Source organism: Molothrus aeneus, chromosome Z (assembly GCF_037042795.1).
Source record: "Molothrus aeneus isolate 106 chromosome Z, BPBGC_Maene_1.0, whole genome shotgun sequence".
Taxonomy (NCBI): domain Eukaryota; kingdom Metazoa; phylum Chordata; class Aves; order Passeriformes; family Icteridae; genus Molothrus; species Molothrus aeneus.
In genome coordinates, this window is record NC_089680.1 from 42,066,384 (window position 1) to 42,138,472 (window position 72,089).

The 72,089-nt window shown below is 38.2% G+C and overlaps 1 protein-coding gene across 2 annotated transcripts; it reads left to right on the top strand.

The window, feature by feature from the left end:
* The first annotated feature begins 17,751 nt into the window (after nucleotides 1-17,751).
* PTBP3 (polypyrimidine tract binding protein 3) lies at nucleotides 17,752-56,697 on the top strand. Of its 2 annotated transcripts, XM_066568931.1 has the most exons (15): nucleotides 17,752-17,786; nucleotides 21,483-21,577; nucleotides 32,512-32,583; nucleotides 35,205-35,368; nucleotides 36,212-36,358; nucleotides 39,252-39,416; nucleotides 42,869-42,979; nucleotides 45,113-45,287; nucleotides 48,319-48,396; nucleotides 49,052-49,182; nucleotides 51,563-51,596; nucleotides 52,218-52,310; nucleotides 52,835-53,051; nucleotides 54,728-54,805; nucleotides 55,498-56,697. In XM_066568931.1, the coding sequence occupies exons 3-15, from the start codon at nucleotides 32,559-32,561 to the stop codon at nucleotides 55,628-55,630; spliced, it is 1,551 nt and encodes a 516-aa protein (XP_066425028.1). In that variant the 5' UTR covers nucleotides 17,752-17,786; nucleotides 21,483-21,577; nucleotides 32,512-32,558; the 3' UTR covers nucleotides 55,631-56,697. The 2 variants fall into 2 exon arrangements, with proteins under 2 accessions (XP_066425028.1, XP_066425029.1); XM_066568932.1 differs by lacking the exons at nucleotides 17,752-17,786; nucleotides 21,483-21,577; nucleotides 32,512-32,583 and having other exon boundaries at nucleotides 35,345-35,368; nucleotides 36,183-36,358.
* Nucleotides 56,698-72,089: the final 15,392 nt, after the last annotated feature.

Here is a 72,089-nt window from a genome sequence, read left to right on the forward strand (position 1 = left end):
GTCACCAGCAAACTTGCTGAGGGTGCACTAGCTTTGTCACCAACAAAGACATTAGTGGCTGTCGTACACTACTCATCACTGGTCTCCACATGGACATTGGGCCATTGATCACAACTCTTTGAATGCAACCATCCAGCCAATTCCTTATCCACCAAGTGTTACATGCATCAACTCCAACTTAGAGACAAGGATGTCATGTGGAAGAGCGTAAAATGCTTTGCACAAGTCCAAGATAGATGTAATTCACACTTCCTTCACCCATAACTGCTGTAACTCCATGGTAGAAGGCCACCATATCTGTCAGTTGTGATCTGCTTTTCAGCAAAGCCATACTGACCTCATTGCTTTCACTTCAAAAAGGGAAGTGAAAACCATTAGAATGACCCTAAACTTCTTTTACTGCTGCGTTCTTTCTTACAGCTCACTGGAAGCTGAATTGCTTTCTTCTAAGAACCAGAGTTCCCTTCTCTCCACTCACAATGAGCTGCTAAAAATTGTCTAAGAAAGCAAATAATCTGGCTTCATCCTTTTTATAACAGTGCATTTCCCTTCTCCTCAGGTGATTGATAGGGTGTGCTTATAGATCTCTTCCACAATTTTCTGCTAGTGAACATGTGTTCTTCACAAACAGTTAACTTGTTATTTTCCAGCACATATTTTGTGATATTGAACAGGAATCCACAGATTTTTCTTAACAGTCTTATGCCAACAGCTCTGTGGAATTTTACTGTGGTATCACAGTGAGAAGACAAAGCAGCTGAAATGGGACTGTCACTGAAAAGTTTTTTATAAAGCAGTATGGAGTGTTTCTCTGTGTAAAAGCAATTCAGATTAGGAGTGGTGCAACTAAAAGCAAGCTTCTTCTCTTTTTTGCAAGAAATTAATTTCTATGATAAACCTTTTGTTAGTCTCTGTTACCTAATTTTGTATAGTGTCAAAAGGATTATTTCATTTTTTTGCCAGTACAGCTGTGCTCAGCTATAGGCATCAGCACTCTGGAAGATTCCCTAATCTACATCATTCATGGCAGCAAAAGCTTTTCAGTGTTGAGCACACCAAAATAACAGGCAATCTCATGGTTGGGCTATTTCTATTTTGACTGTGTTTCCACACTGCAGCAATGGTGAGGACAAAGCTCTGTGTTCACTTTGTGGATTCTGCATGCTTTAGCTTATGTATGTAATATACAGAAAACCAAGGGGAAAACATAGAAGGAATAGCTATGCTATAACCTTCATAGTAATATCTCAAAATAAGTTGATATATGGGGAACACTGATTGTAACATCTGCACAACTAAATGCAGATGGCTAGAAAAATCCGTGACTAAGCCAAGTGTCCATGGGTAATTTCTTATTTCTGTTTGATATCTCATTGATGCAGATCTTAAAATTGTTTTTAAGAAAGCCAAGCCCACAGAAAACCAAAACAAAAAGCTGAAATAGAGTCATTACCTTCTTCAAAGTGAAGTTTTTAATAAGTCTGTAATAAATTACTGGTGAGTACAACTAGCATAAAGGCTAGGCTGACAAAAATCTCACTACATAACGTATTAACTAACGTGCAGCCTTCCCTTTGTACATTCACATACTCGAGCATACAAAGAACCAAAGGGCCAATGTAAACATGAAGATTAATTAAAAAGACTCCTGCTACGTTCTTCCTTCATTTGATATGCTGAGGCTAACTGCAGACAGGGGCAGACCACCTGTGCCAACCACAAAACTCACTGTTTCCATTTCCCAGTGCCTTTGAAAATGAGGCGCTCTTATTTCTACCAAAATTGTTTGTACAGCTTTAAACCATGCAGGCTCTTAATAAATGTATCTTATTTTAATGCAGTCCAAAGCATCAGATTATGAGTAGCCACTTATGCAGAAGAAATTATACATTCTTTAAAAATCTTGTGAGCCATTTAGAGTTCCCGGTCTTGTAATTTTCTTCAGGAAGCTCCATTTAGCTGGTGTTCTCAAAACTATGAGAGTTATGGTGTTCCATATCTATGGATCTTGACTACAGATGGGCAAGGAATGCAACAAAAGAAGCATTTCTATGGGGTGAAAAACACCATAGGAAAAGGGACGGGACTTCAGCATTTGTCATGCTGTCAGCAGCAGGGAGAAGTAGGGCTGTGCTATAACCATGCACTTCTTTATGAAGGATGTATGAGAAAAGACATTTCAAAGCAGGTAAAAATGGGGTACTCTATTTCAGTGAGACTAAGAAAAGCTGGCATGCAAGACAGTGCAAATGACACTGCTGGGTTTCAGCTCCAACTCAGCTGTGTCATCTTGGGCAATTATTTCTATGCACGTTCCTCCTACCATATTTTGTCTATCTGTATTGAGAACTCCACAAGATAGACTTTTCCCCCACTACTTGCAAGACAGCCAGCTGTGAATTGAGCCACATTGCTAGCACAGGATAGGACTACTCTAAAGTGATCATTGATCATACCAGCTTTAATATGTCCATAGGAGAAGGACCTAAATCTTGGGGAAAAGTGAGTATTCAACAAAGGCTGAAAAATAGTGTCTCTTTGGAAAAATAAATTTTAAACAAAAATTAAGTACCATTAAAACCATGTTTCCCTAGTTTTAAAAGAAGGCTTGCAACTTCAAATAATATGTTCATTCAAACATGCTTAATTATTAGTAATATTCATTACTAATAATTAAGGACTGTTGCTGCTGTCTTGTACAAGTGTTTACAGAAATTAGCTGCAGCAAGGCTTACACTGGCATGTTATTAGTGCCCATATGCACTGTGCTGTTAAAGACCATGCTAGAGGTTGAATATGTCTCCAAATACCTGAGAAATACTTCAGAGCCTAAAGTGTGCATACTCCTCTGCTATAACCAGAATAAGTCTCTTCAATTTTACAAATTACATTCTATAACATTTCTCTTGTAATTCTGAAATTTGTGAAGGAGGCAGTGTTAATGCAGCATATCTATCCATGGTTCATTGCTTTGCCTCTTTCAAGGCAGAATATTTACTCGAGTAGGTGAAGTACACTTCAGGTCTTCACAAAATTATTTCCCTTGCTTAGTGTGTATTTAAACATTTGAGGATGAATAAGGTTTCTTCCCCATTGCCATGATACTCTCAACAACTTCTGACCCCAAATGCTACCACATTTAAAGCTTGTGCCTGGGCACCCAGCTTAGGCTTTGAACCTACAGATGGATCTGCCACCCAGACGAAAGCTCAGTTTCTCTCTTCTCTTACCATCTCTTTGCTTATGAGATGCAGACATGCAGCTTTATATTGGATGGAGAGGAAAAGGAATGGTTGGAGGACAGCTATGAAACAGAAGTTGCCTCTCTTCCATCCTTCAATAAGTGTGACTTTTGTAGAGCAAGAATGAATGTCTGACCATGCCCTCAGTGTCATACTGGAGATCAATGTAGAGCAACTCTGCCAAAGCAGCAGGAGATTTGAATATCCTATCACTTTTCATGCAGATAACTGACCTGAAATAGTTTTATTCACAGCATCCTTACAAACTCTTTTAAAGAACTCCAGAACAGTGTTAGTGTTGGAAACACCCAAAAAATTTCTTTGTATATGCCTCTGGCAAAGACACATATGCCCATCTATAGTGCTCTGTCCCAAGAAACCACTGAGACTGGTCCAGCTCCCTTCTGGGAACTTAGCAAGAGTTAGACAAAAAAAGTAACAATTTGGCACCCTGGCTTTTGTTCTTACTCAAGGTTGTGCTAGCAGGAATTAACAAGGGTGCTTACTACAGATAAAGTCTGACTTTGTTCTGACGTCTTCTAGAGTGAGGTGAAGCACAGACCATTGTGACACTAATCATCTTGGAAGGACACCACAATTTCATAGGTAAAGAAACAGGTCAGCTACATGTTCAGTCCTGTTCATGTAACATGTGCTGGAAGTCCCACTGAGTTCTGTAATACTGACTGAAGATTGGGAAAACTGGGCCTGACCCTAAGTGTGCAGTATTTGAAAACATTAACTTTTTAACAGGGGTTTGTTTGTTCGCGTGTTTGTTGTGAGCATGTGTGCATGTAAATCTACTGGAGATTTAAACAAATGGCAAGGTAACGAGAAACAACTGACTTCAGATGAATAGTGAATCTGCTCCAGGCATGCAAGATTTACCCTGAACTTATCTATGACTATTCTTGCATGCACAAAGGTCTGAATATGTGGACTTACAGGATTTAAATTTTAAAATATTCACAAATATGAACTGAGTAAGTTACAGCCTTAAGGATTCTCTCAAAACCTTAGTATTTAATATTCTTCAAAAAAGTATTATTGTTAAAAAAGTTCTTAAGTGGTTTCTTTAATATAACCCCCGCTGGCAGGAGTTTTTCAAAAGACATTTTCAGGTATACCCTCGTGAACATGAGAAAGTAAGATAAACCATTTCTCTCTGTCTGTCAGAGTTTACAACTATGCTACCTTGGTTTTAGCCACCTTCCCTGCCCACTGCTGCCAAGTACTTCCTGGTCACTTTTACAATAATAATACAAGAAAAAGTTACTTAATTAACTCCTTTCTGACACAATACTCCTTCAAGCCTTCTAAAAAATCATTGTTATTCATACAACTGATCACACCTTATATTCTACAAGTTCTGAAAACACAGTTTGAAAACAGAAGTAGAAATAGAAACACACTTAAGGATTTAGTCCAGTGCCCCCACACAGATATTAACTCTTTGCAACTTTGGTCCAGTATCTCATAGAGCCTGAATTAAGTCCTTGGATTTCAGTACAAAAGACTTGCAGAATTAGGCTCTGGTTCTTAAAGTACTGCCCTTACTGTAAGTCAGATTAAAATGACTGCCATCCAGTGCATGATATAAATTTAAGTTCTATTTATAGCCAAATACTACATTTTTTATTCCTTCAGACTGTAAAGAGCTCTTGATATCCCAGTATATTATAACTGAAATAAGGCACATCCTCTAAATCTGATGTCTTCATACTATGGTAAAAGGATTTTTGTACTTGAAAACAATAGGGAATAAATATTACCAGTATTAGTATTCTGTCCAAAAGGAGGAACATAAAGAAATGCTACAAGAAACATATAAAGAGACTGTGTACTGCAACTGCTTGACAAAGTTTCTCACTTGTCAGACATTTCTGAGGAGCAATAGGAAGACACTGGAGGATGAAGGGGACTGGAAATGGGTGCCTATTTGGAGAGGTAATAAAAATTCCTCCCGACCCCCATTACCTACCCAGGTCCACTTCAGAATAGGTATGAGGCTCTGGACCTAGAGGATCAGCCAGAGGGTAGAAGAAAATTATCTGCCCTGAGAGCCTTCCTTTCACTTCTGAGGGGAACAGAGTGCCCCATATGTCAACTGGACCCACCGCACAGAGAGGTCTCTTGCCTCCCTGGGGCCTGGGTACAGGATATTACCAAGAGACTCCCTGGGCTGATTTCAGCCCATTGATTATTACCCACTGCTGATACTCCAGGCTGGCAGTGATGACACTGAAAAGAGGAGTGTCACGGCAATTAAAAGGGACTTTAGCGCACTGGGACAAGTAGCTGATAGGGCAGGAGTGCAGGTAGTGTTCTGCTCAGTGCCTTTTGTGCAAGAGAAAAACAGTGAAAGGAATAGGAAAGCCCACACTGTCAACAAGTGGCTTAAGGGTAGGTGTCATCAACAGAATTTGGGGTTCTTTGATCATGGGGCAACTTTTTCAGCACCTGGCCGGTTGGAACCAAATGGGCTCCATCTCTCTGTTAACTGCAGAACAATTTTAGCTTATGAACTGGTGGAACTTGTGAGGGCTTTAAACTACATTTGAAGGGGGAAGGGGATGTATCTGGGCTGTCTGGAAGCAGGCCTAAGGGTGGTAAGCCTGAGTTAGGGCTGAAATCATTAGCCCAGCTGAGGTGCATGTATACCAATGCACACAGCATAACAAACAAGAAGAGCTGGAGGCCGTGGTGCAACAACAAAGCTGTGATGTAGTCACCATCACCGAAACGTGGTGGGATGACTCACATAGTTGGAGCACTGCACTGGATGGCTACAAGCTCTTCAGAAGAGACGGGAAGGGGAGAAGAGGTGGAGGGGTGGCCCTTTACATTAAGGAGGTTTTGGATGCCATGGGTATTGAAACTAATCATGATGAAGCTGAATGCCTGTGGGTAAGAATTAAGGGAATGCCAACAAGGCTGACATCCTCCTGAGAGTCTGTTATTGACCACCCAACCAGGAGGAAGAGGTGGACAACTTATTCTATAAGCAGATGGAGAATGTGTCAGGATCACCAGCCCTTGTTCTTGTAGGTGACTTCAACCTACCAGACATCTGCTGGGAACTTAATACAGCAGAACAGAGACAGTCCAGGAAGTTCTTAGAGTGTGTAGAGGATAACTTTTGTCACAGCTGGTGAGTGAGCCCACCAGGGGAGGGACTATGTTAGACCTGCTGTTTGCAGGTCTATTCATAAATAGAGATGGGCTGGTGGGAGATGTGGTGCTTGGAGGCTGCTTGGGGCAGAGTGATCATGAAATTACACAGTTCTCGATATTTGGTGAAAAGAGGAGGAACACCAAGAAGACTTTTACATTGGACTTCTGAAGGGCAGACTTTGGCCTACTCAGGAGACTTAGAGAGTTCCTTGGGAAGCAGCCCTTAAAAACAAGGGAGTCCAGGAAAGGTGGGTGTGCTTCAAAACAGAGATCCTGAGAGCACAGGAACAGACTGTCCCTGTGTGCCGAAAGATGAGTTGATGAGGCAAACATCCAGTCTGGATGTGCAATGAGATTTTGAAGGAATTTAGGAATAAAAAGAGGATGTACCATCTTTGGAAGGAAGGTCAGGTCCCGCAGGAAGTATTTAAGAGGCTTGCTAGGGCATGTAGGAAAAAAATTAGAGAGGCCAAACTCAGTTTGAATTTAATTTGGCAACTTTTGTAAAGGATAATAAAAAATGTTTTTACAATATTAATGGCAAAAGGAAGGGTAAGACCAACCTTTGTTCTCTATTGGATGTGGGAGGGAACTTAGTAAGTGCAGATGAGGAGAAGGTGGAAGTGCTTAATGCCTTCTTTGCCTCAGTCTTTAGTGGGAAGATGGCTTGTCCTCAGGACAGCTGTCCTCCTGGGCTGGTAGATGGTGTCAGGGAACAGAACGGTCCCCCCATTATCAAAGAGAAGGCAGTCAGAGAACTTCTGAGATGCTTGGATATTCATAAATCTATGGGCCCAGATGGAATCCATCCCAGGGTGATGAGAGACCTGGCTGATGAGCTTGAGAAGCCACTCTCCATCATTTACCAACAGTCCTGGCTCACTGGTGAGGTTCCAGATGACTGGAAGCTGGCCAATGTGACCCCCATTCACAAAAAGGGTGGGAAGGCAGATCCTGGTAATTATAGACCAGTCAGCCTGACCTCAGTACCTGGCAAGGTAACGGAGCAGTTTATATTGAGTGTCATCACACAGCACTTACAGGATGGCCAGGGTATCAGACCCAGCCAGTGTGGGTTTAGGAGGGGTAGGTCATGTTTGACCAGCCTGATCTCCTTTCATGACCAGGTGACCTGCCTGCTGAATGCAGGAAAGGCTGTGGATGTTGTTTATTTGGGCTTCAGCAAGGCCTTTGACATCCTCTCCCACAGCACACTCCTGGAAAAGCTGGCAGCCCACGGCTTGGACAGGAGCGCTCTTTGCTGGGTTAGGAACTGGCTGGATGGCTGGGCCCAGAGGGTGGTGGTGAACGGTGCTGCATCCAGCTGGTGGCTGCTCACCCTGAGGGGTGTCCCTCAGGGGTCTGTGCTGGGGCCAGTTCTGTTCAATATTTTCATTGATGACATGGATGATGGGATTGAGTCTTTCTTTAGTAAATTTACAGATGACACCAGGCTGGGAGCATGTGTCAATCTGTTGGAAGGTAGGAGGGCTCTGCAGAGACCTGGAATGGTTGGGTGGATGGGCAGAGTCTAACAAGAGGAAGTTTAATGAGTCCAAGTGCCCAGTCCTGCATTTTGGCCACAATAACCCCCTGCAGCACTACAGGCTGAGGATGGTGTGGCTGCACAGTGCCCAGGCAGAAAGGGACCTGGGGGTCCTGGCCGACAGCCGGCTGAACATGAGCCAGCAGTGTGCCCTGGGGGCCAAGAAGGCCAAGGGCATCCTGGCCTGTATCAGGAACAGTGTGGCCAGCAGGAACAGGGAGGTCATTCTCCTCTGTACTCAGCACTGGTGAGGCCACACCCTGAGTGCTGTGTCCAGTTCTGGGCCCCTCAGTTTGGGAAGGACGTTGAGTCACTTGAGCGTGTCCAGAGGAGAGCAACAAGGCTGGTGAGGGGCTTGGAACACAAGCTCTGTGAGGAATGGCTGAGGGAGCTCGGGTTGTTTAGCCTGGAGAAAAGGAGACTCAGGGGTGACCTTTTCACTCTCTACAACTTCTGAAAGGTTGCTGTAGTCAGGTGGGGGTTGGCCTCTTTCACCAGGCAGCAACTGACAGAACCAGAGGACACAGTCTCGAGCTGTGCCAAGGGAAATATAGGTTGGATATTAGGAAAAAGTTTTTCACAGAAAGAGTGATAAAGTACTGGAATGGTCTGCCCAGGGAGGTGGTGGAGTCACCATCCCTGGATGTGTTTAAAAAAAGACTGGATGTGGCACCCAGTGCCATGGTCTAGTTGAGGAGTTAGAGCTCGGTTGGACTCGATGATCTTGAAGGTCTCTTCCAACTTAGTGATTCTGTGTGTGATTCTGTGTGTGTGATTCTCTGGAAGGAGCAAAAGTAAAAGCCTGGGAGGATGGTAGATTGTTTCATTAGTCTGTCTTATCCAGTCAAACACTGACACAGGCTTCCCAAAGAGGTGGTTGATTCCCCAAGTAAGAGGCATTTGGAAAATGCCCTTAGTAAAATGCTTTAACTTTTGGTTAGCTTTGACGGGGCTAGGCAGTTGGACAGAATGGTCTTTGTAGGTTCCTTCCAAAGATTCTATTTGATTCTATTTGATTCTATTCTATTCTATTCTATTCTATTCTATTCTATTCTATTCTATTCTATTCTATTCTATTCTATTCTACTCTCTCTTGTTGCTTATCTGGAATATACTAAAGACTTAGTCCTGTGGGCCACTTCCTGGGCAAACACAGAGTGCGTGACTAGCCCTGCCCTGAAGAACGGGCAACCCAAAGAGAAGCAAGACGCTGGATACATGAAAGAGCAGACCAACAATGCAGTCATTAATAGAGCTGTTGTAATTCTTATAAATTATGATTTTGACAGATGTTCATCACCTTTTGATAGCATTACCCAACTTCCCCAAATGAGCATCTTCCCCACCTGTGTTCAAGTACAGTCATACACAAAGTTGATTAGTCATTCCTGAGAACTATATGAGAAAAATGAGTCATTAAGAAAGAAAAAAGAGAAAGTGAAAAAGAGAGAGAAGTGGAAAAGCATTCTCCTAAAAGCTGTGCCAAATCTCTATTAGTCAGTTCCTATTCCCCACACTCACTTCATCTTCTGCTAGATTATCACCTTTTTGTTAGTGTTACTAGGTCAAGTGTTTGTAAAATGGGACTAATCTGAGCTGGCAGAAGCAGTCTTCTTAAACAAAACTAAGGGCACCTTTTTCATATTATTTTCCAGTTCAGCCTAAAAGGCAAAAGAACTCCACTTCTCATGTTCATTTTGTAATTTTCTTTTTCACCTGACAGTTAATTAAAAAAGCAGAAGAGAACTATGACTGGAAATACAACTTCACATAAGCAGATGTTGCCTTGTAAATCTGGCAGGAATATGGATGGCTTCCTGAGCAGAAACGACAGGGCTTATCAAAAGATCACTCAGAAGAGTCTATTAGCAATTTGGTGTATGAAAGAAAGCCTAGGTTTAAGTCTACAGTACACACTGTTACCAGCAGCAATTAAAAGTTCTTCCAATGGAGGAGGCATAAGACCAAGACCACAATTACCAGATTTGGTCTCAGTCCTTCAGCACTTTTCTAGGCATTTACACCATGACCTGATAAAAGACACAAACAGACACTATGCTACAGCCTAAGAAATTTTGGCATAAATGGCTTAGGTTAGAAACTACGTATTATTTAGATCCACAGGACTGCAAGTAGAGAGATTAATCTTCAGAAATTACCCATATGCTCTGACCTGTTTGTGACCACATATGACCAAAACACACGAACGAACTTAAATTCAAACTCTGCAAGTCTGTAAATTCTTTGGTACCAAGTAATTCCAAAGAGTTGTGGAACAGAATTGTTAACTATAGTCAAAAAATACATACAAGTAACACTGTGCAGTTGCAAATGATCCTTATTCCAGATGACTAGAAATTAAACATATAGCAGCTGTTTCCCTGGCTTAAACTCCTCACCCAGTCATGTGTATGCTGGTACATGTAGCTATTTACAAAGTTCATACGAGATAGTGCTTCTGTATCTGTGAAACAAAGCCTATAGAACTAGAAATAGTAATTTGCTAAGTATAATGTGGGAATGAACTCTAAAATCACACTGGAGCATCCTAAGGGACAACTAACTTATAACAGATGTATGGAAATAACAAGTCATGAACATGATAGTCTTTCAAATTAATCAAAGTCTGAAAGGGACAATATGAATACTAAGAAAATTTAAATTGTCAGTTACCTACCAAAACCAGATTATTTGAATATTTGAAAAGAAAAAAAGTATAAGTATGCTAGATACGTAAGTATTTTATGTATCTAGCATATAAGTATGCTAGATATGTAAAATAAAGATCTGTTTCAATTGTTAGAGCCATGCACTGATAGGAAATTTGGTCCATTAATGAAACTTACTACTGAGAACACTGGAAGAATGTCAAGAAAATTTTTCAGGGAGAAAAAAACTGTGCTGTGTGACAATGATATTCGACTATAACAGTTATCAGCTAATTGGCCATCTAGGAAGCTCTGCCGTTTCCCTGACACTTCCAAATAAGCAACAAACAAACAAAGCTTACCACTGGAGGGTATTGTTATGCTAAGCTGTAGAAGGAAGGCACCTGGAGGTGCTAACAAATTTATTACACAGGTCTTATGTCAAGATGTAGCAGGAAGGCACATGAAGGGGGCGACAAGCCTGTTATACCCATGTTGTACCCATGTACCCATGTACAACGAAGTACAAAGGCTTCTTTACAGAAAAGATGTGATCATTTCTCCATTATTAGGCACAGCAGTAGCCTCAGTTGAAGAAAAATTGAAAAAGCTTATAGACTTTTACAGAAGATAAGCTGTACCAGAAATCCATGTCACAGAATGTCAAGATATTAGGACAAAAGTTAGTCTGCATCCTAAAAAGTAGATGCTTAAAATAGGCAAAATAGATGTTTCTCTTCAGTCAACAACGAAGTCAGCTAAGAAACCCTAGGCCAAATGATCTCCAACATTCACAGTTTCATTACCAATATTGTTACATCCTGAAGATATTCTCATTAGCTACATTAGCTACATCACAACTGTAAGTACTGTTAAAACACAAAGCAACTAATGCAAACAAGCCATTTCCATCTGGAGAAAAAATGGAGTGAGAAAAACATGAGACAGAGTGTTTTGATGTTATCCAGAAGGCTTGGGGGAGGAATCTCTTTCAATAGAAGATGATATCACTACTCTGTGTCCCATCAGGGGAAAAAAAGTAGGAATATTTCTTCATCCAAAAGCAATGTCTGCTTTTCCAACAAACATTCTGCTCAAAGGAAACTCTGACCATTAGTTTTCTTCCTAACAGCCCTTCACCACTAGAGAAGATGAAAAGCTTTCTTCTGGCTTCTCTTCATCCTGATATCCCATCTTCTTTCTCCCTTTGAAATTAACAGAGTCAACAGGAGAGTCCACACCCAGTATGACCCTGTCAGAAACCTTGATGACAAATAGCTTTTGGTTTCTCTGACAAGCCTCTCCCAAAGCCTACATCTACACCTTCTGACTGGAGTCTCCATTTAACCTCATGTCTGTGCCTTCAGTCTCTGCTTAGCTACATCATAGGCGCACTTGCCCCTTCTGTGCTTGAATCATTGTTTGGATTCACCTGCCTCTGGTGCCAGGGGACAGCACTGTATTGCCAAGGTCACTACCACAAGGTCACTGCCTTGTGGCTGCTCTCCTCAAACCTTATTTTGGGAAAAACAGCCTTTTCTTGCTGCTACCTGACCTTTCCATGATGAAAAGACACTTTCCTTCCTAGAAGAGCCCCACTTGTCCTCACAAATAGGTTGGTAACTTCTGCCTCTGGAAGCCCTCCTTAACAGTCCTTAAATGCTCCAGTCTGTCACATCTGTAACATTTAATAGGTTTGTAAATGGTGGCAGTGAGTAATTCAATTCAGCATAAAAAAAAATGCAATGGGAAACAAGATTTATAATATTCCCTGACCATCTCCAAGCATGCATTGTGAATTAGAGGGAGAACATACAAAAATTTTTGATGCACCCTCAAAACATACCACCTCATTAGTGATGCATTACATACATACCCAAGATTCATACAGACTGGATCCTAGGAGTAGGCCAATGAAAAGGACTTAGATCTTTGCTGCCATACTCAGTGCATGGACTCCTATTAAATTTTTCAAATTTTTTTGTCTCAAGGACAAAGGGTGTCTCAAAACAGTCAGATACAACAGGAAGTGTTTGGTACTGTCTTATCAGCATTGAAAAATGGTTATTCTGCGAGTTGAAACAGCAAGTACTCCTCTTGCTCTATGCCTGTCTTTTGTCTCCTGATCCTCTGCTCTATGATTCAAATGGCTATTTTTGAGCTTAAACATTTGGGGTAATCTTCTGGGTTTCCCCTGAACTGGCCAATGCCAAATATTTATTTTAAAAACAAAATGTATTTACCTCACTGGGGGTAGGGGCTTTATGTTCCAGATTTTACAGATTCTGTCAGTTCTATACACAAATACTGATTTTGGAGCATAATTTTAGATCCCAAATTTGCTACATTTTGCATCAGCATTTTCATTTAAGGTTTAGGAACAACCTAAAATTTTATATCAACAAACACAGTCATAATATCTTTCAATTTCTGCCATTCTTAAATATTACACACTATTTCAAGGCTCTTGAAACCCAAACTCTGCCAAAGCCTTTTTTTGTTCTCACCTGATCTTTTGCCACCTTCTAAAGCATCCAAGGATCTTGCCAGCTCTGGACTAATTTGAACAGGCTATAGTTAACAGGTTAGCTATGTTGTTTCCAGCACTAGTAATTTAGTTAGTATATTCCAAGAAGCAGACATATATTAATTTGTTGCCATTTGCCAATAAATGCTATTTAGGTTTACTGTGATCTTAGAATGATTCTGCATTGAAATCAGGAGATTAAACATGGTCTCAAATGCTACATTTTCCTCATGTGAGGTTATTACGGACTTTATAGTTAAACAGTGTAGCTAAATTCTTTAATGGTAACTTAATGCATGACTATGGCAAGAGCACATATATTTTAACACATCACAATATGTAATTGTCACTTTGAGTATTTCCCTTAAAGGAACTGGTTTAGTCAGAGAAAGCATCTACCTTTTGCTTCTCTCCAGAAGTGATCAGCAGAGTCAAAGATGCAGCTTTATTTCTGACTCAGAGCAGTGAGCAGTTTGGTGGAATAGCCATACCCTACCAGGAGCTGCCAGCCTGTTTACTGTACAGTGCACAGTAAACCTGAGAGGGGTAGGATCATGGAAGTCCATGGCTGCTCTTTCCAGATGTCTGCTCTTCTACATTACTGTACTAATCCTAAAACCAAAAAAGGTGGATGAAGTTACCTTTTTAAATGCAGATTGTGGAGTGACTTTGCAGTTTAGTTGCACCACAACAGCTGAGGAGATGGTAAAATTGCAGTGAATTGCAAGGTTTAATAAGGACTGTTATTTCTTGAGCTACAGTCTCTAATTGAAAGCCTTGTGTTGTCAGGCTGGAGCAAGTCAAATGACCTAGTCAATGACTACCCTGTTAAGAAATCTCTTAGGTTTTTTTTTTTTTTTCCAGGAAACTAAACAAAGAAGTTCCTACTACAAGTGGTACTGTATAGTATTCTCAGAAATATAATGTATCTGGTTACATAAACATAACATATTACAAATAACTGGAGTTTTAGTAGAAGAATTACCTGAAAACCAACAATGTATCCAATTATTCTGAGTAAATAGGAGCTACATAAAATGGATAATAGGTCCTCATTGAATAGAGAGCAGCTTAGAAGACCTTTTAGCTGCCAAATATTAATTTATGTCATAAACACTCAAAACCATGGAAATACAATTACAACTCCAAAACACAAAACCAGGTAATTTGGTTTTGGTTTGTAAGCAAGTGTTAGCAATATGGACAACAACAATATCAATAAGAGAAAAATACAGTAGGTGTTATTTTCTTTAAACTTGATAGAATAACATCAAAGACAAGTAATTTTTAGTAAAATATGGTGTTGTTAAAACCAGATAAACATATTTTGTTTAAAATAGATCGGTTTGGCTAATTACATCTGTCTACTCGTATTTGTATGCTGAGCAGACAAAATATCGTGCACCCAGGCCTTGATGCTATAATTGGATCTGTGCATACAGATATCTGTTCTTCCTTGAAGTTCTATCTAATTAAATCACACTATATACCTCTTTAAAGTAAACAAGACCATCATTCAGTTTATATGTCCATATAAAAAAGGCAGCTGGAACATCTGTTCAACACAATCACACACACCCAAGTTATAGACAGCACAACTCCATGGATTTCCCTAAAGTTGCAAGAAACATGAATTTGACATAGGTCAGGAAGAATACAGTTTAAATTAATGAGAAAAAGAGAAAAGCTACAGACATAACCAATCAAAGAAGCAAGCTGAAGTGAATAAATAGAATAAGGGGACCAATTAAAAACAAACAAACAAAACCACAAATGAACAAAACCTCCAAACTGAAAACAAACATAAAGTCACTAAAAGTGTGACAGGTGAAGTAGGAATAGTACTCCCAAAGCTCAAGTTTGCTTCCTAGAAGTGTTATCCCTCACATTATCTTTATCTCTCTCTCTCCCCTTCACTGCTTGCCTCCCAGGAAGGGAATGATCAAAGTTTTCTTCCTTTCTGTTGTTCCCTGCTTGTGCTAGCAACCAGCTCACAGGCCCTATCACAAAGGATTTATTTTCTTTTTCTGTTATAACAATCTATCAAAATTTCTATTGGCTTTGTGAATTGCAGTTGAAAGCTAATTTAAAAGCATTCTTCAATGGCAGCAAAGTCTAGATTACTGGCAAAACACACTTCTTTCTATTTTTATAGTGTACAGAGCAATTACAGGAGAACCCTTATAGTATTTTTAAATTACGTTGTATATTTAACTTGTAACAAGAAACATGTGTGCTAAGGGATGAAACTGTATGTCATTTTTCACAATCTGACCTCTAAAGAAAAGTTCTTTCAAAGGACTCAAAAATCCTTAATTTTTAGATTTATATACATATAAAATTTTAATTACTAACATATATAACATATATTCCAATACATTTGAAATATTGAATATATTAGTATATTCTCATTTGTTTATATGTATGTTCTCAGATTAGCATATCTAAAATAGATACATTGATAAATATTCTCACTTCCTTTTCTCATAACAACTGATTAAAATATAATAATTTCTGAGTCTGCTGTTATGTCTAAAATTTATTTTTGACCCTTATGTTAAGACTAAAATTCATTTTTTTTCAAACAACTACTCCCCAAAGTACTTTGATCATGGTGATTTGTCCTGTTCCTGTAGTTTGTGGGGGAACAGAAAAGCAAACTTCTAGATACTCCTGTATTCTTAGGAGTGAAATCTATCAGACTCACAGGACATTGAAGAATTGTCCTGTGACTGTGATCCATTGATTGAGGCTACACTTTTCTTTAACAACATAGCTCAGAAAAAGAGTTCACTCAGGGAAGTCCATCCTACACAGGACATAACCAGAGGAACACAATTCCTTGCCATTACATGAAAGACAGATGTCTCTATCTGGTATCTCCAGGGCACCTCTTGCCCTTGGGCAAGGAGCAGGATGTAGATGCAGCTCACTTGAACTGCACGGAGCCACAAGTATGTCACCAGACCTTGCCTGGCATCACCCAGCTTCCCACTCTACTCTCCAGTCGGGACCAGACATCTGTCCCCTGCACCCAGGGGATGTGGACTTCTGAAACTCTGCTCTGGGAAACCTGGGGTGGAGATGGTGTGGAAATCTGGTGTTACGGTGTGAGTAGGGGAGTGTAGCTGTGAAGGGGCCTTGATCCTAGCTCAGGTTGTGCAAGATTGACTGCCAGAGTGGCTCCTGATCAAGTAGGAAGTTTCCTTAACATATGGCTCAGCGAATTCACAAACCCACATGTCCAGCTTTTACAGGGACAGGGGCTGACCACCTTTTAACAGCACAACAGCCAGCGCTGGGGCTGTACCACATAGAGGAACAGCACAACCAGCATCCACAGCAGGGCTGGTACATGAATCCCATCTTCTGATGCTGGGTGAGTGGCAAGCTTTCTCCCTCTGTCCTGGCTGCCTCAGGTGCTCTGTGGGACCCAAAGGGGAGGAGGGCCCTGGGGCCCTCAAGGGATGGTGAAGCCTCTGACCTGTGGCTGCTGCCCTGAACCTTGCAGCACTACAGGCTGGGGGAGGAGTGGATAGGAAGCTGCCTGGCAGAAAAGGACCTGGGGTGCTGCTTGACAAATGATGGAACATCAGGCCGTAGTGTGCCCAGCTGGCCAAAAAGGACAATGATGTCCTGGCTTGTACAAGCAATAGTGTCACCAAGAGGACCAGGACAGTGACCATCCCCCTGACCATCACTGGGTAATGCTGAGACTGTGCCTCAAGTCTGGCTTTCAGTTTTGAGCAGGAAAGACACTGGGGTTCTGGAGAGAACCCAGGGAAGGAAAACATAACTGAGGAAAGGTTTGGAGCCCAAGCCTTCCGAAGAGCAGCTGAGGTAGCTGGGGATGTTGAGCCTAGAGAAAAGGAGGCTCAGGGGAGAGAGACCTTACCACTCTCCACAACTGCATGAAAGGAAGGTCGGGGTCGCTCGGGGTCGGTCACTTCTTCCAGGCAGCCAGGGACACGACAAGAGGATATGGCCTCAAGCTGTGGCAGGGGAGGACATCAGGAAGAACGCTTTCACAGAAGGGGTGATTAAAGTTTGGAATGGGGCTGCCCAGAATAGTAATAGAGTCACCGTCCTTGGAGGTGTTTAACGAAGGACTGGACGTAGTGCCATGGTCTAGTTGACATGGTGTTCGGTCACAGATTAGACTCGATGACCTCGGCGTCTTTTCCAGCTTAAGTGATGCCGAGCGATCGACGCCTTGCTCCCGTGCGCCGCGGCGGGCGGGCGAGGCCCCGGCACAGCCCGACCGCGCCCCACAGCGGCGGGACCGCCGCACTGCGCAGGCGCCGCGGAGGGAAAGGCCGGGGCGGGGGCACGGGCCCTCGATGCGTCTGCGCCGCGCTCCGCTCCGGGGCGGCCCCGCCCGCGGGCGCTCCCCGCCCGCCCCGCCGGGCCGTGCACGGGGGTCCCGGTCCACCGCCGCGCCGGGGCCGCGCCGAGGGGCGGGCGGCGGCCGCTGGCCGGGGGGAGCGCCCCGAGGGTTCCACCTGGTGCCGCCTGCGGCAGAGCGGGGCGGTGACCTGCACACCCCGGCTCCTTCTTCCTCGGAGCAGCGGGGGTGGGGAGAGAGGGGCTGGGGGAGGTCCTCTCCGCCCCCGTCGGAGGGAGCGGAGCGGAGCGGAGCGAGGGGAAAGGTGGGTGTCGGAGAGGGGCCGGGTTTCGGAGGGGCCGGGCTTGGGGTGGGGATATTCCCGAGGGCTGCTCCGCCAGGTACTTGTAGAAGGAGGAAGCCGGCGGCCGTCGCTGAGCTGGAGCTGAGGGGCCGGGCGCACCGCGGGGAACTTTGTGGTACTCAGGGCGTGCGGGTCTGGCTTCCATTCCCTTCCTCTTTCTTTTTCTCTCTTTTTCTCCTAGGGCGGCCGGCGTCGCGTTTTCCCCGCGGCGGTGGCCAGGGCCGGTTTCCTGCCCCGCGGGGGCCGTGGCCCCGCGCCCAGCCGCGGGCCGGGATGCGCCGGGAAGCGCCGCTCTGCGGGGCTGGACGCGCTCCCGACCTTCCGCGGGGCGGAGGTGCCGGCCGCCGCTCGGGGCCTGCGCTTGCCCGGGTTTTAAACTTTATTACGGAGTAACCCCTAATAAGGTGGTAAAAAAATCTTTTGGCGCGCAGGTTAGAGGTAGATCGCGATGAGTTTTTGGGTATTTGCGTTTTCACGTGGTAGTTGAAGTTTAGTACCCCGAGTCTGGGGGTGCTTGTCTGTAGCAGAGAAAACGTGGAGCCGCTGCTGTTCGCCTTGTCGCTGGTGCCTGGTTGAAGTGCATATGTGGAAGCGAACTGATTGACATCTATTTTGCGGGGTTAATCAATAATCAGGATGGTTATTCATATAATGCATTTTTATAGACCTTACTGAAAGCCTTAACTATGCAGCAGATTGCTACAGGGATGAAGTTTCTACAGCATTGTAGTCCTCAGAAGATAAAAATATTTTAAACAAGTCTGAATTATTGTGCTCCCACTGCTGGGATAGTGTGACGGTAGCTGGCTGTTTTATGTCTTGATAAAGTTTCTCAACTTGAAACTAAGTAATAAACCCAAGTTCGTTGTGTGTACTGCTAACTTCCCTGGCTGCTTTTTAAGTGAAAGTTTGATTGCTGATATTTTTCCTTTACTTATTGATATTTCAAAATCCAAAGTCTTGGCCATGATGGGAAATTCAGCTGTCCCAGGAAACTAACCATGCCTAATGTTTATTTTTTTCATTGTAACTATATGCAGAGGTGAAATGTTCACGGAAGTCAGCACTTCCAACTTCATGCAAAGATGTAGATGTTACACTAACTTAAACTTGTATCCTGCATGTTGGTGACATGTAAGACCTTTGCTGTTCTTAAAATCTAGGTATTCTGATACAGAAGTTAAGGCTTCTTTTAATCCCTTGTGATTAAAAAAATTTCCTGACATCTTTTAACACACTGTGGTAGTAGAAGCCTTTATAGGGAGAGAGGATGAGAAAAGTCTTTTATATATTGATGAGAAAAGTCTTTTATAAATGCTGATTAATGAAGCAGCAAATAGTCTAAAGAGGTATATTTTTGAAAAATTTAATTAAAAATTATACTGAGTAATTCTGCTATGATCAGCATTTTTTTTCACATTTGTTTTAAAAGTGCATGTTGCAAAATTTTAAGAGAAAATTAAGAAAGTTCTCACTGGAGTGAGACTATTTCTTTTATTAATTTGTCAAATGTGCTTATAGAGGAACTTGTAATTTTGTTTTTCCTGCGTTCTATTTGAGAATACAGGGATGCTTTTTTTATGTTTGTTTTTTTTTTTTTTTTCTTAAGTTGTGGAATTGCTATCTAATGTGGGTGTATGATTCCTATGCTGTCATACAATTAGTATGATGACCTCTTTTCCCAAGTTTTTTTTTTTTTAATTTTCATGAAGGTTTTATTATTTCAGTTGAGAAAGGAGGGAAGAAGAGTCATGTATCAGCCCTGAAATACTAATAAAGATAACTTATGTTGAGATTGTTTCTGGGTAGAAATGATGCAGGTAAAATATCTGTAGTTCTTAAAACTGTACAAATCTAACATTGCAAAGTAGAACCTCCCTAAAAAACTTTCTTTTGAGAGAGTGAAACAAAGACTATAGACATATTAAAGGTGTAAACATAAACTGAGTGTTTTTAAAGAAATTTTCTGAAGTAGAGCCTTTATGTGTTTCAGTGAAGATACAGGTGGTTGGTGATAACTGCAAGTTTGAGTATGCTCTGAGATGCTAAGTGCTGCCTGTGACACTTCAGGAAGACCTGGGGTTTTTGAGTGTTTTGGAAATGTTCTTTTTTTGTTAGAAGATGCTAAATTCTTTTTTTGTTAGAAGATGCTACCTTCTTAGAATTGAATGCCATTGGTTGATCTCCAAACTGTTAGTTGAAAATGCAAGCTATTGAGGTGTTGGTTAAAACTGCCCTAGTAAACCTAAAGTAAAACAAAATTTTCAGAAGCTGTCTTGTGACTTCTTATTTTCAAGGGCATTTAATCAAAAACTAAAATAAAAAAAAGTCAAAGAAGAAAAATTACACTTCATGCTGCTTTAATACAGAAATGAAATAAATTTCATTTCTTAAATAAAATTAATTTCTTTCTATGGAATGCTGAGGCTAATTTAGATCCAAACCTTATATTTAATAAGGGTGAGAATATGTAAAAGTAAGCACAGAAAAATAATTTTTAATTGGATCAGAAAATTTCTCTAAAAAGCTGCGAGAATTTCAGTTTTATGGCAAATAAATTTGTTCTTTATTTAAGCTTATTTTGTTAGCAGGAATATGTGACTCAAGTTAAACTTTAAAAAATCAAAGAAACCAGAGTGTCATTACCTGTAATTTTTTGTTGGCTATCAAAAGCAGACCAGCTATGTACCTAAACCTATGGATGTTTATAGTTGAGGTTAGTGGCCTCCTTGTGGATTAGTAAGGGGGAAACTCAGGAACAACACTATACACAGCAGCGGTATTTCATTTTCAAATTAAATTCAGTCATTCTGGTACCAGATTAAATCTTCAGGTAACAAGACTTTGGAATTTTGGAAGATAATGCTCAAGCTTTTTAAGAATCATCAACCACTTCCTGCTTATTATCCATAGATTTCTGGCTCAGAAGCCTTTTTTAAAAATTTATATTTTACATAGAATTACATAGTTTTTTTACTATAGTTGCTTCATAAATACCTGTTTTTAACCCACTTTGAGTTATGTGCTTGTGGAAAACAGGTAGTATTGCCTGGTATGAATGAAGTTATCTCTCCTGAGCTTGCTGTTCACTCCCAAATCTTGTTTACTACTTCTGTCTGATATAATGAGAAATGGAAGTAATCTATCACAATCAGAAACATGAAAACAGCAAAATATGAATAAATCTCCTAGTTTCCCTAGCAGTTGTCAAGTTGCTGTTCATTTGATTTGATCTGTAGTCAAGACAATTAATCTGCTTTGTGTACCCTGTCTGGGGAGATAAGGAGTTGATTTGGGTTCTACCAGGGAGTATTTATCAAGTTTTCTGCTGAACTAATCCAGTGTTAAGTGATAAGCACAAGTGTGTGTTTGTCAACTTTCTTTTAGAAAATATCCCAATTAAACAAAACATGTGTCAAAACATGAGGATGAGAGTTAGTTATATCATGAAATTATGCCTGCAGCTGTTGTTTCAAGTTGCAGTTCTTAATTCTTTTGCACTCATTTAACTGTTGCATTTAACTGCACTTTTGCTTTTGGTTCTCCTGCTTTTGACCATTGTATATATTTTGTACTTACAGTTTCATTTGGTGCTGCATATTTTTTATGAAAGACTATATTTAAGAGACTTTTAAAATTTCTCTTTTCTCATTTCAGCATGTGAAAATTGTTCCTATTTCTTCAGGTCTGTGGACGTGAGTTTTACATTGGAGTTAGAGGCAGCATTTTTGAAAACACTCTTTGCAGAGTGGGTAGGTGAAAAAGTATTTTGTCTACTCCTGTTGATACCATTCTTCCCCGCTCTTGCTGTTTCCCTCTTGACTGAAGTTGTTGAAACTCAGGTCTGCTGCCAAAAGAGCAGCACCATCCTCAACAGTGCATTTCTACACCTCCCTCGTAGTGTAGCAACTGTCATATGTGAACTGCATGGTAAAATAAATTATTCTGGTACCATGCTGCCTTGCAGTTCTTAGTCACTGTGATGAGAGCTGTGAAAACCCGAGGGTGAGGAATGACATGACTGCCTTTGCTCTCTCTAGCCATAGATCAGCTTAAACTGACCAGGAAACCACACCCTGAATTTCTTGTGAAAGCCAATGGAATGAATGCTCATATGATTCAATACACCAGCCATTATCTTTGCAATTAACTTCCTTAATCACACTGAACTACTAGTAATTTAACTTGTTGCCATTCTTATTCATTAAAAGACATGGTCTATTACAAGGGCATTTAAAGTCAAGGAGAAGATAAATTATTCTTTCTGCACAGTGAGTAGTAGAAGCAAAGGAATCAGAATTGTGTTTACACATGTGTAGTCTGTGAAAGTGCGCATACTTCATACAGCTGGAGAGGTGTATGGTGGGCTCAGTGCTCTCTATTAGGATTCTACTATTTAAATGAGATGTTACTATTTTCTTGGAAAGTGGATTGCATTAGTCACGGGAATAAGGATGATCCAAAACTAGTTCACATATAGGCAGAAATCAAATCTTACCACCGTATGGCAAAATCAGGGAACGGTAACCCTTTCCTTGTTGGTAAGTTGCCTGGTAGATACAACTGAAGTGGCACGTGAGAAGGATGTGACAAAATTTTAGTATTGCTCCAGCTTTTGGTCCATCTTACTAGGTGACTCCTAGTCTGCAGTACTTTGGAAAAGACAATAAACATTTTTAAAGCAAGAATTCAAGGCACATTTTTACACATGTCCAGAGTGATAACATACTTCATACTGCATTTGAATGTGTAAATTATGCTTCAACACTTTGAGATACAGACTCCCCTATCTTAAAGGTCTTTTCCAACCTAAATGATTCTATGATTCTGTATGTCTTCATAGTGTTTTCCAGGCTAAACACAAATGCTGTTCAGGAGTCAGCATGAAATGCATGGTGGTGCAGTGATCCCAAAGACCACTGAAAATGAAAAGAATATAGCATCCAAGTATTTTGTTGACTTGTAACTTTAAGAGGTGATGTAGTTAATTAATAAATTGCATGTAGTCCCTCTCGGTATTTTAGGCCTTCTTTGTCCTTCTGATTGTGCTCAGTTTAATTAGGAATTTTTTTCTCCATTTTTTTTTTCTATTTATGTAGGTATTTTGCTGGTTCACTTCCTCATTTTATTACACAGGATACCGAATTCATTTTCTCACTCTTTTGATTTTTCAGTTCATCTGTTTTGATTCTCTAGTCTCTAATTTGTCTTTCTTGCTACATGTATACAGGCAAGCTGTTTGTTCTGGTCTTGTATTACCAGGAAAACTACTCTAGCTTCTGTTGTCTGTTCTTTCCCCTTCATCTCAGTTATCTGTCCTTTCCCAAAATGCAATCAATGTTGAAGTAATTAATGTGAAGTTATTCAGTGCACAGTATATGACCTTGAATAGGGTGGAAGCCATAGTGCAAAACTTAGTTTCTGTGGAGGAAACTTTTTGAACTCAAAAGTAGATGATATGCTTGTTTTTCACTTGATTTCTGTCAGTGCTGGAAATTTTTTTCTGTTTAATAAAACCTGGTAGCGAAACTGAGTTGTCTTAATTGTCATTAGTTTGAAATTCTGTCACAGAAGATTCTCTTTCTACATAATTTTCTTCTGCTGTGTACAACCCTACTTGTAAATGTACAACAGTTTTCTAAAGTAGAAAACAAATGTATGGAAGTAAAACTGAGTTCTTTAAAAGTGTGAAAGTAACTTGAAAATAACTCTTCATTGCTGAATCTTTCCTGCAGTGCTCCATAGTATACTGTCTGTAGGGAGATCAGTTTGCTCAGGGTAATTTTTGTGTTGCCATCACATAAGTTTCAACTGTATGTGTGTATATTTATATGTATGTACAGTAATGGGACTTCTGTATATTTGAAAGGGTCACTCTGTCTGTACTGGTCCTCTGTAGCATCTGCTCTATATTGCTTGGTTTTGGTGTATAATGATTGTGCTCTGTAGGGCTGAGGACTGGACAATAAATGCAGTCTTTGGTGTAGAATCCTGAAGTAACAACATTACAATTCATTAGAAATGTTTTTATTTTTGTGAACTTTATTTTGGACACCTAGGATTCAACTGTTTTGTGTACAAAATTGGTATTTTTAGTGCTTGTGTGTAACAAGTGTAGCCTAGTGTGTTATGAAGGATGTTATGCTCTTGCAGAGGAGTTTTTTATCGTGGTTGCTGTTTCAGTGTGTACCTTTAAATATAAGGAGAACAGGTCAGAACACACACACACACACACTCACACTCACAAAAAGCAGTGCCTCAGCAGGATCCAGGGTTCTCAAAGCATGTAATCCAAAGACTAGATTTGAACTGTCCTAGACTGAAAAGTGTTAGTCATTCAATTTTCAACCAAATGGTGAAATTTAAAGCAGTAGACTTTCCAAAGGTGATAACTTGTTTAATAACCAGTATTTTATAGAGTACAGAGTATTAATAGGATGTGTGGATTTAATGATTGATAATTTTCAGGAGTTGTATTGGCTTCATGGGTTTTCTTCTCAAAATCATGTTTCTTGCATAGCTGGTTTTACTATTAAATCACTTCACAGCATCATTTAATCAGGGAAAAATAATTTTTTTACCAACTAACTTCTGCATCCCATTGAGAGGAGGAAGAAATGAAGACTGTTAGAGGATATATTACACTGTGAAGTAAAACTGAAGGGAAAAATTCTTGTTGTGTGACTGATGTAATATTTAGGTGAAGGATTGAGCAAGGAGAACTTGTCCTTTTTCATGTATACTGAAAAGATGAAACATTGATTTCAACAAAGTTGCATGTTTTCTGGATATGGGGGAGATGTAAACAAAAATAGAGGTTTATTGATGCTGTGCTATCTCCTGTGTCTGCCAGCAGGCTGAGATTATGACTTTCCCCTCATTTGTGCAACTAATGTATTAATACAGAAGCTTTCTTTAAAGTATGATCCTTACGGGGGCTAGTTTATTACTAATTTTTCCAAAAGATGAAGTGAAGGTGGGCCTGAGAAGCAGGCATGAGAGTTTCTTAGAGTGAGAAACTGATAAGAAACAATGCCAAGCAGAGAGGAAACGAAATACACATGAGACAGAAAGGACAAGGGTTCATAGTTGTGACCATGTTTTCCTTGCATGCAACACTACTCTCCTAGAAAGCATTAAGGAGTAATTAAAAATTCAGCTTGCAAATAAAAATATTGAATCTATTGTTGATCTTGAGACAAATCTTTCATGTGCTAGAACAATTATTCAACTCCTAATTTATGGGATACACATCATCAAACAGACTTTTATTTCTTTCCAACCTCTTTACTTTAAGTGTGCGATTCTTAGAGCTTTTTGGCCTAGATTTAAATGAGTGTTTGTGCATATGAATTTCCTTAAAAAAAAAAAGTAAAAATTCTTCTCTTTTGGATGAAATCTTTAATTGTGAAGCAGAAAATTCAATATTCAAAAACCATACAGTCAAGAACATATGTCTTTTGAGCATCACAGTTAAGTTGAGACTGGAAAGATTTTTTTAAAAACTATTTGTTGGAGTCTGAAAATTTATAACCGATCGATTTAAATTTAAATGATCGATCAGTTAAGAGTCAAATCTTTTTGGTATCTTCCTATGAATCTGTGATGGTTTTTGGATACATTTTTGGATGCATGGGAAGTGAGTTTCCTCCCCCCCAATATTATTTTCTTAAACAAAGCTGTGTATATTTACTTCTGCAAAACAATAGGAATCAAAGTAACAAAAGTAGATGTCTTTTATGCTGCAAGGTAGAGGTGCTGATAAACACTGTATCCTGGAATCTTTCTGTTTCCAGAAGGAACTAGAGTTAAAAATGAGTGCTGAAAGGGATGCTTCAGATAGCAGTTTTGCAGAAACTTTGATTGCTATTGTGATCCAGCTAGTTTTCTTTCTCTTTCTTTGTGCTGTGCAAGTTAAACTATTTCCTTTGCAAGAGGAAAGAAAGTAATCCACAGTTTGTCACATTTTTACTTTTATCGCAGTGGGTTTTTTTTCTTCCTTTAAGTTGTTTGCCATCACCTTTGAATAATTTGCTAACATATTTCAACCTTTTTTTCAATTTTTTTAATACATGTTATTACATAGCATAAGTGTTGTTACAGATCTCTTAGCAGCTGGTTTAAATGGAAGAATCTCTTTTATAGCCTTTCACACACTAGTACTTTTGTTAAAACCCCTCCTGGGTTTTAACCCCAGCATATTGTTTGGCATTGGTGTGGTGGTTTCTTTCAGCTCCTCTTTCTTGATTTTAACCTTTAATAATAAATTATAAACCAGATTGTCAAGTTATGGTACTTTGTAAGGCTGTGTAAATTTCCTTCTGACTAAAGTCAAGAGAGACAGCTTACTGGTGGTTTATTTGAGATCCTGGATGTTTATGGCATGACTTGTACATAATGAAGTATAAAATGATCCGAAACCCTACAGTGTGGCATTGTATAGAACATTTGTGACTTTAAATTTAAAACCTAGTGTCTTCATCTGTACATCTGTACACTTCATTAAAAATATGTATGTGAAAGGAGTATATTGCAGAAACTTAAGTAAATTTTTTTCACAAAAAACCTATGTGAACTCTTGAGGAAAACTTAATCTTCACATATTTAAGGCTTAAGCTACCTTGGAAGCATAGACATCAATCTTTGTTGTCAGTCAAGTTTGTGTTTATACTGTCAGAAAACAATATTTGTGGAAATTTTAAATGAGCGCTATCACAAAGAAAAGCAGTCATCTTTGATGACTGTTTCAAAGAAAGCTCTGCCGTTGTGTCATGATGCCTGCTGGATTTCTGGAATATTCAAAATGGTATATGGCTTATTGTCCTTTTGGATGAGCTTAAGGCTTTCACACTAAGTAGAGGTATTTCTGACTTTAAGAATGAAAATGCATATTTTATAGTAATTAAAAAATTGAGCTTTTTACTCTTAATTTTACAGCTCTTGATAGTCACATGCTCAAGGTTGCTTTTGCATCTTCAAGAGGAAAATGTTATTTCCTTATGTTCTTGCCCTGTATCTAGCATAAATGCAAAGTACATAATGTTTTTCTCTGAACATTTTAATTACTGTTACATAACTCTTTGAAGGTGTGCAGTGCAGGAGCAAGCTTCAGGAGTTGACAACAGAGGCAGTGGAGCAATCTGTGTGCTGGCAGAGCTATTGAGCACTCAGGCCTACGGAAGAGCAGCCATCAGTGCTAAGACAGTGCTTCTAGGGTGACTGGTAATCAGCAGCTTGAGCTGTGTTTGGGAGGGGTCTATATAGCAGAGGAAGAGAGGCTTTCTTATTTGTGATCATTGCCTATGATTTCTTTCTTCAGCTTGCTGAAATGGTAGGCTTTATCTATGTAAGGTCAGTTTATTTTTAGTACAAATACATGGTTTTGAAATTTCCCGTAGTTTGGCTCCACTTTCTTTGAAATCTTTATTTTGGCATCAACAGCATTGTACTTCCTATTAAATCCCCACTTTGGAAGTAGGAGCTGCATCTCCTTTGCAAACATGAAAGAGGAAAAAAGAGTAAATGAATATAGTAATTATCTAGAGACATGCTGCAGAAGTGGAAGATAAAGGAAATTTTCATTCTTCTCGTGACACTTAGCTTTTGTTAGCAAATTCTATAAAAATTAACAAAGTATGCAGTAGAACAGTTAGTTTAAATATAGCTGTGGTTATCACTGGTATAGCTTGAAATTGTCATGTTTTGAAATTTGCCCTTTTGGCAAATGTACAGTTTTAATTTACATGTGTGGAGAGAGGTCCTTTTTGAAAGAATTATTTTCCATTAAAATTGCCCATGTTCTTTTTTCCTAATGAAACCTATGATCATATTCTTCCTTATTGTTGACTTAAAAATAATAGCATAGAGAGATGACTAACTAAATTCTAGGAAAACCATCAATACAAATGTACGGTTCTCTGGAACTACCCCATTTCTAATTAATTGTACTGTCCTGAAGAATTTGTGACTTCTAGAAAATGAGGGGGGAGAAAATACTGCAGCTGAATGCTGAGGGGAGGGTAATAAGGGAGTTACATACAGCTTTTTTAGAAATTAAAAGATTGTTTATAGGATTCAGTGATTCCAGAAGTAATGCTAAATAGATACCAGCCATGGTTTTAACATGTGGACGCGTTCTAAAGAAGGATTTTGCCGTACTAGACTTACTCTTCTGTTTCCAACTATATGTGACTCACAAAGATTTCAGAAACTTAGAGTTGCTGATTTTCAGATGTTTATGGTTTTTGCTATGAATGCAGTGGGTTTTATCCTGGAATTGCAAAATAATTAGCATAAATTATTTAGCATAATTAATGCATAATTAATAATAATTAACATAAATTCCATAAATTATTATCAGAATTTTAAAAATCATATAACAGCTAAAGTAGTTTCAGGAAAGGCACCTGTTGCTGTAGTCAATTGTGTAATATGCCTTATTTAGTTAGGGAAATTGATCTGGTAGGTACAGAAGAATACTTTGTTTCATTAACCTATCATTGAGTGCTACTCTTTGTGGTGGCTTCTTATTTGACTGTTTACTCAGCACTATAGATTACCTGTTTTTAAAGAAATGTCCAAAATCAAACTGAGCTTTCTAAGGAACTGGCTTCTAGATCCTACTGAATAACAAGGAAAGAATAAACTTAATCTAGCTGTAGCTGTTCTATTACTCTTGCCTTACCTGTTCCCAGTTAATAACCCCCCCCAAAAATGTAAAAATGCTACCTTGAAGTAGAAGAGGTGGAAAGTCTCATGATGTAAAAAAAGGAGTCTTAAGATCTTAGGAGATGATTAATATGTTTGGAATGATGGAACGAGTGCAGGAATAGAGGAGGATGTTGCAGCCTTGGTTTGATAGCTGTCCTTGTTTTGAGCTATTCCATTTACCTTGTTTACCACAGTTTGAGAGAAGGAATATTGGCCATGTAACTGGCACTCAGAAGGCAGGTGCCGGTTTCTGTGAGGTAGGCTTTATGCTGGAAGAAGTGTTCATTAGGGAAGGGTTAGGCAGCATGGTTACTTGTCCTGCCTGCTTGTTCACTTTCACTGTGCGGCCTCACAGAGAACTGGTGCAAGCAGCTCTCTAAGGCTAAGCAGCTGCCTAACCCCACGCAGTTGTGCTGTGGAAACTGAAATGGATCTGTTGGCACAAGGGCAGTGTGAACTCCTGTCTCTGCTTAAAGAAGTGCTTGTCAAGTGTCTATGAACTGTGGACAAGGAAGTATGTAAAGGTAGCTTTATAAGCAGGATTTGGCTATTCTTTTGACTGTTTTTCAGCTGGACTTAAAAACTGCATAACTAAGAAGTACCAGTGGAGTTTTCTTTGTGAAAAACTCGTGTACCAAGAGAGATTAGGGGCATGGTAGTACTCTCTAGCCTCTGAAGAAAGATTCAATTAGAATCCTCTAAGACATTATCTAGGGCACACTACCCTATTATGTGGAGTTTTTCAACACTAAAGGCCTTGCAAACCCAGAGCAGCCTGGAGCCGATCTTCGCCACTACATTAAACGCTTCATGTTACAAATTATTTTAAAAATATCTCTTTCACCTCTATGTGGGAAAGAAAGAGATGGAACAAACAGTCTTTACAGACTGAAGTTTTGTAATTTCTTCGTGTATTCTGTATGAGCAGAATTGTTAAAACACTGAAGAAGTAAATGTCATCTTTTTCATTAATCCAGAGTACCTCAAACATACACATTTTGTACTTCTACTTGGGCAACTGGCATGATGTCAGTTTATCTTTGCAATCTTCTACAACATTTTTGCATTTGGTTTGGATTTGCTTTGTCAGTGAATGAGAAGGCTTATCATTTGTAAGCTGCCTAAACAAGGAGATGATGAAAAGCATCTTTTTAGTATTTTTCTACTTGAGAAATACCTTGATCAGCCACCTGAGAAAACACTGGCATTCCGAGCAGTTTTCATATACTACGTTCTTCCAAGAGGCATGCTATAGTTTATAAATGCACTGTAATTGTTTGGGTGAGTATATAACTTAGTATTGATACTAAAAGTTAAAAATTGGAGTAGTGTTTCAGTGGAGCACTCAGACAATAACAAAAAGTATAACCAAAATCTTCAGGTAAGATTCTAAATTGTCCTGTAAGAAACTAAGTTTTGTAGTCAGGGCTCTAGAGTTAGCAAGCCTAGGCCAGGCCAATCATTCTACAATGTCTTGATTTAATGTTTAATTGTTTTGCTTTTTAATGCAATTATAGTTAAAAGTATGTAAATTTAAAAATACTCTTTGTATCAGTTTGAAGATACGAAGACAGACATTTGAAATGATGATGGTTCCCTGTATTGTAAGAAGCCCAAAACTTTGTTGATCTTTTATTAAACCAAATAAAACAGTTGCATAGCTGATAAGCTTGGGGTTTAAAGAGTTTCTCTGTGGTTTTGCTGCTGTAGTGGGTTAATGGTTATGAGTGTAATGGCAAAATCTAGGGAACTGTCTTAGGATATACTGACTGAATGATGTGTCAGTTGTAAGTACAGGCACATGTCATGGATGAGGGTTGTAATTTTAGTATAATTTTTCTCCTGTCGAAGCTGGTTTAGTCCACCATCCTGGAGCAGCAGTTCATTGTGTGCTGCAGTGAGCTACAACTTCAGTTTTATGGATACAGGCCAGTTACACAGAGTTGTAAAACAGGTCACTGCAGCCATCTGCATTGTATTTCTTTGTGTGTGTGTGCTAAAAATGAAAGAGGTTGGAAAATATTTTCTTCTGAAAATGTTTGAGGTGTTTTTTTTAATACCGGTGTATATAAAATTAAATATGAGATTGTAAGAATATATGTTGAACATGGTAATACACCACATGTTTTTCCACAGCCTTCTGGAAGTATGCAGACATTTCTTCTGTTGAATAAATGCTAAGTTAAAAACCAAGTTAAAGTCCCCACAACAGGAGTTGTGTCAGTAGCGGTTTTTCTTCCGGCCCTCCAGTAAATAAAAGGAAGGTTTGGTGTAATAAAGGACAATCATTAATACTTTCTACTACATCTGCACATACAGCTTTTGTTTAATTAGCATGATATGCATTTTACAGTCAAAATATGCTCTTTAGGTGCAATACCTGAGTGCTGGTATACTCAAAGTAGTGCGAATAGCTGAAAATTAATATCAGTATTGCATGTTAATTACATTCTAGTATCTGTGCAAATACAGTGTAATATGCATGACATCTAGTAACCATTTAATTGACAGTTCTTTAAAATACAGGGTTTATATCTTTTAGTTCTCCTAATGTAAAAATGATTTTGCTGTGTGTCACAATTAGATGTTGTATTTAAATATACTGTTAAGATGCAGTTTCATGGTTAAAAATAAGTCTTTACTGTTGGTGGGGAGGAATGAACACACTCATGTTTTCTGCCATCCACACTAACACCTGTGCTCCTTGATGAGCAGCTAAATTTGGCTGAAAAGGTTTTTAAGCACCCTAGCCTAGTCACAGTCTTCTGTTGTGAATGACTTTCCCACACTAGGGAAGCAGCAGGAACACGTGATTAGCAAGGATGAGGAGAATCTAATTGCTCCTTTTAGCACAGACCCCATATAAGCCAGTACTCTGAGCAGTGTTTTTGGAGCCAATGCAAGCCAACATAATGGCTTTTCCTTACCCTTTGCAATGGATCCTGCCACTTCTCAATGTCTCTTACAGCTGAATAACTAATCTAGCTCAGCTCAGAATGCTGGTAGGCTGGAGAATTGATTAATCTCATAGGATAACTCTTGGGCACTGGGCTTGATGCAAGATAAACAGTTCATGCGCGTGTGGGAATGTTGGACCAAAGGCAATGGGAAGTTCTCTTTCCACCAAAGAGATGAGAAGCTATTTGGATCAACTTATTCCATCTTGCAGAATCACTCTCTTGGTCTCCATTTTCCATTAAAATGCTTTTATGGAAGAGAGTGGTGAAAGTTTCAGGAAATGTAACTGCCTTTCAGAGGTGTTTTGTTTGTTCAAGGTATACCTTATTTCTTGTTGGCATTTTGAAGTTGATGCTTGGCTGGGATATTACAGCAGTCTTAATGAGTAAACAGATGTAACTGGAGCTAGATGCTGATTTTTGAATGAAGGACCTGTAGTACTCAAACTCTTTTCTGTCAGTAGTTAGAGTCTCAAATTGTTAACATTCTTAAAGCAAATACCTTGATCTTTCTCCTAAGAATTTGATGGTAAGACTTATATATTTTTAAAAACTGTACTGAAACCAATTTTTTTTTTATTGTGCCATGGGTGTGTTTAAATATATGTCAAATTAGTTTTGCTCAGGTCCCCTGTGTCCTGTTGCAAATGCAGATTTTACCTGTGTGGCTGTGCATTTATGGAAGTAATGTATTGCAGACACAAAGCCTACAGCCAGCTCATTTCTTTTCTTAAGCAAGTTTTCTTAACCATGTTATTCTTGGTATTTTAAAAAGGGTAGTGGGATAGATTTAAATCAGTGTAACATATTGATTTAAATCAATAGTGTAATATAGCTGAATTTGCTGATTTATTGAGACGTGAAAAAATTATGTTGTTGGCATTTTTTCCTGAAAAACAAGGTCCTGGCAGTTGTGGTATTGTGTATAGGAAGGGGGTGTTCTTGGGAAGAATAAGTAAAGGGAGTTGGTGCACTTTTATATTGAGCTTTACTAGTAATCTTGTCTTTTATTTCTTTAGTGTGGTCCTGACAAGCTGCTTCTGGTGTCAGTAACAGACCTTCTACCATGAGCAATTCTACTCCAGCTACAGGTATACATAAAAAAAAACCCCTCAAAGTTCTTCAGCTGTTCTCTCTCTCTCTGTTGTTTTTTTTTTTCTTTCATTGTTTTGTGTGTGTGTGTGTGTTGAGGAAGATGCTGTAAGTGTATATATTTGTTTACCTGTAGTTTTAGACCAGACAGGAAGTTGAAAGTGAGAGAAAGCTGGTACAGCTTTTGTTAATATTACTTCCAGCATTAGGTGTACATAGAGTGTTAATGACCAATGGTTGCATGAAGTAATTTTATGTCAAATAAATTAACTAAATCATGACCTAGACAATTGCCTGTCAGCAGTGGTTTCCAAATAGTTTATTTTATATCAGGGCAAAGGACAGAGCAGATCACCTTTTGTGATCTTAGACACCAAGTGTCTAAGACTTGCTGTATTTTTGGTGGGGAAGGAGGAGTCTGAGGAGCTAACTTGAAGATTTTTCTTTTTTATTTCTTTGACTTGCACATGTCAGGTTGTTTATACTTCTGCTGATCAATTCAATGTGATGTCCAAATGTTTCTGCTTGGCTTGAAATAGCATTAGCTTATAGCTCAGCAATGTAATAGCTGAAATCTGTATTATTAATTAACAGTGCAATGACTGATCCTTCACAGTGGTATGCAAGATGTCTAAATGATATAGAGGTTTTTGGAATATATTACTAGGTGTTCTCATTAATAATCATATAAATCTAAAATAAAATATGATCACTATTGAAATGCATCTTTTTACCCAATACAGCTGCTCCAGCTGCAGGTCTTGTTTTTTGTTGTTATGTTTGGGGTTTTGGGGCTTTTTTGGTCTGGTGGGTCACATTTCTAAAATGTATACCTTTCTACCTCAGGCTATGCAGGGAATACATTTGTACTGGTCATGAATTGTGATTGTAATGAATTTCCCTTTGTACATGAGGAACCAATTTTCACTTTATGCATAAGGGTTTTTTTGGTCTGTCTGAAAGCATTTTTTACTTTCACTCAGTTGAGAGTACAATTCAGAAAGGTGATCAGCTTTGGCATGCTTTAAAGAAATGTTGAATCAATTTTGAAGTTTAGATGTTGGAAGACACAGATGGTTATCACTCTGCATCAAAATTAGTATCGAACCACAGCTGGAGAAAGAAGCATGGTTTAAAAAACTATGAGGTTTTATATTTGAGATGTGCTAGCTTTTATTGCCGATTTAGTAACTTAGGTAAAGTTTCACAAGAAAATAAACACTTCAACAGTTTGCCACTTAGCTCCATTTTGTCACCTCTGACAATGTGTCAGAACCCAGAAGATACTGCTTCTGCAAGAGTCTCTCATATAAAACTAGAGGTGAAATTCATTCTAGGCTTCATTAACTGCTTTCGTTGGTCAAGCATTCCTTGACTTAATACTAAGTCAGGGACATCTTGTAAATTTTGAACCTGAAAAGTAACAAAATATGTTGTTAGAGTTTACTAGTAATATGTCCTGTCGTGGCTTGGTACCAATATGTGTTTAATATGGTCATGTTTGTCTTAAAGTTCACATTTTTCAGAACACATACAGAGCACATGAAGCCATTTAAAATTTCTTGATGGAAAAATGAATGCATAGCAGACTTTTCAGTTTTGCAGGTGGGAGAATTGTTAAGTGTGCTATAGTTGGGGCTTTTATCATCCATCTTGAAATTTTACAGGCTTCCAGTAATAAAAAGACCCTCTGTAAACATCCTTATGCAGAATGACTTGTGTGAACCAGTTCTCAGCCTTAGACTGTATGCAAAACCTACAGCAAAATCTTATAAAGTTCCTACAGAAATTTCTTCTCAATCTTTTGTGTTTCTCCTTGGAAGGCTAAATGCAACAGATTAGATATTAAGACTATCTCTCTTGCCTCCATTGCAACTGCTTCTAGAACAATATGCTTGTTCCAGATATGGTGTTCTGCTTTAAAGTGCTCTCAAGGATACTGAGTAATGTTCCTGAAATTCAGTCATTGTTCACTTACCAATCCAAATTTGTGCCTTACAGGATCCAAACAGGCATATGTTCAAAAAAACCCCACTTCTGGCAGTATGTCAAAGTGGAAGATGTAAGAGTTTGTATGGATGTCATGCTGTCTTTCTCAAAGACCTTTTAAAACTTAAAATAATTTGGAACAGCAGGCTTTCTTTAATAAAGTAAAAACAAACTCAAAACCTCAAGTTAGCAATTCAGTCACAGCAAGACAAGTTGGTGATAAAAGGAAAATTAATGTATTACCTCCCAACTGGGACTTTCCCCTCTTTTGTGCAACTAATATTTTATAGATATCTTATGTAGGCATTTGGGGAGAAGTTACTGACCTCCCATTAAAAAAAACAAAACAACAGCAAACCAAAACCAAATCTTCAGAAAATAAACAAGTCCAAAGCAAAGCCAGACATACGCCACCCTCCCCTTGCTATCAAGATTTGGAATAGCTGATGATACCTTCTTACACTGTCCCTTTGTTAGATATGGAATATCCTTTCTTAGGGTTCAAAGAAATAAGTACCTAAGTCAATGTCAGTGCTGAGGCAGCAGTTTATCTCCTTAAGGTTTTGATATGTACGCTGTGCAATGGGTTTGTCTTGTTTAATTGTCTGTCTCCTTCCCTAAAATATTTTAGATAATGAGAAGAAAAAAAGTAAAGGAAAAAGATCTCCGTGTTCCCCTTCACGTGTCCTTCATATTCGTCAAATTCCAAACGGTGTTACTGGAGCAGAAGTTGTTTCATTAGGTCTCCCTTTTGGCAAAGTAACCAATCTGTTGATGCTAAGAGGAAAAGGTCAGGTACGTAGTTTTCAATGTCTCAATAACAAGAGCAAGACTGAAGATGTGGTTCATGTTATGATAATTTTGATCTTGACCTTGAGTGAAATGATTGCAACAATGTCTAAATATTTCATTGATAGCAGAAGATTTTCATATTTTTAAATGTGAAAGGATGTTTTGAAATTTAAGTTTTTAATATGCTTTCAGATTACATAATGAACTAGAAATTTGTTGATAATATTGCTAAACATTATATCCACTTTATGTGAAAACATATAGATGATCAAGAACTGCATTGTCACTGTTGATGACACAGTGACAATGATCCTGTCTGCTTAAGTTACTGACATGCATGTAATTTTTTGACATCTTTTAATCCTGTTAGATGTAGCAGAGTAGTTTGTGTCATGAAGAAGCACAGAAATCCTAAAAATAATAAACATTCATACAAAAATTGGATTAATACAATGCATAAACTAATGGATGTTTAATGTTTTGTTCCAGCTTTTTCAATCAGTATGCATATCATCTACTTAAGTAATAGTGCTTGATTTCAGGAATTTAGCAAATTGATTAGCAGTGTAGTACTTTTAGCGGCATTACTTTCCATATGTCATACTTATTCCGCCTCTTCTTAGATGATGTAGTGTACTTACAATGTAAAACTTTCTATGAAAACACACAAATTGAATAAAACAGCCCCATAAACATGCACACCCAAATGCATTCTAATGCTGAGGAAATCAGTATTGTACTTTCACATAATCTTTTTCTAGTGAGAGTGGAATTGGGAAAAAACGATGCTTTTTTTCTCTCTTGTAAACAAAACCAGCTTTGAAATCGTCTATGTATTGGTTGCAGGCATTTTTGGAAATGGCTTCTGTAGATGCTGCTGTTTCTATGGTGAACTACTACACTCCTGCTACACCTCACCTCCACAATCAGCCAGTTTATATTCAGTATTCCAATTACAAGGAACTTAGGACTGACAATCAGCATAATCAGTCTGTAAGTACAATATTTCCATTTAACAGGATATAATTGCATGAGTTGTGAATGCATGTGTTAATACAGAAAGTATTAAGGTTGTTTTCTGCTTCTCACATTGCCCTGCCTGTGATAGTGCTCAAGAAGATGGAAAGGATCTCAACTAGGACAGTTGATCCCAACTGACCCAAGGGATGCTGGGCTCAGCATTGAAAACTGGGGAAAGGATGAGGAATGTTCAGAGATGTGGCCTTTTTCTTTCCAAGGAATTGTTACACTCAGTGAAGTTCCTACTTTCTTGGAAATGTTTAAACACCTCTCTGCCAATGGGGGAGGTGTTTAAACACCTTGTTTTGCCTTACTTGCATATGCAGCTATTGCTTTGCCTGTTCAACTGTCTGCAAATGACAGTTTTCTCACTTCTACACTTCCAATTCCCTGTCCCGTTGTGCTAAGGGAAGGTGACTGAGTAGTTGGGTGGCACTTTGCTGCATACCAGGGTTAAACCACAACACTAGTAAATAAACAGCTGCACTTCACTATACCAGTAGTTAAATTCTGATATATATAATTTCAGTAACTTCTTAGAGACAGGGTCTTCTCAAAATCTGTAAAATCTGTAAAATTATTGTGAAGTTCAAAAGTAGTTCATCGTAATGACCATAAAATCAAGTGAAGGTGGCAAGAGGACTGCTTGTATAAACAAGGAGCTCCTGATTGGGCTTGAACATAAAAGAGAGGCATAGGAAAGCTGGAATCATGAACAAGTGCCTCAGGAAGATTATAGAGCATTACCTATACATGCAGGGATATAGTTAGGGAAGTCAAAGGCTACACGGAGTTGTCTCTGATGAGAGATGTGAAAAGCAGCAAGTTTGGTTCCTTGAGGTATATCAGCAGTAGACATTAGATTTCTTTTTTTCTAAAAAAATACATAGGCCTGCTGCTGAAAGGGGCAGGAACAGAGGAGATGGAAAAGGCTGAATTACCAACAGCCTTCTCAGCAGCATGTGGTGGTTAAGAGTTGCACTTGAGAAGAGTGGAAAAGTTGATGAAGGAAGCAGAGAAGAATCACATCAGAGAACATTTAAATTATTTTGATAAACAAAAAGTCTATGTCCCTAGTGAGATACACTTTTGAATGCTGAGGGAGCAGACTGGTGTCATTGCAATGCCAATGTACTATCTTGAAAATGTTATGGCAGTTGGAAAAAGTGACTGAGTTACTGAGGACTAGAAAAAAGAAAATCCTTCCATCTCCTATCTTAAGGAGGGACAGCAAGAAAGATGAAAAGAAAGATCTGGGGAACCACTGCTTGATCAGCCTTACTTTGGTCCCTGGGTAAGGAATGGAGCAACTCATTCTGGAAACTATCTCCAAACATTCTAGGGAGAAGAAAGTGGTTAGTCATAGTCAAGCATAGGTTTTTAAAAGCACATTATGCCTGAGCAATGTGATGGCCTTTTATGGTGAGGTGACTAGATTGGTGGATAAGACAAGGGGATATTGTGTATCTTGACTTTGGCAAGACTTTTGTTTTTGTTTCCAGTAACAGCCAAAATGATGAACTGATTAATGCAGTCTAGTTAAGTGAAGTGATTTTAAACGCTGAAATGGTTGTGACCAGTGGCATAAAGCTAGGGTCCAGTCACTGGCAGAGTACCCTAGGGGTTAATACTGGATTTTGGATTCCTGGATGGATTTCAATTGACCTCCCATTTAGCTACATAAGTTATATACTGTGATATGTATATAATGAATTTTTTTCCCTCTGTAAGAATGTTGACAGTTGTGATTTGGGCATAAATCATTCATTTGTGTTGGCACAAGTGTCACACAAGTCTTGCAAGCTTGTCAGTCTGGTAAATATTATTTGTCTCTTTCCTCATCTAAGATTGCTGTGTCGGTTTGTTATCTGCAAAACCAAACAAATTACAAGATTTTTTTTTAAGGATGTGGTTTGCATAACAGCCTTAGGAAAACTGTATGTATATTTGCAAATAAGACTCCTTGGGTCTCTTTCTGAGTATTTTCAACTTGGTATGTGGCACTTGGTTTCTTCTATAAGAGCATTGTCTACTTTTGAAAATAAACTGTTTGGCACTTCAAATTTGAGTTTTATCTAAAATTTAAAGAGACCCTAGTAGAGCAGCTGAATACTGTTACTGTCCTAGTCCCCAGGCTGAGCCCTGAGGTACATATTATTTTGCAGGGTTATATTTTTCTGAAACTAGGTAACATGTACCATGTGCCCTGTTTAATCTGTCTTCCAAAGAATTTATGTAGCTGAGACATGACTTTAAGTCACAATGCATCTGGAAAGGAACATCTCTCCACAGTCCTGCTACTCAAAGGAGGTATGAAAACCTCTTTGGGGAGAACCCATGAAAAACAAGTGAAAAGACTTGTGTAATCACAGAAGTATAGTTTGAGGAGTGAGATTTGAACCTGTTTTTTGTGGTTGATGGCTTTGCTCTGAAAGAAGAGTAGGGTGTACAGATTTAAGTTTATTCCAACCAAATCTTAGTTCCTGAAGAGAATTAATCCTAGTCTTTGGTATGCTGACTGATTGTTTGTCTATTACAAGATTACAATATTGTCATCTATAATATTGCTAGAAAAATGTCTAGAATGACAATAGCTTACTGAATCAAAGAAAAATCATTACAAAGTAGTAGCAGTTTAACAAAAAATACTTGTAATTCTGTGAATTACACTGACTAGGTCTAAGGGAGGAGCATGGAAAGTAAGAGTTATGATTTATTTATTAATGTGGGATTTGAATCAATAATATGAAGGAAATATGGTTTTATGAAGTTACTTTTTATGTCCTTTTCATTTGGGAGAACTTTATTTCAGTATGAATAATTTGTATATAAAATAACTGTGCTCTCTGCTATGACTTAATTTCAGAGACCCCAACCTGCGCTGCAATGTGCGAACGCTGTGCAGCATGGAAACCTGGGTATTACAAGTGCTTTTGCTGCTGAAGGTGGGGTCCTTCCAAGTCATGGTTCTGTTCTTCGAATCGTTGTTGAAAATGTTTTTTACCCTGTCACTTTAGACATGCTGTATCAGGTAATGAGGACTGCTTAAAAAAAGTCACAATCTGTTTCAATGTTGCTACTGTAAATCCATTAATTATTTTTAATACTTGTGGCTCCTGAATCTTCTGTATGAAGACTCTCTCTTTAAAATAATTTCCCAAATTTAGAGATCTAGGATTGAAATAGTTGTATGTAAATGAAATTGAAGTAAACAGAGCTTCAGTACTCAGATTTTCATGTTGTCTCATTTAGTTCCTTGCTGTGGAAGCAGCAACAAACTTGAATGGTTAATTCTGCTTTCTTGATGAGCTAGTGAAATACTGAATGTTATGAACTAGGGAATCCATATTTTAGCACTCTTTCTGCTGAGTAACCTTTGTAGTTTGCTTTATATTTACGGTTTTATGTTCACCTTTATAGCTCAGTGCAAGTGATGTAATATGCAAATTGCTTGTTAAAATCAAATGTTTTTGATTGTTCATCTTTAGAATGGCATTTGACTACCTCTCTAACTTAGAATAATGGTAGGCTGTATTTATGAAAGCCATTGCTATAACTTCTGCTAGGTGTTTGGCCTATGCTGTTGAAAGCTCTAAGTTTAAAAATAATAACTTGAAGACCACTTCTTTGCGTCCAAAATATTTGTTGATACTTCACAAATATTGCAAAGTTTTTCATACTTGAAACTTTTGTAATTAATAGTAATTTATGCAGTAAAAACCATGCCCCATGTATGAGTGTCTTAAGTAATACAATTTAGAATAACTGGGATGATTTTGTAGGAACCTGCAGTCCTGGAAGATTCTTTTCCTGCTCTGCTAAGATCTCAAACAATAGTTGAGATAAAGAATAGCTTTAGCAACACTCTGTTTTTCCTCTTACCTCTTAAAATTTTCTGTTTCTATCTCCTCACCATGATACTGATTAACTAGTGTACATATTAGTTGCCACTTGGATCTAAACCTTTGTATGTGTCTTTGAGTGTTGCTCACTCATTGCTGAACCTGTGCAAATACTATGTCAGCTGTTTAGGATTATTGCTGTATTCAGAATAACCTCAGAACAAGCTCCTGTGGTTATGGAAGCTGTACTAGTTCTAAGAATGCAAAAGCAAAGAGGAAATTCATATTAATTTACTTTCCTTTGATTTTAGTCTACTTCAGTGCAGCACAACGACATTTTCAGCATTTGAATTGCTCTCAACCACCTTTCCAATACGTCTTGAAAATTTAGCAATATTTGCAAAGGGGTCTTATTTGGAGCTCTTAATAGGGGACAATCTCCTCTAATTAGAGCAGCACTTTGTGCCCAATCTAACTTTTACTTTGTATGGTAAGGTTAATGAAAATGAGTATTTTCACTGACAAGTATAGCATCTTATGGAACACTACTAGGCAAGCTGTCAATCCATACTTGGATTGTAGTTTGTAAATTGTCTTGCCTGTCAAAAAATTAATTTTTTTAAATCACAGTTTGCCTTAAAATATTTATCATATGAAGCTGAAAATTCAGTGTTATCTTATCAGAAACAAAGTTGATGTATACAGTGTGTTTAGGTTTAGAATCAAACAGGAATGAGTACATTAAATTTCATTACCTTAAAAAGGTCTATTAAGTTTTCTGGATAAACATGGAAAAACATATGTTGAGAAGCTGTATTTAGGCATTTCTTAAGAGGAAGTGCTTTATGTACAGGAACTCAAAGACTAATTTTAAATTGCTGTGAAAAGGTGTTCGTTCTGTTTTCTACGACTAAATGATGACTTCAGCATTAAAATCTTGTTTCTGAGAGATGGCAAAACCGGGTCCAAATGTTGGGACATTAGTCTTGTATCACTGATTCTTGGCCCTAAGAGGTTGGCAAGAGATGCTTATACTTATCTAGGGCCTTTCTTTCCATTGCAGACTTAATATTTCTCAGGGGTTTCTGCATTCCTGACTTTGCATTGATTCTAACAGTCTGTTTGAAAACTAATAGTATTTCTCAAACTCACCTTTCCTCTGACTGGCCTTTTTGTTCCTGCACTTGCATGATACATCCTGGCTTTACATTTGTCCTCACTCTTTGTCGCACTGCTTTTGTTTAAACACCTTCATGTAATGCACACTCTAATTTTGAATGTATATATATTTAAATTCAGCATTTAAAAGTATTTCTGCAATGCTTATGTTTGCAATAAATCAAATACTATTTGATTATAAAGTATAGAGGTAGGTTCAAATCTAGGTCTTTGTCTTGCTTCTTTCTTTGTTGTTTTTTAGTTTAGGCAGTGGGTGTTAATAAGCATATCAATTATTTAAGTTGTATTTTATTCAACAGATTTGTAGAATTTGTCTAATGTGCAGAACACAAAGGTGGATACCTTGAATGCAGATTGCAGTTCCCATCTCAACTGACTTCCAGTAACAAGGAATAGTATTGATAGAAATAGACAGATCCACCAGGTCAACAGGTGGCTCTGTTGTGTACTTGAATCAATTTTGGTGGTTTTGACCATGGGATAATCTATTCAACACCTGTTCCACTGATACCTGATGTGATGTACCTTTCTCAGAAGGGAAAAAGTGTTCTAGTGTAGGAAGTAGTGGAGCTTGTTGACAGCTTTAAGCTAGCTTGGAACAGGGAAGGGTAATGTGTGTAAGCTAGAGAACAAGAGGCTAGAGAGCAGCACTGTGGAAAGGGACCTGCACATCCTGGTCAATGGCAAGTTGAATATGAATCAGCAGTGCACAAGGTCTGGAGGGGAAGCGTTATGGAGAGTGGCTGAGGGCACTAGGTCTCTTCAGCCTGGAGGATACTGAGGGGAGACCTTCTTGCAGTTACAGTTTCCTCAGAGGGGAAGTGGGAGGAGCAGGTACTGATCTCTTCAGTGTTGTGACCAGTGACACAACTTGAGGACTTGAGGAAATGGCATGAAGCTGAGTTGCGGAATGTTTAAGTTGGGTTGGAAAGGGTTTTTCACCTAGAGGGTGTTGGGCTCTGGAACAGGCTCTTCAGGGAAGTGATCACAGCACCAAGCCTGACAGTTCCAGAAGCCTTTGGACAATGCTGTCAGGCACATGGTGTGACTCTTGGGGTGTCCTGTGCAGAGCTGGGAACTGCACTCAGTTGATGATCCTTCTGGAACCCTTCCAACTCAATGTGTTCTGTGACTCTATGACTTGTAAAGTCCATTTCAACTCTGATTCATTATTCACAATTTATCTGCAGACACTTGACAAATGCCTGTTTGGACTGTCCTTCCCTGTTTAGTTGATAAGCCATTGCTAATTCTTTAAAAACATTTTATCCATCTTTCCTTTCTTTTGTAGCCTTTCTTTAATTATTTTTTTTACCTGAAACAAAATTCTGAGTTCACACAATTTTTGTTCAGCTCTCACAACAGAAATATTTTTCAGAAATTTATTTTGAATATTAAATGCTAGCTTTTAGTGTGCATGAATTACTTGCTGCTTCTTATAGCCCATTTTTTTCCCTAACAGATTTTCTCTAAATTTGGCTTTGTCTTGAAGATTGTCATGTTCCATAAGAACAATCAATTTCAAGCTCTGCTCCAATATGCTGATGCAATGAATGCATATTATGCCAAAATGGTAAGTATAATGTATTCAGCTTGATTTTGTTTGTTGGGGAGTTTTCCTTGCTAAGGGACAGGAGAAGCATTAGGAATATTTTGACTGTTAACTTTGTGATATCTCACCATTCTAACACTTTTGTTGCACATGAATAACTTTGATGTCTCTTTTTTTTTAAGAGGATAGCACTCTATCATCAACTGCAAACAAATCTATAGCATATACTCCAGGACATGCATGAGTCTGTCAAAATGAAAATCATTGATAATATTCTCTCTGTCATCTTGAGGCTGAACAGGCCCAGCTCCCTTTTACTTTTATTTGTGAAAGAGATGCTCCAATTGCTTAATCATCTTTGTAAGTCTACACTGAACCCATTCCAAGAGCTCCATGTCTCTTTTGGGCTGAGGAGCCCACAGTTGAACACAGCAGTCCAAATGTGGCCTCACCAGTGCTGAGTAAGGGGCAGGATCACCTCCTTTGACCTGCTGGAAGTGCTCTTTGTAATGCATCCCAGGATGCCATTGGCCTTCTTGGCCACAAGGACAGATTGCTAGCTCACAGGCATCTTGTGGTGGTGCACAAAGATACACATTCTTTGTAAACCTGCTTTCCAGCAGATCAGGCCCTAATCTATGCTTTGCATTTGCCTTTGCTGAATTTCAGAAGGTTCCTCTGTGCCCATCTCTCCAGGCTGCTGAGGTCCTTCTGAAGGGCTGCACAGCCCTCTGGGCTATCGGCCACTGCTCCCAGCTTTGTGTTGTCAGTGAAATTGTTGAGGAGGCCTCAGCCCCTTCATCCAAGTCATCTTTAGTTCTCATATAAAGGGAGCAGGAGGTAATTAATAGTCAGATGTGTGTAGAAGAGCTTTAGCAATTCTTTCACGACACCTGTGATTCAAGTCCCAGAGAGGCAGACTGGAAACCTTTTTAGACCAATGATCAGGTCAGCAGATGGGTGCCTCTTTGTTGGCAGGGCATCACCTACAACAATTACGCACCACTTCTGGGTGTTCTTGGGCACAGGATCTGTCCACTTTGTTGTTTCACTTTAAGTCATGCCTAGGATTAGGACTTATATTGGAAAAGACCCTAAGGTCATTGAGTCCAATGATAAACCTAATGCTGCCAAGTTCAATTCTAAACCATGTCCTGAAGCACAACATCTGTGCATCTTTTAAATACCTCCAGGGATGGTGACTCTACCACTTGTCTGTTTTAATGCCTGATAGCCCTTTTGATGAAGAAATTTTTCATAATATCCACTCTAAACTCCCCTTGCAGAACTTGAGCCCATTTTCTCTTGTCATGTCACTTGTTTCATGGGAGAAGAGACTGACTCCTACCTTGCTACAGGTTCCTTTCAGGCAATTGTAGAGAGCAGTAAGGTCTCTCCTGAGCCTCATTTTCCTCAGGGCAGACAACCCCAGCTCCCTCCAGCACTCCTTATGGTACTTGTGCTTCAGATCCTACATTAGAGTCCTTCATGTAAGGGTCAGTTCATGCAGTTAAAATTTCCAAATTAGTGTTCCTATTACCATCTGATATTGTGTGTTGAATGGGAGAGAAGTAATATTAGAGACAAGTCATGTCATGCTTAAAGCTGTGTTTTGTCCAGATGACACAAGGTGATATAATACTAACTAGTAGACTACACTAGTAGTTTAGGTAAGCATAGTCTCAGCATAATTGTATACTTGGTGTTTAAAAAGAGGGCTTAATAGCAGAAGGTGAATTACTGTTTTGATTCAATTGCAAAGTGAAAACTTTATAATGGTGGAGTGGTTTGGATTGGAAGCAACCTTTAAAGGTCATCCAGTCCAATCCCCTGGAGTGAGCAGGGTCACCTTCAACTAGATCAGGTTGCTCAGAGCCCTGTCCAGTGGGCATCAGACACCTCTCAGGGCAACCTGTGCCAATGTTTCGTTACGCTCATTGTGAAAAACTTCTTCCGCATAGCTAATCCAAATCAACCATCCCAGTTTAAAACCATTACCCTTGTCCTATACCAACCTGCCCTAATAAAAGATCTGTCCTGATCTTTCTTATAGACCACCTTCAAGTCCTGAAAGGCTGCAATAATAATATAAACGTACAGTGATGGCTGCCATGATGTGTTTTTATCTCTGAAAATGTAATTCTTTTTCTTCAGTATCTGGATGGCCATTGTATCTACACTGGCTGCTGCACTCTGCGTATTGATTTCTCCAAGTTAACTAACCTAACAGTGAAGTACAACAATGACAAAAGCAGAGATTTCACTCGCATTGACCTTCCTTTTGGTGATGGCCAACGAACCATGGAGGCATCCTTATCTACTCCCTTTGGTAAGAAACCTTCACTTCTAGTACTAAATACACACTGAGATCATAATTTTTATGTTGCATTTATGCTTTGGCTTCCTATCAGGTGCATAGAGGGGTACATTTTGCATACATTTTTGTTTGCTACGTCCAATAAAATTCTTATGGAAAGCATGAAGTTGAAGTCTTGGTAAATCAGTATCTGAAACAGTAATAAGAGGAACACTAGTGGGCAAATTTTAGTGTTGTAAAAAAGCTACAAAATACTACTAAAATGCTGTAAAATTGTATAATTGGTACAGGTAATGTAGCAAATATTGCATATCAGAATGGAAGTCATCACAAATTGACACTGGCTGCCTAAAGCTGCTTGAAAATAAGTGTTGTAAGGGTATTAGCTCCTATGTTTTTATATTTTAGGATAATTGAGTGCTGCAAGAAACAAAACTGTAAGAAAATCCAAAATGCTATACTTATTTATATATATCTATACTCATCTTTTAAAATATAAATTTAAGAAATTTTCTTAAATTTTAGAAGTCATTTTGGTGTAGACAGTGTCTGCTTGAAGTGAAACTGGAGAAATGCTCACAACACAATTTGAGTGATTTTAGCTGATTTTCTCTCTCTCTAATGACAACTATTTGCAATAATACACAATGAAGAACTAACTTAGCTGTTGAATAGGTATCTAAGTGCTGTCCAATTGATTATCACAGTAAAAAGTGTGGGAGAATAACTCCCTATTTTTCTTTACTTTTCTGTGTCAGCTAGGACAAATACTGGGTTTTGCTTGATTTTTTTGAATAGTTGAGTTAGCTTAGATTAGAATAAGAAAGTGAGTTGCACTCGCTACTTTCTTGATTTTTGTCTACTGCTCCCTTTAAATGCAGGCCTTGGATCTTTAGGTAATGGACAAATGTCATTACAGTGTGGGGCAGAGGAGGATGGTGGAATTTGCCATGCAGCATTGCCATGCAGAAATGTGCTATTACAAGTTTAATATATTCTAATTAATTAGACTTGCATTATTTGAAATGCCAGTGGAAGGGAAAAGTACAATTAGAGTAGATTATTTCTGCACTTGCTTGTAGGGCAGAAATAACTATGCTTTTGGAGAATAACACATGAACACTTCTCCCTATCTTCCTCCTTACTCTCCAAGCTTCTCATTGCTAGGAGCCTTGTTTTCTTTTACTGTAAGAGTAAGAAGTGCTGGAATAGTCTGATGTCTGTAAAGAAAATTGTCTGTGGTACATTCATAGTGAAGCAGCTGCACATTTATTTAAAAAAACAGTAAAAAATAGCTGTAAATGGGGAGAAGTTTGCTTCCTAGCCTTTCTGTCAGTGATGACAACATGCGCATATTGTAATTGGCATGTTCTGTGAAGCTTAGTTACAGAACATGAGGGAAAGATGTTTTAAGTCATGTGACTACCTTCACTATTTCCTATTACTAGTGGAAGTAGTTTTGATGTAGAATTATAATACAAAGCTGGTAACTGTCAGAATAATATATCTGTTTTTTATTGTAGACTTGAAGTTATCTTAATAGCAAAACTAAACTGTTCTTGAGACTTGTTTTTCTTCTTCTTTCTTTAATTTTCTTCTGCTTTCTGTGGAAAAGATACTGCACTATAAACAGATTTTGTGCATATTCTGCATTTAAAGAGTTCTTGCATCCAGTGAGCAGAAATACCTGAATTGGCTTGCTTAGAAAGCTAGGCTGATAGCCATGAAGCAAATGAATTAAAAAAAAAAGGCAACAAAGAATTCTAGATCTTTCTGCATTAGCTCAGTTTGAAAATTTTTACATTCCTGATTTTGGTATCAAGGTGCAACATGCAGGTGTTATTTGGCAGAATAAAAGTTCTCGATCTATTTATTTATTAATGTTTCCATTGCAATTCTTGGATTGTGAATAAGTGATTCATAACTATATTGCCAGAACTTGTCAGTATAATTTCAAAAATGTGTTTACTTGCTTTAGTGTCATAAAGGTGTTCAGTTTTTTGTATGAAAGATGCTTTTTTGCTACAGATAAGAGAAGGTGTAATGTGATGCAGTATTCATGGATACTTGATCTGTGGTGTCTGTTACGTTTCTTTTTGTAATTCAAAATAGATACTTTTTTTGGTATTGTATTATCCCTATTGATAATCATTTGTTAGTAGCTCTATTTTGGTCAGTAGTGTGGAGGTTTGAGTAGTAAAACAGACATATTACCAAGCTTGTAGAATGTTTTCTAATTATACATGCCCCATTTGAAAAATTAAAATCTGGTGTGTCCTTACATATGAATGAATCCACAGCCCAAGCTTGTATCTAAATGCTTAGAATACAGCTTTGTGAGGTACCCTGAGTAGCACTTGACTCCACATACTAATGTGGAAATCACTGAGCTATCTTTGATGCTTGACTCTCCATATGTTGCTATTCCAAATCTGGTTAATGCTTTCGATTTCCAGGGGAACTATAAAAAACAGTGGTTATGTATGAAGTTACACAAACTGGGAAAGTGCATCTCCTTAAAAAGCAGAATTTATATGCTTTATGCATTTTAGCAGCTAGTAAAATTTAGAACCTTAGATTAGTTGTAGAAGTTTGTATTGTTTAGCTTATACTGATCTTAGTGTTCAGGAGTTGTATCTCATCATTGCAAAACATCTTTGACTGTATTTACTTGCAGAAAATTTCGAGAGTACATGTCCATTGTGTGAATAGAAACCATTGAACACAGGCTTTAATGGATACTAGTCTCTGCTGTGCTTTCCTATTCAAACTTATCTAATTTATATTTTGCCCAGATTTCATTTTAGAGAGGAATGTTGAGGCCGACCAGAATATTTGCTTTCAAAAATGGCTGAAAATTGTCTTTGTGCAACATAGAATCTTGGATTTCAATTAGAGTTTTAACCCAAAAGTTTTATAAACATTTGGAATCACATATAAAGTCAAAATAGCAATACTGGTAGCTGATTCTGATTACTGAAATCTCTTCTGTTTTCTAAAACTTTTAAAATCTGCTTTAAAAAAATCTATCTGTTCTCTCTAGCTACCCAAAATACCATAATTCCATCATATACAGGGCCTCCTGGGTTTGCCCCAGCCTTGAGCTTTCCTCAGGGAGCAGGTAAGTTTGTTTTCTAAAAATGTGTTTGTAGTTATGGATAGCCTATCTGAATACATCCATTCAGAGCCATTTGTTTTAAAATACAGCAATCAGAACAAAGTATTAATTTGAGTAATTGTAACTCTTTCTCATATATATACACTCAATAAAATAAGTTTCTATAATAAAAATCATATCCTGATGTAGTTTATCATTCAATAGGCAAAGAATCTAAATGCCATGATAGAAATTCACTGCAAGAGAAGAAATTAAGCATATATTTTTTTTCTCAGAATCATAAAGCTGCTATGACATTCAATGCAAAATGAGGGAAGTCTCTGCTTTTCTGGCTATCAAGAGATAAATACATAGTTTTTTAGACTGTGATCTTTCCCTTTGTAGCACAGGATAAACTTGGGTGCTGATTTTTTTTTTTTTTTCTTTCTTGGGCTGCAATTTATGCAATCTTTTGTTTGGGTCTATTTGTATAGCTGAATGTTTCTTTTTTCTATGAAAGGGAGCTACTTCTTGCTTTATTGATCAGATACTAGTAATAACTAAATTCCTTAAAATAATTTTTAAATTGGATATTGATGTTTTTGCTAAATACAACCTGCTTGTGTATTCTTCCTTACCCACTTTGAGATGTCAAGTGATGCTATTTATACCTTTTCAGGTCCTTCTGTTCTGCCTGTTCCTGGAGCACTTGGTCCTTTCACAGTCACCACATCAGCAGCACCTGGACACATGACTATTCCTGGTATTCCAGGAACCTCCGTTTTACTAGTCAGCAACCTCAACCCTGAAGTAAGTTTGATTGGTGGAACTGATATGTCACCTTGTACCAACTGCCAGAATCCTCGAAAACTGACATTACCTGAAGGAATAAGAAAAATTCTCTATGCTGATAATATAAAAAACAGGACACATCTATCTTGTTTTAGGTAGCTAGCAATATTGGTGAGGTTTAAAAACTCCCATCATCAGTGAAAAGCTTCCTAACACAGTTTACTTTAGGAATCCTATGTTAGCAGTGTAGCTAGTAATTGGAGCGAAGTCTATGGTCAACTGTAAGAAAGTTTGAAGATGTGATAATTTCTTGATATCTCAGTTAATATGACTTCTCTGTCTGCTTTTTTATCTGTAAAGAAGGCAAAGGATTTTTCCTTACATTGGTTAAAAAACAAGGAATTAAATGGAAAGGAGGAAATAGAAAAGGAAATAAAAGCATGCCAAATGCTTTTCTAAATATGTGTAGGATCTTTCTAGTTTTGCAACTTTTTTGAGATTGAAGAAAAAGAACATGGGTACATTATGTTATGGACATCACTCTACATTTATTTTTAAAAGTTAATAAATACCCATGTTCACTTTTCATGGTACCACACAGATGATTTTTCGTATAGTGGCAGTAAAATTACCAAGGACAACTTGGAAAGTTATTTTTGTAGTGGAAATGACATAGGCTGGTCTATAATCTTCCTCATGTTATTCGAACACTAATCTGTTCTTAATTAAAAGCATTATACATCATCTTAAAATAAACTAAACAAGCTTTACCAGGGCCTGATTTAAAACACGATTCTTTTTCACTATTGATAAGCAGTCCTGTTGCAGCAATGTAAAATTCTTGTTGCACACACTCCATACATTTCCTTAACTGTAAAACTGTTAGGAGTTGTCAGCAAAATTGAAGTTCCCTTGAAATTCTGAGGTTTAAAAATCTATTCACCAGTTTGTTTTAAGTAATTGCTGTGTTTCTGTTTTCATACTAACAGCCAAATTCACAGTAAGCATCCAAAACCCAGATGTACACAGGGCTGTAAGACAAGTCACTTTTTCTTTGATTTTACAATATATCAGCGAGTTTCTTATGATGGCTGCAGATGTGCTTTCTGCAGCTGACTATTTATTTTCTGAATCTAAAAGGAGAGTGCCTCTTAAAAATAAGCATATATGAAGCATAGGTCAGAGCTCTTTTTAGGACATTGATGCTTTACTTAGTACGAATCATAGCTAAGAATTAATGTAGAACTTAGTGCTGTAATGCATGATACGATATCAATGTATTAAGTAATGCCCAACTTCTTAAAAGAATAAAAATAAGAATGTACTACAGCATTAATTGTTGGAAATATATTTCTTGGCAGTTCTGTAGCACTTGTTCTTCAGTATTGGTTTTCTGACCAATATTTAAATATTTGAGTCAGAAGAATAAATTCTATATGAATTTAAATTTTGGGCCAGAAGAAAAACCTCTTGATGAATTTAGATTTTACATTGATAGCAATTGTTCTCTACCACTAAATGCTGAAGATAAACAGTATGGCCTTGCGCTTAGGCTGCAATATATTCTTTTTTTAATAATTTAGGTATGTTTGGTACACATTTAAGAAGTTGAGTTGAGAAGGAATAGGGCTAGAGAGTGCGAGTAGTACTTTTGATATGCAGGTATTTTTAGAACTCATTAATGGCAAAACCTTTGCCTCAACTGAAAAATTTTGGCTGCATTAGATGGTAAATTGTCTTCTTTAGTACTTGGCATACAAGATTTGTATTGAGAATCACTGAAGAGAAATTTCTTTCAATATTTACCTTTCTATTCACAGCTTCTAATTGAATGCAATTTAAATACCACTTTCTATATGCTTAATACATAAACAGTTAAATTCTCTGTGTCTCCCTTTAGAATGTCATGGCCATGTAGTGGGATGGGGAAAAAATTGAAGACAAAGCAAACACATTTTGAAGCAACTGGGTTTAGTTTTGTTGGTATTGTCTCTTGTTTACAAAATACAAAGAGTTCTTTAATGCTTTATTTGTAATTTAACCAATGTCTTTCATTCTTTTCATTGAATGAGCAGGGAGCTTAGGAAGGATAAGGTCAAATAATGAAGCTACTTAAAAAATTAATAGCTTCTGCAATATGATAGAATGAGTCTTGAGTGATGAAAATGCATGAGCTGAAGTGTTTGCTTGTTTACATATTCTACATGTGCATAGCAAATGTGTATTAACAAGAGTGCCATACACTGTGATTATTTCAAGTAATAGCTTTTGGAGAGACAGGTTTATGTATTAGTATGCAGCATCTCTTCCATTCTTTTTGTTTACTATGCACTTACAGAATAGATGTCTTCATTTGCATGGCTTTAGAAATAATGTACTCATTTTATCATTTAAACAGGCCATCACACCTTATGGACTTTTCATCCTCTTTGGTAAGATATGTCAACTATACCTTGACAAACCACAGGGCTAGTGGTTCTTTTTTTTTTTATCTGACCCATGCTGCTTAATTCAAACTCCATTGCTCTGTGCACATCCAGGAAATGAACTGGTTTTAAAATGGCAGTAAGCTGAGTCATTACATAAAAGCCACAGATAGTGTAAGACAGGCATAACAGTTAGTGTAAGAAAAATTTTGGTGTGTGGTCCAATTTGTTACTACAGAAAATGGGAAAGCAAAGTAAGATGTAAAAACAGAGGTTGCATCAGAGGAAATGCTGTGAAGAATTGGCTCATACATTAGTTGCAGGGGACAGTGTTGGGTAGAGTAATATTTTAATATGCCTCAGTTAAGAGTACTTTGACAACTATTGCACTATTTACAAACTGAACATAAACATGCAGTAGTGTGACTGGGATCTGGGGAATTTCCCTCCATTTACGAGCCCCAGAATATAATAAACTTTAAAACTCTCCTTATACTAATATTTTAACCAACCTGTTTAATGAGGTATTATTCTTTGTAACACTAATGTTAGTCAAAAGAAACAGACTCGACCTTGTGGTTTAGTTAGTAGTGCTCTGAAAAAAATTTCCTTTCTGGATTTCCACAGGTGTGTATGGTGACGTGCATCGTGTGAAAATCATGTTTAAGAAAAGAGGAATTGCTTTAGTTCAGATGGCAGATGCGAACCAAGCTCAATTAGGTATTGATTTTTAAGGCACAGTTATGCTTCAAGCTAATATGAATTTAATATAAAGGAGGAATTTTTCATCTGTCAGTGACAAGCATAAACAAATAAAATTCATCATTGTGCTGCATTACTACATGTAAACTTTGATAATACTCTTAGTGGTTTTAAAAAAAATAGTCCTATGACTCTCAATATAGTAAATAATAGAACTAAAACATACAACTCTCCTGTCATTTATTTTAATAATACATTGTATTGTTTTCTTGTAATTTATCTTATATCTACCTATTTAAGAATGATCAACTTATCTGTATGGAAATGCTGTTTGCATTTTTTTGGTGTTTGAACTGGAGATTATATTATACCCTTATACTTTTTAAAAATGTAATGTTGTGACATAGCCCACCTGGTAGATGTGGAAGTTGCAGTTTAAATTTAGAATGTGAAATCTGACACCAAGTAGAAAACAGTATTCAAAGAATTGTCTTTTCTTCCCCTCCATTAATTCCTGTTCAAATTACATTTCCACTGGTTAGCTATCAACTACTTGAATGGACAGAGGCTTTATGGAAGGGTCATGCATACTACTCTTTCAAAATATCAGACAATTCAACTTCCTCGTGAGGGACAAGAGGACAAAGGTCTGACAAAGGACTATAGCAATAGCCCTTTACATCGCTTTAAGAATCCCTGCTCTAAGAATTTCCAAAATATCTTTCCTCCATCTGCAACCTTGCATCTGTCCAACATCCCGTGAGTATCTGCATGTGTCATCTTCTTGGAAAGATATTTTTAGGTGGTGTTGTGAAGTTAAAAAGTCTAACATAAGGTTTGGTTTTCTTTCCTTGGCCTTTTACAATTCATTCTGCTGTGGGTCGTTCTGGTATGTTATTAACAATAAGTGAATCCTTTAACTGTCCCATTTTTATCATTAGCAAAGAGGATAAGTGAAGGAATTATCTTATTTGAGTTTTGATCAATTTATATTTTTTTTCATATATTTTATATACTTTTGGTTTTTGACATTAAATCATGTGTCACAAGTTTTCACAAAGGTTAAAGACATGGTTTTTGAGGTAATGTACACGACATCAAATTCATCGTGGACATTGATATTTAATATAGATACAGTGTTTAATATTTGTCCTGGTTCAGGGCAAATTTGGGAGAGAACCCCAAAAGGGGCTCCTCTAGGAAAGCAGATTCAATTGGCCCCTCCCCCCGACCGGTCTGGGAGAAACTACCTCCTTGGAGAAAAGTGGAAAAAACCTGTTTATTAAACAATAAAACCTAAACAATATTAAAGAATAAAACCCCTTGCTGCTCCAAAAGAGATGACAAACTGAGAAAGTCCCCTCCCCAGGTTGCAGTTCAGCTCACTCAGTCTCTGGTCAGTCCCTCAGGTGCTGGAAATGCCGTGGCCCAGGCCCGGCCCGGTGGGCCACAGGTGTGAGCTGCCGATGCTCTGCTGGGTGTTCAGTCCAGAGAAGGTTTAAACAGTTCCAAAGAAAAGGGAAAAACCCACAGTCCAGGGAACTTCTTTGCCTCAGCTAGCTAAACTAACTAAAAGCAAAGGAGAGCTCTGTCCCACTGTCTGTCCATCTGCAGACAACACAGTCAGGAGCAGGAATGTGGAGGAGTGAGTGCAGTGTCTGAAAACAAACTGCTGCTTCTTCTCTCCCCCCTTCACTCTCTGCAACAAGTCTTAAAGGTGCAAAACTTATTATTCAGCATAAAGAGAACAAGACAATTGGGGATAAAAGCATCATATAGTCAACCTAGGACAATAATTCTAACTTTTTAAAGAACAGTTTCTACCAAATTCAGATATCTTACATGGAGGGCAAGTTGTGAGAAAGTAAAAAGCATTTAGTGTACTCTTTAAGACTGAAATAATCTTTTTTATGTCTAGAATATTATCAGTAGTGTGTGGAGTAACAGCCAAACATAGATTTTACAGGCTTCTCTTGTTTGGCAGCTGTGCAGGGAGGAAAAAAGGAAACTATCAAATTTTGCCACAGTAAGAAAATACATTATAAGACACTTTGAAAACAGCTTTTTGAGTAAAATGAAAATATTTCAAAATTGAACATATGTGACGTGCACTTGCACAAATTGCAAGATGAAATGTGTTCCTTAAGATTTTTAGGAGATTTTTATGCAATCTGAATTTTACTGACAGAAAAACAGGATTGGATGAAAAACAATAGTGTCTAAAATATTTTTGTAGCACAATGTGATACTAAAATATAGAGTAAATGCAAGTGTTTTGAGCTGAAGTGTGTGAGTTGATGGAGATAAATTTAAACAGCAAAAAGTAGTTTAGAAGCCAAAATTGAGATCTTGATGTTATTTCAGAACTCTGTGCTCTTCTACAAGTTGAGGGGAGTTTGTTTTTGTTTTGTTTGTTTTTTGTTGTTTTCAATTAGGCCTTCTGTTACTGTTGATGATTTGAAGAACCTTTTTACAAGTAAAGGATCTACTGTGAAAGGCTTCAAATTTTTCCAGTAAGTTCTCTTGCAAAATTGCTAAGCAAGCTTCCATCCTAGAAAATATCTAATTGCTCGTTTGTGACTTTATATGTGTACACAACTACAGGCAAAATTCTATGTACATATTGCTATAGTCAAAAGTGGTAAATCTATCACAATTTTTATGATACTTTGTCTTAAAATTTTAAATGGAATACTTGGTTAGCATAACTAAACTGAAGATAGGCAGCCTTTTGACAAACTCCATGTGTGTTCAAAGTAAAACAAGCTCAAGGAAAGTAAATGCTCACTTCTTGAAAAAACACAAGCTTTGTGTAAAATGCCATATAAAAATGACAGTGATGACAATGTATCTACATTAATTAAGGTTAGTTGGCAGTATTATTTTAGCATGATCATGCTTGCTAGAATAATCCCATATATATATGGACAATGCAAGTATTTCTTAGGGGTCTTCGAGCCTTATTTTGACCTAGCTTTTTGAAATCCAGTGTATTGAAAGAATGACATGACTTTAAGCCATAGATTCACAAAATTTATGTACTTTTTTTCTCTTTTCATTTTGGCAGATGCATAAATAGCTCTGATTCTTTTGCTGTAGAACGGTGTGTAATATAGCTGAGAAAAAAAAACCCACTTAGGCCACTTTTCTGTGTTGGCTATTGAAAATTTGGTTAGGATTAATAATAGTTTTTATTGTTCTTCAGGAAAGATTGCAAAATGGCTCTTATCCAGCTGGGCTCTGTGGAAGAAGCAGTTCACGCTCTCATTGAGTTTCACAATCATGACTTTGGAGAAAACCAACATCTCAGAGTTTCCTTCTCAAAATCTTCAATCTGAATTTTCTGTGAATTTTCCCTTTAAGGCTGCAAAATGGTTTTAGTAAAATCTTCAAACAGAGACTGAGACAGCTCTGACCAACTCTGTCTTTTAAAAGAAAAACCTCATTCATACACAAAGAATTAAGTGATTATTTTTTTCTGATTCTAGCTGCAATTATGTCATCCACAGAAAGATCTTCTGTGAAATCATTTTAGCAACAATATTTATCATCAAATTTCCTACTTAAAATTTTATGTTTTGAGGCCATCCTTTCAGCTTTTGTTTGAAATCAGCCTTACAAAACAATTTCAAGTGCTTTTACAATGTACCAAACGAGTATGTTTAATGAAAAAGTAAACCTACTCTGTGCAGATTAAACACTAATTTGAATGTGAAATAGTGCTTGGGTTTCTTGAAGAAAAGCAAACAGTAACTGTGAGTATCCTCTAAATAGTATTTATGTTACCAAAGTGTGTGTTCATACTTTGGTGAATCTTTACAAATAACTTGTTTATAAAAATAAAAAGTCTGTGCTGTTCTTATAGATTAAATTATTAGAGAAAAGGCAGTGCCTTCTCTCTGTGGAATAAAAGTATTTGACAAGTTTCTTCAAGGTGTGGTATTGGAAAATTAGTTTGACTTGACTGTGGGTTGGAAGTTTGATATCCTATTTCTACTATGAGGGGATGTGTAACAGTACCTTGGAGAAAATAAAAAAAGAAAATGGTCTTGATTTAAAATAATTTTTTTTACATTTCTCTAAATAATTAAATGTTTGCAATCTTGTGGAAAATATTCAGGTCTGTGATGGTTTCTCAAGTTTTTAAGAAGTTATTTTTGCTAAGGTCATCTTTCAGGGCAGAAAAATTAAATCTCGAGGTTTTTTACCACTCTATAGTCTAATACTTAAATTACTGTGTATTTACCTAATTTCTTACTTTGTGCCTTACTATATGTGTATGAATAGATTAGAGTGTTACCTGAAGTGTCTTGCAAAAATATTGTGGGCTTTGTGAAAATTCTCCTCTGTGTCTTTTTGTAAATGTTTTCCACAATAATTCAATATATATTTTTTCATTAATTAATATTTTGAATTCTAGTTTCTTGTGCTTTCTTATGGAGATTGGATGTAGATGAGACTGAGGTTTCACTTGTTGTGAAATCACATAGGGATTCTTTAAATTTACCTAGTTGCACTTCTCTGATGGTAGTTCTTCACTGATAAAAAATTCACACCCAGAAAAAATATACTAAAAAATCAAATAAACTTATATAGGAGGGCCAAACAGCAAATCCAGTTAGTTTTCTGGACTTCATCTGACTTTTTGAGACACACTGGCTGTATCAGAATATTCTTTCAGGTTTCTGCATTTCTTTTATTTTAATACTTTACAGTATTAAACTTAAAGTAATAGAATACTATCATTCTTTCCTTTCTAAGTATGAAAAAATGTTAGATACTGAATCTTGATTCCTCTTTGGGGAATGAGCTGAGATGCAGTTAGGTTTTGCCATGAGTGTACAGATGAATACTAATGACTGATCATATTTTAAAAAGCTAAATTTAATTTTAAGAGCTTTTTTTCCCCTAGTATTTTCTTTCACATAAATTAGTTGAAAATTCATTTAATTTTACTTACCACATTTTAAAGACCTATTTCTTTCAAACATGGCATTTATTTACTTCTAACTATTGCAGAATTTGTTTCTGCTGTAATGTTTTGTCACTCATAATTGTTTTTGTTCATCTGAATTGTATGACTTTATCTTTCTAGAAGAAAAAGTATGTTTCTACCATGATCTGAGTATTCTGTAGTGAGCTTTCTCAAATTTTCTCTCTGAATTATTTTTGCAAAATCAGCCTTATAGTAGCTTGCCAGATACTAACTACCTTGATCTATGTAAATTGATTACAGGTGTAGTATTAAGGAAACTTCCCTGCCTGACCATCTGGGAGCCACTCTGGCAGTCACTCTTGCACCACCTGAGCTGGACCTGGGGCTCTTCCCAGTTACAGCTCCCACATTCCCACAGTCAGAACAGGTTTCCTTACTGGGCTGACCCCAGGTTTCCCATAGCAGGCTCAGGCATCCCAACCATTAAAATCATTTCATCACAGCACAATTACAAACAAACAGCTCGGGCTGGTGTCTCTGGGGAGGGACCCAGAACAAAGGAACCCCTGGGCTTTTATCCCCTCACCAAGCATGGGAAGGTCTGGGACCGTTGGCTCCTGCCATGTCCCAGTGTCCGGTCCCCTGGCTGGGCCACAGGTCCCCGGGCCCTCGTGTGCCCAGGGTGGGCTCTTCAGGGCCTCTTTGCCTGGGCTGCCCCAGCCTGAGCTCAACCTGCAGCTCCCACTGCAGCTGCACCCCGAGCTACCTCAGTGAAACCTGCTCCTCAACAGTAGCAGCCAATCTGACTGTACAGATGTAGCTATATTAAGTGCTGTACAACACAACTATATAAATATGCAGAATGTACTATGTACTGGAAAGTTCAACTGGCTTAGAAAAAATATTCCCCTAAGGGATGTTATCTTTTGGATTTCACAGAATCACAGAATGGTGTGGGTTGATCTCCATGAAGTTCTCACAGTCTCACTGCTCAGTCTGTCCAGATCCTTCTGGATGCTATCCTTTCTTTCCAGGGGTGCTGACTGCACCATATAGCTTGATGTTGTCAGCAAACTTGCAGAGGGTGCAGTTGATTCCACTGTCCATGTCACCCACAAAGCTGTTTAACAGCTCTGGTACCTGATTATCCTTACAGAACACTGCTCATTATTGGTCTCCACTTGGACATCAAGCTGTTGACCATAACTTTTTGAATGTGGCTATCTAGCCATTTCCTTTTCCAGCTAGAGGTATACTCATCAAATCCATGTCTCCAGTCTAGAAACAAGGAAGTTTTGTGAGACAGTGTCATGCTTTGCACAAGTCCTGGGAGTTAACATCGGTTGCTCTTTTCTTATCTACCATTGCTTTAACTCTGTTGTAGACCATTAAATCTGTCAGGAAGGATTTGGCTTTAGTGAAACCATCTACTTCATAATCTTACTGGGAAGCAAGGTGGGACTTCCAGCCTTATAGTTCCCTGGGTCTTTCTTATTTCCCTTTTTACAAATGTAGGCTATATTTCCCCTTTGCAAGAAAAGCATTAGCTCTCACAGTTTCATAGACTTAAGCTGCTCAGAAAACCTCTTTTCCTTCCAGGCTACACGTTACTTCCACCCTCTGTAGCCTTTCTTTTCGTGTTTTGAGTTTATCCAGTAGTTCCTTGTTCATCTAACACCATTCTGACATTTTTGCCCAACTTCCTCTTTGTTGGGATAATCACTCCTGAGCTTGGAGAAGATGATCCTTTAATTAAAGGTGATCCTTTAATAACAATCAGCTTTGTTGGGTCCCTCTTCCCTCCAGGGCTTTATCCCATGATACTGTATGAGGCAGATCCCTGAGGAGGGCAAAGGCTGCTCTCCTGAAGGCCAGGGTAGTGAGCTTTCTGTGCACCTTCCTTGCTTTCCTAAGGATCTCAAACTCCATTTTGTGGTCTTTGCAGTCAAGTCTGCCCTTGAGCTTCACATTTTCCACCAGCCCCTCCTTGTTGGGGAAAAAAAGGTCCAGCATAGCACCTCCTCTCCTTGGCTCCTCCATCAATTGAAGAAGGAAGGTATCATCAATGCATTCTAGGAAGCTTCTGGATCATTTATGTGCTGCTGTGTTGACAGATATTAGGGTGGTTGAAGTTCTCCATAAGGAACAAGATTTGTGTATGTAAGGCTACTCTTCTCTGTAAGGGGCCTCATTTTCTCTGTGTCCCTGGTCAGACAATCTGTAGCAGACACCCACTATAGAGCCACCTTCCCTTGCCTGCCTTTAATCCTGACCCATTAACTCTCAAGTCAGCTCCTCTTCCATCCCCAGGTGAGGCTCGGTGATCTCCAGCTGGTCATTGACATAGAGGGCAACACCAACTCCTTGCCTACCCTTCCAGAATTTCCTGAAGAGCCTATATCCTTGCATTCCAGCAGTCTACTCTTTGGAGCCATCCCACTGTGCATCCATGACATACCAATGAGGTCATAGGCATGCCCACATGTCTTACTCTGCTTGTTTTTTCCCCTTCTTATGTCCTCTTGCACAGATGCTTTGGAGTTGAGACCCTAATGAAGCTGACTTACTAGCTGGAGTAGCTGGAATTCCTTTGTGTTGTTCTTCTGGTGCTTTTCTGCTGACCTGTGATCCCTCTACAGGCTCTGGGCATCTGTTGCTGGCATGGACACCAAGTTAATAGGAGTAGGATGTGTCGGGACCCATCCCCATATGGGCCACCAAGTGTTGGTGTCAGTGCTTGGCACCAGTTGATGGTGGATGGAAACTGACTGTCACCAGCAGTTTATCATCTTACTGTAAAACTTTCATACCTTCTCCGTGAGTTCCCACAGGCAGCTTCTCACAACAGACTCCTTTTCTTTCTGCATGGTTGGCTAACTCCTCCCTGTCCCTTGCACAACCACCTTATCCTTACCACTCCTCATAGCACAGCCAACAAACACCAGCTCTCCTCTCAACTAGCTAACCCATTCTTTTATAACACCCATCCTTACTGGACATAGCTGTGCCCTGTTAAGGGCAGACTGTTCCTACTCTTTGGTAATTAGTACAGCTGCAGCTCCTCAGGTGCGAGATTGCCTTCAGCACTATATCTATTCTCCTATAATCCACCCTCCCACAGGGATGGACTGAACATCCCTTCCCTCTGGCATCTTTCATTTAAAGCCCTTCTCACTAGCCTGGCAAGCCTGTGGCAGAAGATGCTCTTTCCCTCTTCTAACAGATGGACCCCATCAGCTCTGAGTAGACCCAGTTTCTGAAAGCAAGTCCCATGGTGAATGCAGCCGAACCCCTGGCTGGGATACAGCCCCAGAAGCATTTGTTGGTTCACCAGATTTGACTGGCCCTTTCAAACACCTTTCCTTTGACTGTGAGCATTGATAAAAGACTGCCTGTGGAATCTTAAAAATTTTTAACTTAGAAAAAATTTGAGTGTTGGTATTTATTATGTTTGCTTTCTGATTTTGTGATACAAATATTGTGTATCTTGATTCACCTTTACTGTTCTGTTTTTGCAACCAAATTATTCTTGCCAACATACTTTTAGATTTGTGTGTATCTGAAAGGTGCTTCTTCTTAGGGAGATCCGCTTTTACAAGATATGCGATAAGCTTTAGAACTTGACAGTACACCTTAACATTTGCTTAGCAGCGTGAATGCACTAGTTAAGGCTACTTTTTCCCTTTTAGTGTTCCACCTTGGAAAATTGAAAGCATAAACATAACACCTTAGTTATTACAATGCATTGTTAGTGAAGAAGCATGGCAGAAGGAATACCTTTTATACTTTGTGCTTGATTCATTAATGCCATGTGCAGAAGCACAGTTGCATCTCAGTTCTTGATTCTCTAAAGCCCTTGATATCTGTGAAAAGAGTAAGATTTGGGAAAGAATGATATTCTACAGAGTCTCATGGTGATGTGGATGGAATGGGGCCTCCAGAGGCCTTAGTCCCACCTTTCAGTCAGATTATAGATAACTTTAAGCAGTTCCTCAAAGAATTGTCCATGTTAATTAAAAAAAATCAAATGGAACAAATTCTCTGTTCTTCACGGTTCCATTTGGCGGTCCTCAATGTGAATTTGCTTCCTTAATATGTAAGGCTTTAAACATACTACATTCTATGTCTTTTGCCTTTTTCCCTGTTACCTGCGTAACTCTGAAGAGGATTCTGGCTTCATCTTCTCTATACTGTGGCCTTAAGCTGTTAAAGATATAATTTCTTTAACATATGTTATTAATTTCTGTTTGTGAAATATCTGGTAATGTGCACAGTTTAAGTTGGAATTTGGGCACGTGGTGGGATTATTTGGGGCTGTCTTATGCAGGGCCAGGAGTCGAACTTGATGATCCTTGTGGGTCCCGTCCACTTCTGCATATTCTATGATTCTGTGACTGTATGGTTATGCCTCTGTATATGTCATGTCCTTGAATCAACTCTGAGTTACCTCCTAGTCCATTTTTTTTGATGGATGCACGCTTGGTTCAAAGTGTAATAAGGCCTTTTTAACAACCCAGGAGCAGCTAAGTGCCTTTTCAAATGATCCTTGATTTGTTATATAATGGTAAAACTTTTGTTTCTTTTAATTTCTGCAGAACTCTTAAAACATCAGAATCAACTTTTGAAACTTTGACTTATAATTTGACTCGGTTGCCTTGTCTGCTGGTCCTGTAAGTTGCACTGGATTTGTGTGCTGATAAATTGAGGTCCTTTTTATTCAGAAGATATTCCACATACCTGTGGAAACTTGCCTGTTTTTGACATTTTTCTGATTACAGGCAGCAAACCTGTGTTTGTGTGCCAAGAAATCTATTAGTCCTTGTGGATAGTAGTGCTAGTGAAGCCTGTCTGATCAATTATCTTGCCCTCCTCTGATTCATGTCAGTAGGAAAGTGCTAAGTTGGGGTTTTTTATAAGAGATGTAGATCTACTACTTGCCATTTTATGCTGTTAGCTTATATTTCATTTTTTCAAATGAGAGGTCAGCTGCCTACAAAAAGCATTGTTTGCCTTAACCTTTGGCCCTGACATGTTGTTAGCCAGAGCACAACTACTAGACTTAGTCTTGTTACTGTTGTGCTGAAACGATACTATTGCACAGAATTTTCTCTTTACATTAACTTTATCTTCTTTCTGAAGTTTGGTTTGCTATTTACAAGATTCTTTGCCTGCTCTTTTCAAAGCAAATCCTAACAGTTAGAATATAACATTTCTGAAGTATTTAACTTCAGGGTTTTATTGATGGGGGATGTGATATAGGAACAAAATTGGACCAAAGTTTTTGTGCCTTCAGTAGTTTTATATGTAGGGTTTTTCATATCTGTAGGTGTCTTAAGTATAATAAATACATTTTTCCCCTCTGGAAAATCTGTATTTATATTGTGAAAAATTAATATTGTCTACTGACTATACAAGAAGAGAACTACAGCTGTTTCAATACAGATTTAATTATTCTACTGTCTTTCCCATTACAGGGTGTTTTGTTTGGTTGTTTTTTTTTGTTTTTTTTTTTTTTTTTTTACTGCAATATGTAGGAATCCAAGCATAACTGACATTATTTCCTACTTCAGATAATAATGACATGTTTTGCTTGGAGTAGTCCCAAAGAAATTAAATGCTTACATAATTGAAGGTCCTTGATAAATGAAGAAAGCTTTTACTTTAGCAGATTAATGTCATCATTGTAAGCAGTTTTTCAGTTCTTGGAAACTGTGCTTTATTTATGAGTGGGAAGCTACCACACATAAACTTGATTTCAAGCACTTTCAAATTCTTTTTGAATATGTTACCCACTTTCTGCAGAAGTTCACCACAGAACTGCAGCAGCACAAGACGAAAGTTGCTAACCAAGCAGATTATTGCATCAGAATGTCACTTCATTCTCTGACCAAAGAGTGTTCTGGTTTTACTGAGATATGAAAACCTGTTTTCTCTCACATTCCTTTCTGATGGGAAGACCCAATGCAAAGTGGCCTCTATTTGAGACTGTTACTGGTGGTAGAAACAGTGGAAAATGAAAATAGTAATGGGAACCAAATGGTGTGAGAGAATGCAAAAAGTTAATATATTGCTTTTAGTACTGTACTCAAGACACAGTAAACATCTCTAAGAATTTCTGTCATTTCCTCATTTCACATGCTCTGTTCATAAAAATTCCATTTCAGTTTTTAAAAATGTTCATCTAACACAAGAAAATACTGTAAATATTTGTAACATCATGTTTTGTTTTGTTTTTGTTTTGTTTGTTTTTTTAATCTGGAAAAAGAGTGTTTGGGGAAACAAATGGAAATGAAAAATGGTTTTATATAAAAATACTGTCTGTATATTTTAATAAGCAAAAGCTTTCATTTGTAAAGCATCTTGTGGCATTGCATGAAAAGTATTTTATATCTGTGGAGATGACTTAAAACTGAAGAGATATAAGATGTATTAAAGAAACCTATTTTGTGACTGTGTAGTGCATGGTGAATATGATTTTGTTTGTGCTGTAATATATTCTGTTTTTTTAGATTAGTGTGGTTTCTAATTACATGATATCTATGCCTAACTAGTTTCTTAACTCTGGTTGTTGTAGCATGTCTTTTAATAAATGTAATTATGACTGTACTCTTAAATTTTCCTGTGTTCTTGACTATTTCTGTGGGGGTTTTTTTGGTCTTAAAATTGTGCAGCTAATAACATCTAATTTTCTGGGGTTTTTTCCTTTAGCATACATGGACATCTAAACAAAAGCTTTTCAGATCAAAAGTATTTTAAGAGGATTAATGCACATCTTCAGCAAGAAGTGAAGGTCAGCAGCACCTAAAGATTTTCCTGAGCAGGGCAGAAATTCTTATTTTCAGTAGGATGGAAATTTATTCTACAACTCTAAACCAATGCAGTAGTTGATGACTATTGCGTTATTTGAGACAGGAATGAGAGGCTTCAGTGATGAGAGACTTGGAGCCTTATAGCTGAGAACTCCTTTATCTTTTACAATGCTGTACTCTTTTCTAGTCCTAGCATTGAAGTTCATATCCTTTGCACAAAGATTTAAAAAATGTAAATAGCAGCTTAAAAAGATGGTCTGCTTTCAGCTTCCTGTTTCTCAACTGTCTTGTTGATTGCTTTTCTTTCATTCTCCTTTGGTTGCTCTTCTCCATGTTGCACAACACTAATTTAGACCCTCTTATTCTTGCATGCAAAATTCAGGATTGATGGTAAACAGATAGTAGTCTAAGGCCATAGATACAAATATGAGGGGAGTGCAACACCTCTTTCTGAACTAAAATTTTCAGCCAGTCTGGCAACGATTTAATTGTCTGCCACCCAGTAGATTATGCAATTCCCAGTCTCTGAGTGTAGATGCTTTTATGGGGAGAAAAATCTGACTCAGTTTAGACTGAATTGCAGGTTTCAGCAAATTATTCTCCAAAGGCTAGATGTGAAGTCCCCATGTATAACTCTTGATTTTGTCCTTGATACTTAAATATTTGATAAGCATTCTGGGGAAAATGCTTGCTTTTAGTGGCCATAATTTGGCTTCTTGTTTTTTGACCAAGTCTGCTTGAGAATGTATGAGGAACTGAAATTCCCGACTGTTGTCTTCTCCCATTACTCCTTAACCAAAATGTAAATCCTATCTTGGATTCTTGTCTCTTGTTGTTAACCCTGCAATACAATCACAGTAATTTTTTTCCTTAAGCAGTTTATATAAGTGTCCATCTTGGAAAATGAAAAATGAAATACAACTTTTAAATAACACAGATATAAATTTTTTGATACCAGAACTTCTGAAAGAGAAAGTGCAGTAACTGGTAAATTTGCCAGCATCTACTTTCTCATGGTTTGAATCAGACCCAAAAGATTTCTTTATAGCCCCAGGGCTCATCCATTTACAGAGGTGGAAAGAAGATTATTGTATGCTTTGAAAATACAATAAAAATTCCCACTTGCGTTTTCTTAACTGTGCTGTGATATTTGTACTTGAGTTCTTTGGCATGTAGCAGGTGAGTACAAGTACGTCTAAACAAAATATAATGAAAGCAGAAGTTGTGTTAGAATATCTAGGTGAGAGAAGGTGTGGGGCATAGAGGCAGAGGGAAGAAGAGACCTCAGAAAAGTGAGTCATCCCAGAGACCATTTCCTGACTGATGCCTTTGCTGTTGAACGTCAACTCATCTCAGATGCAGCAAAAAAGCCAGAGAGAAGCAGTCCGGTGACAATGAGAACAAATGTCTTTAAGGTAGTGCTAAGGTAGCAGTATGAGTTGTTTGGCTCCAAAAAAGCTCTTACAATGAGAGTAATACTTTAATCTCAAGTTAGTGATCATTCTTATTCCATAATATTTGCTGCTTAATCTAAGACAGTTCATCAGGGTAACACTTTTAGGTCTTGTGTTTCATTTCCAATCTGTTTCAATTACAACTACTCTGTCCTTTTGTGAGAATCAGAGCTTTTAATGGAAGCAAAGTATACTGTCTGTAATTCCTCCATTGAATCTACTATATAAGTGTTTTTCTAGCTGTGCAGCTTAGGGAGATACAAGAAGGCTGGAGAGGGATTTTTCAAAAGAGCAGTAAGACACAAGCAAATGGCCTCAAGATTAACGAGAGTAGGTTTGGATTAGATACTAGGAAGAATTTCTTTACTGTGGGGGTGGTGAGACACTGGAACAGGCTGGCTTAGAGAAGTTGTGGACTTCACATCCTTAGAAGTGTTCAAGGCCAGGTTGGATGTGGCTTTGAACAACCTGGTCTGGTAGAAGGTGTTATTGCCCATGGCAGGCAGGTCAAACTATATGATCTTTAAGGGTGCTTCCAAGTGAGACTCTATGATTATATGAACTGTTTCTCTTGTGCATGCATATTGTTTGTACAATGCAGGATCTGTAAGGATATTTATTTAAGATTTTCTCTGTTTCTTTTTTTCCTCCAGAGCCCATCTTGGTCTGCAAAGCCACATTGCTCAATGCTTGGGAACTTTTTTTAAAGGAGAGTGAGTGGGCTGAAGGATATTGCATAATGCTGCAGGCTTGCAGCTCTGTGGTTGGATACAAGTTCCATTTCTACCCTGCCATGGTGCTGCCTAGCACATACCTAGAGAATATATTCAGTAAGTATCACTGCCTATAAAATTGAAGCTCCTTTTAAAACAAATATGATCTCAACACAAAAAAAATTACAAAGGCTTAAGATAACTCTGCTATTCAGTACTATGAATTTTGTTGATGGTCTAGGAGCTCCAATGGTCTATTTTAGTCAGTGCAATGTGGGTGGGTGCTGGAAAGAAGGATTGTGGGTTCTTTTCTAATTGAAAACTTCCAACAAAAACCTGAAGTTGTCAGGTTTAGTTCTTACCAAAAAACATGGCACTGTTATTGGCTGACTTTTCAGCATTACAGACCTTCTCTCTTTCTTTCCTTTTCTTCCCTCTTCAAATTATCTCCTATGGCCAAATTATCCAAAAGCAGTGTGAGATTTAATAGCAGCAATACAGTACCTGCAGCAAAATGTCATTTCTGTATATGCAGAATTCAAAGTCATCTGGTCATCAGATTTGAAGTATTTTGTGAATTGTGTAACTAAGGTTCCCCATTGTGAAAAGCTTTGAAAGTAGATTTTCTATTTGTCACAATAAATTCCTAAAAACAGTTTGCTACCCAAGTAATCTCTTCTATCACATCTATTAACTGAAAGTGGTTTCTATACTCTTCTTCATATGTGATGTTTGATTTGGTGACCTGCTCTTTTCCTTTTTGTGTGTATGTTCTCATTATGACTCAACAGCTTAAAACTCTATCTTGCTGAGGCTTTAATTATCTTTTCAAAAGCATACAGGGTTTATACTGTTGCTCTTTGTGTTTCAACAAGTTTATCTTCTTTCTCAGAGCCTTCAGTGGTCTATCAGATACTGAACTGGTTAAAGATTTTTGATAGCGGACCTCTCCCAGTCAGCTCCATCACTGTTGACTGTGTTTGTTGCAACAATAAATAACTGCTCTTTGCGCATTAGCTCTTTCAATGTTGATTCAGCCACAGAGACGTGAAGGTTAATAAACACCACACTTCTTGATGCTAAGACTTGTTATGCTAGAAATGTCTTTTTCTCTTTTTCTGCTCTGGTTTGGCACTGCTGGTTACAGCTTGCCTGTCACAAGATGGCCTGAGTTAATTTCTCCTTCAAGGCATGCTATATGTGCTTGTTAGATTCCCAAAGAACTTACTGGAACACTTTGTGGAGCTCTTTACTCACCAGTTAGTGCAGAACTATGCTACTTGTGTGAACAGTTTTTCTTTAAGGAAGTTGTTCAATCACTGTATAGCTCTAGCTTTTACACAAACTGCTTATTCTGTAGGGCTTAGATTCTCCCAATTTTATATTATGGGAAGATTGCATTTTCCATTCAGTTTTTTTTTTTTTTTTTAATGCACATGATTTTAATCAAGGCCCTTCAAAAATATTTAGGTCATTGTTGCCACTCATCAACAGAAAAATAGATAAGGATGAGGTTACTTTTGAAGGACCTGACCATAAGATGTTAGCAGCAGCATCCTGTCTTGCCTGGGATATCTTGGTCACTTACTGTCTCAAGAAATCTAACAGGAAAATTGATGATAACTTTGCTGATCAAGCCTAGAAACACTGGGCTTGATTAAGATGCTGAATGTAACTTTGGGAATCCTGCTGACTAATCTTGATTCTGTCCCTTTCAAAGACTGGGATCCAGTCTAAACACCCACACTCTAAACTGACATACACATAACTTCTTACTCTCTAAAAGATGGGGCTGTACCTTCAGCCAAAGTTTAAAACACCCTCTGGTGTACATCTGGTTGTTCATCAAATGGGTATAAAAAAAAAAAATCTGTAATTGTAATTAGTGGATTCATGTAGCACATAGCAAGAAAAAAAATCTCAGCCTCATGCAGGCCCGAATGGTCAGTCATTATTTAGTTCTCACAAGGCTTACATTATTTGGATGTCAAGTTTTTCTGCTATATGGAAAGTTCATGAGCCAATGGTGCCCTTATGGCTGAGCAGGCCTGTGGTATCCTGGGCTGCATCATAAAGAGCAGTGCCAGCAAGTCCAGAGAGGTGATCCTGCCCCTCTGCTCAGCCCTGGCGAGGCCTCACCTGGAATGCTGTGTCCAGTTCTGGGCTCCTCAATACAAGAGAGACATGAAGCTCTTAGAGTGGGTCCAGTGGAGGGTGACAAAGTTAATTAAAGGACTGGAGCATCTCTCTTACAAGGAAGGGCTGAGAGAGTTGGACATCCTCAGCCTTGAGAAGCGATAACTGAGGGGGGACTCCATCACTGTCTATGAGTATCTGAAGGGAGGATGTTGAGAGGATGGAGCAAGGTTCTGCTCAGTGATGCCAAGGAATAGAACAAAAGGCAGAAACTGATGTACAGAAGTTCACCTGAATATAAGGAAAATTTCTTTACAGTGTGAGTCACAGTGCACTGGAATAGGTTGCCCAGAGAGTTCATGGAGTTTCCCTCAATTGAGATATTCAACAACCATCTGGATGGAATCCTGTGCCATGTGCTCTCAGATAACCCTGCATGAGCAGGAAGGTTGGCCCTGGGTACCTCCAGTGCTCCCTTCTAATCTTTCTTATTCTGTGGTTCTGTGATTGTAAGACAAACTTGATTTCTTGCAAGTATTATTTGAAGATAAATAGGGCTTTCAGCTTTGCAATTTGAATGAAAAATAAAAAGACTAGGTGGCCACAGAAACGCTAATCTTAAGTTTTTATTACAATTTATAACAACACAGAAATGCCATCACCCAGGGTGTATTTCTCCTCTGATTGCCAGTAAATGTAGAAATAACATAGTTACACCTAATTTAATATTCCAAGATCAAAGAACAGGGCTTGTGCTGGTTTTGTAACAAAACAAAAGCATTCTCCTTTTTTATGCCAATGAATGCCTAATTTTATGAATCTAAAATCCAACTCATTCTGCTAGCTTTGTATTCCCAGGGTCTAAATATACAGTAATTTAAGGTATTTTCTAACTGAGATAAAAACAGCTACTTTGAACTTGATGAACATAAGCATGTAAAAGTTTAATTGCTTACAGAACAACTCAGAGAGTAAGGCTGAGGTATTTACTATGAAAGGTTTGGTTACTAGTTTCCCTTTTCTTTCCCACTACACAGTGTTGATGCAAATCTGAGATTGCCTGGTGACAAAATACAATTGGTCCATGGAGAAGGAAGCCATGGCAAAAGAATCCCCAACTGCCTGACCAGCTTCAGAATGGTTTGGTTTATTTTCTCTGGTCACAGAACCACAGAATGGTTGGGGTTGGAGGGACCTCTGGAGATCACCTGGTTCAACTTCCCTGCTAAAGCAGGTTCACAGGAACATGTTCAGGCAGGATGGCCAGGAACTCACAAGACACAAATATGGAATTTATTTTCATAGATAATGTAATTTGACGTGTTGCTGTATTTCCCATCTAATGTTTCTAGACTCCCTTTAAGACTCATCTTGCCCATAAATACAGCAAAGCTGATGGTGAGAGAAGGACAATACAAGGATAATTGTGTAGTCAGTGGGATTTGGGTTTTTTCCTGTACCTATCAATTTTTGCCTTATTGACAAGCTGTTATTAAGTTCTATGCAGCTTCAATAGAAAGGCCAACACCCCTGTGGGTGAGCTTGGGGAGCCTGGTAGAGAAGAAAGCATGAATCTTTTTGGCAAGATATTTCTCTTCAGATTTTAGCAGATATTTTAGGATCTGAAAGAAAAAGATGTCTGTTCATCTACTTGGAGCTGGAAAACTCACAACATTACTTTTTATTTAGTTAGTTATTACTTTTAAAAATGTATGAAGGAAGTGCTGTTACTGTTCCTTTCTGAACTTGTCCTTTGTGCCTCTCTGCCTCTTTCCTCCTAACTATGGTCTTCAGTCAGCACAACCCTCAAAATAATGACACAGCATGAAACAATCAGAAACAATGGCTATCAGCAGTATTCTTGGATGATATTCCAAGATCTGACAACACTAGGACATGGCCCCATAAAGCAATATACACTAAGTGCTTGTGGCTTAAAAACTTCTAAAAACTGGGGCAGGGTGCTGTGGCATGAAAGCTTCTACCAGAGGTTATGTTGCACCATACACACTTATGTAGGAATACCATCCCAGTTACACATCTAAGTGGGAGGGAGAAGTGAAGAGAGGGAGAGAGGGGTTTTCTTATCAAAGCTCCCAGTGGGTTTGTGGCAAAGCCTAGTTTGGTCTCCTGTGCTAAAACCCACAGATAGCAGCCTTTTGCTCTGGAGAGCTGCTTTTCTGATTAGCAGTAACTGTCAGCAGGCTTTATCACCTACTGTGCCCTTGTTATGAGATGTACAGGGCATGCTCTGACGTATGTCACATCCAAGGCATATCCTGTAGGCAAATTGTTCATTCAGTTGTAACATTCAATATTTAAGGTTCAAATTCAGGTGTCCAATGCTTTTCCAGAAATCTCATTTACATTTTCATCTTGAACTTCATCTGCTAGGAGTTGAGACAGTGGCATAGGCACCCTGAGAGTACAGACAGAAATACTGCAAACAACTTGAGTGATAATATTTCCTTTAAAAAAAAAATCAAACAAGATACTGCTTTACTTCTGCACAGTATGTACGGAAGCATTTTCAATAAAAACTGAAGAGGATCAGCCAATCTTTTCAGTTATTTCTGAATATTTTGAGTTATTTTCAAAAATTGGTGTTTCTTATTCTGGCACCTAAGTGAGTAACCAGAAACCAGTTATTAATTTGATTAATTTTAAATAAGCAAGAGAGACAGAATTCAGATAGAAGGTATCTTCCATCAAGCTGTAGTTACTCTTTTTATTGCAATTTGGAAAGAAGCACTTGATAGAAAGCTGTTCAAGAATGCAACTGCACAATGAATAGCTGAGTGATCTGTTAACAAGGATGAAATACATTTATTCACTCTAGCTGAAGATGTTTGCTGTGGAGTTTTTAAAAATGTATTTGGTGAAAGAGCTATTAATATAAAATATTTTGTCTTCATGTGTCAAAATAAGCAATGTAGTCTATGCCAAATATCCTTAGGAGAAAAAAAAAGAGATTTAGATAACATGGTGATATGAATTGTCTGCAAAGGAGACAGAACAAATACATATGGCTGAGGAGATGTTTAATCCAGCTTGCCCTTCTGATTTTCAATTATCCTCATTTAGACACTTGCAAGCTAAAAATGCACAGCAAACTTCCAGGCATCTCTGGATGAATTGAATTACTTTGACCATCACAACCCTTTTCACAAAGAGGAACAATTGAAGCAAATACTGGTACATACATCTTCTGGGGAATTTAACATTAGGGATGAAGAAAACAGTGTAATTAAAAACTAGGCTTTCTTTAGTTTTGACAAGGAAAAGATTAAAATTTTTATCCTATCCAAAACAGAAAATATAGGTAGATATTAGTCTGTGTTTTCAAGAGATTTTGATGTGAAACAAGCAAGATTTGCTGAAGATGTTAAGGATGAGCATGTTGGGACACTAGTCTTACTATCCCGAGTCTTTAATTATCTTTTTGTACCAATTAGCTAGGGTTTGGGCAGGTGACCTCAGGGCAGAAGTGATCTGTGATGAGTCTCACCGGTGGATTCAAACCTGAAGTAATGGAAGAGATTGTTTGGGAATGCTGTGAATTCTACATCACTGTCAGCATAAAGAGCAAGTTAGACAAGTCAGGAACCATATAATTGACCTTGTAGAGCAGAAAACAGAACAAATGACCTCTAAACATCTTTTGACACTTATTCCTTATTACCATGCATTGAACTTAAAGTAGCCTTTGTATGTAGTTTAATTATTTGGTTCTTAAGTATGTCTTAAAC

What these genes read in the sequence shown, in the direction of transcription:
- PTBP3 (XM_066568931.1), top strand. Translation starts at nt 32,559, where the DNA reads ATGAGCAATTCTACTCCAGCTACAG. An exon ending in CAATTCTACTCCAGCTACAG is followed by an intron (nt 32,584 to 35,204) that starts GTATACATAAAA and finishes AAAATATTTTAG; the next exon opens with ATAATGAGAAGAAAAAAAGT. An exon ending in TGCTAAGAGGAAAAGGTCAG is followed by an intron (nt 35,369 to 36,211) that starts GTACGTAGTTTT and finishes TATTGGTTGCAG; the next exon opens with GCATTTTTGGAAATGGCTTC.